This window comes from Sapajus apella, unplaced genomic scaffold (genome assembly GCF_009761245.1).
Source record: "Sapajus apella isolate SASKATOON/1434 unplaced genomic scaffold, GSC_monkey_1.0 scaffold6, whole genome shotgun sequence".
Classification (NCBI taxonomy): Eukaryota; Metazoa; Chordata; class Mammalia; order Primates; family Cebidae; genus Sapajus; species Sapajus apella.
The window spans coordinates 23447808-23519896 of NW_022436946.1; the positions used below are offsets into that span (position 1 = coordinate 23447808).

General features: G+C 35.4%; 1 long non-coding RNA gene across 1 annotated transcript; it reads right to left on the reverse strand.

The window, feature by feature from the left end:
• Positions 1-34549: 34549 nt before the first annotated feature.
• Positions 34550-37155, reverse strand: LOC116549334. Its single transcript, XR_004267812.1, has 2 exons — positions 36854-37155; positions 34550-34626 (listed from the first exon to the last, which is right to left on the reverse strand). It is a non-coding gene; the product is annotated as an uncharacterized LOC116549334 (long non-coding RNA).
• Between the last annotated feature and the right edge of the window lie 34934 nt (positions 37156-72089).

A 72089-nucleotide genomic window follows, 5' to 3' on the forward strand; every position in this document is an offset into this window, starting at 1 on the left:
AAATTAATCTATATTCATACATACTACACATATAAAAATCTTATATTTAAGGACCATCAAAATCTAAATGTGAAATGTAAAACAAGACTTTCATAGGAAAATATAGAACATTATTGTCATGATGGGCACCTATTTCTTAAAATAAATAGCACTTCTCATAAAAAGTTTGGGATATTAAACTTTTATTATATCTATCTGACAAAATAATAATATTAATATATGTAATGCCTATAAACCAGGAATTATATTTGCTGGAAGGCAAGTTGTCCTTGCTGGAAAGCACTCATCTGGCTTTAGAAGATATTTTATTGAGCAGATCGTATTTGCTCTTAGAAATTTTGCACTGAGAAAATCCAACTTGATCAAACAGCCCAAGAAAATGACGATATCCAGTAAAATTAAGAAACCCAACCCAAGAAATGGCTATACTCAGAAATATAACTTTTCTACTATAAAAGAAGTTATTCCTGGCCAGGCGAGGTTGCTCACACCTGTAATCCCAGCACTTTGGGAGGCCGAGGCGGACAGATCACAGATCAGGAGATCGGGAACATCCTGGCCTACATTGTGAAACCCCATCTCTACTAAAATACAAAAATTAGATGGGTGTGGTGGCACATGCCTGTAGTCCCAGCTACTCTGGAGGCTGAGGCAGGGGAATCACTTGAACCCAGGAGGTGAAGGTTACAGTGAGCCGAGATTGCACTACTGCACTCCAGCCTGGAAACAGAGCGAGACTCTGCCTCAAAAAACAAACAAAAAAAACAGAAGTTATTCCTAAATTCTAGAGCATTTCCTCCAGCATTTGGGGATAACTATGGAAAGCTTTTGATAACTATGGAAAATAAATACAATACAATAGAAAAAATGAGCAGACTTCAAAAGGAACTTCGCAAATATATCCAAGTGATCAAGAATATGGAAATAAGTTCAATATCATTTGTCATCTAAGTTGTAGTCATTAATGTAAATAAATACCAAGTTTAATATCACTACATATTTATTATAGTGCTAAAATTATTGACTAGAACAAATGTAGTAAGGATTTTGAACAATTAGAACTCTCAAATGATTCTGGTGGGTATTTAAAATGGGTACATGTGCTAGAAAAACTGGCATTTTTATAGCAAATATATACACTATGATTTGAATATCCACTCCAAAACTCATATTGAAATTTAATTGCTATTGTGACAGCATTAAGAGTGGGACCTTCCAGAGGTGATTGGGTCATAAGGGCTCTGCCCACATGAATACATGAAGGCCATTATTGTGGGATTGGGTTAATTATTGCTGGACTGGGTTGCTGATAAAAAGATGGAGTTTAGCTCTCATTCTCTCTGCCACAAGCATGCTTCCTTGCCATGTGATGCTTTCTATCATATATGACACAGCAAGAGGGGTTTTGCCAGATGCAGCCACTTGATCTTGGACTTATTCTCAGAACTCTGAGGCAAATAAATCTCCTATCATTTTATATTACCCACTCTACAGTATTGTTATAGCAGCAGAAAACAAACTAAAACAATATGCCTATCAACAGATTCAGAAATTACATTCTAAATATGCAGCCAATAAAAAAAAAACAATTGCTTAGTTATATCCACTACACAATCAAAAGTACTCAATATCCAAAACTCTATGTTTGAACTCAGATAATCTGAAACTAGATATTCAATAAAATATATTCTACCAAATACGAAGAAAAGACAAGAGAAGTAGCAAGCAAGAAAGAAATATAGCAGTGAACTGATGAAATAAATTAGTTACAATTTACTAGGACTAAAGTTCATTAGACATATGCTTGATAAATATACATGGGATTAGTGCAAACTGAACCTGATTCCATTTGCCCATCGATCTTATTACAAAGCTATGTTTGGTAGTTGAGATTTTTAGCATTTTCTTTTTCACTGGGGTAAAAACTTTAGAATATAAATGTTTAACCTCTGGTAAAATATACTGAATGCTAATATACTTGCTGGAAGGCATTTATCTAACTTTGGAAGATATTTTATTGAGCAGATCATATTTGCTTTAAGAAATGTTGCACTGAGAAAATTAAACTTGTTCAAAAAGCCCAAGAAAATTATGATATCCAGTAAAATTAAGAAACCCAGCACAAGCAGTGTCTATACTCTGAAATAAAAATTTTCTACCACAAAAGAAGTTATTCCTTCATTCCATGGCATTTCCTCCAGCATCTGGGGATGTTTTTAATGAGTAGCTGCATAGTGTTCATCTTCCCATTCATTTTGTGGTATTTGAGGTGACCTATCAATAACAATTTAAATATATTGTGATTCTAAAAAGTTCAGCATTTCTTAGATTTCCAACTAAACCTTGTTGTATTATTTATTTAGCTAAACTGTCACTCAAACTAATGATCTCCATGTAGACTAGAAGTCATAAAGTAAGTAAAATGAAGATATCAGGTTATTTGTCCATGGCCACCCACAGAGTTCATTTTCAAAGCCAGCATTAGTTAAGAAACTTTCCTGATTCTCTGTCCTATGTTCACAGACCGCAACACCATGCTTCATAACTCAAAATGATGAAATTAAGTATTGCAAAGTAAAATAATATTTTTTATTTCCTCTAACCCTTTCTTTGACCCTCTGGAATTCCTTATATTAACATTATTCCTATGTTTTTTCTCTGCATGTGTGTGTAGACAAAAGACTTTAAAAAACAAAGTTAAAAAATAAACTATGTCTTTTGCCCCATTTTTGCACTATAAATATGGCGAGGGGAAGCAGGAAGATGGGAAGAGGACTATAACATGCACTAAACCTTATTCACTTGGGTTGGGCCTCTGGTTCACACCCACATATGTCCTCCATGCATGGTGGGAGGTCAGTTTGGTCAGAAAAGTACTTATTTTTAAGACATGGAAGAGCATATATTAAGTGGCTGTGTAAGCAGTTAGGAAAAGCATTGGAAAAGTTTTCCCAGAATGTTAAGAAAAAGAAGAGTAAAAGAAAAATAAAATGATAGAATCTGCAAGATACCTCTTAATAGTGCTCTCAAATAACAAGTGGAAGGTTATATATTACAGCAAAAACTGAGATAAAGATCCAAATGTAAACACTTGCTTGTTAAAAAGAAAATTAATCTAAAAAATGGGATTTGAAAATACATGTAAAAGACATTTGTGATCCCTTACCTCCCACACCACCTGCCTTTCTTAATATGCTGAAGAATATTCAGGAAAAAGATGCATTAGACAATAAATCTGAAGGGAGAAAGAAAATCTGGGATGTGTCCCTCAAGTTTTGTTTTGTTTTAAATGAATTGTATGATATACTAGTGGGAGGGGGAACTTGAGGGAAAGAAGGTGAAGATGATATCACTTTTAATAAGGGTAGAATCAAGGTACTCAGAATACTCAGGAGGTGATGTACAGCAAGTAGGTAAATTTGAGGGTCTGGAGCTCAGGACAGAGATCTGAGTTACAGATAAAAATGTATAAAGATACTTGTCTATAGGTAGTATCTAATAACAGCACAATGAGTTTGCCTGGCTAGGAGGCCAAGTGAAAATAAAAATGGATTAAAGACAGAGCCATGGGACAACAACCTTTAAAGGAAAGCAAAGAACAGACTATAGTTCTCTAGGAAGAAAAACCCAGAAAACAAAGAGATAAAACCAAGTAATGTAACACATAAACAGAAGGAGGATTGCTCAAAGGGGAAAAGAATAAACTGTGTGCAGCAGTGCCAGGACTCAAATGAATGCAGGACTGTCTGAGAAGTCTGGTAGGAAGGTATATGAGAAGGCTTATCCAAGGGCTTTTGGCTAAAGAAAAGAGGCCTTTCTTCACATTATGCACCCCATCAAGAGAGAGGCAGCTACAGAAGCCAAAGTTTTCTTCATTGGGAACTCTGAAACAGGAGAACCCAGCTGTTTCTTTTCATGTCTAGATAAGAAAGTGAGAAAGAGCCAAGAAGATTCTCCTACTCCTTCACACATCACAGCATAGCTGTGAGACATCACTTTTAGCAGTTCCAGTGTTCTGGGATATTTGGGACTATCACCTTCCCACAGATATGAAGGGTCTAAGAAGGACACCAGTAGCAATGAGTAGTGGGTAGATGAGTCAAATCTCTTCAAAATGCAAATAAAGAAACAACCGCAGCCACTTTAAGCAAATATGGGCTTTATCACTGACAAAACTGGGATGGACAGAAAAGGATTCAGGGCAAAATATTGTGTCCACAGCACATTTTTTATTCCCTCTACAATTCTAGTTTCAGCTTTCTCTATATGTTAGCTTCATTCTGTTTTTCTGAAAATGGCTTTCTTTATACACTATGAGAGAGAGAAAAAAACAGACTTCTATTTGGAGGGAGTGGTGACAGACGACTGCTGGCAGACCAAGACTTTTCTTCCAGCTTAGTGGCCTGGAGGAAAAATGAGGTGCTCCTCTTTCTGCTTAATTATTAAAAAATCTCAAAGAATACACCAATTCACTCAGATTGGCCACTTCTTAGTCCAAGCACTGTGATTATCTGACTGGGTAAACTCAACTCCCAAAGTCAATGAAGTCAGGAAGAAGCTATTCCACCAAAGAAATAGCTTTGCTGTAATCAGAATAAGCGAGAAGGAATCCTGTATAAAATGTATAAAAATGAAATACAGATTATTCTTATGAATTTGGTCAATTGGCATCCACAGTCTGGTGAAGCCAGAGGAAGTTGGATCTCAAGAGTTAAGTACTACCTGGGTCAAGTTAGGAAAGCCAGAGGAAGTTGGAGCTCAACAGTTAAGTACTACCTGGGTCAAGTTAGGAAAGTCAGAGGAAGTTGGAGCTCAACAGTTAAGTACTACCTGGGTCAGGTTAGACAAGAATAAGAATTGAAAAGAGCTGGTAGAATTCAGCAATTAATGATCATTGTTGATCTGCAGACGAGGCAGTTGCAAGCCATGGCAGAAGCAAAACGTGGAGGGCCAATAAGAAGAGGAGTAAACTGGTGGTGAGGAAGTGAAAACAACACTACACAGGACATGTTCTAGAATCTAGAAACTTAGCTATGAGAGAAAAGAAAGCACAAAGAATGTGCAAGATCAAATGACAATTTGCTGGAATTAATTTGGGGAAATTTTAAAAAGTAATCACTTAAAAGTTAAACTACTTGCCATCTTACTATCATGCAGTTATTTTCTTCACATAATTAAAACTTTTACTCTTTGGACTACAGAGTGCATTAGACTTTGCTCAAATCCTACATGCACGAATTTGAGTAAATCATTTAAGCTCTTTGAGTCTCTTCCTTTATTTGTAAAGTAGCATAGTGCTTATCACAGAGTGTATGAGAATTAAATGAGATTAATACATTATTTGCCGGCAGAGATCTCTTAAAAATGGTTGGTTCAATAATCTACTATAAATTTTCTCAGGTGAATGTAATTGTTATCAGCTCAGAGGCTAAAATTAGAGCATTAAGAAAAAAACTGTTAGAATTTCATTTGTTCAATCAAGCTGTTTTCATATTTGTTCTCATGCCAACCTCTTTTGGTTGTAATGATTTACAGTTCTGTCATATTATTAATGTTAATAGTTACCATCAAGTTTTCAACTGTATCAGTGATGCTATTAGGAAGTATGCAAACTATATATTGACATTGTACTGCTTTAATGGGCAACTGGTGTTTCTTCAATAATATGTTGGAGACAGAGGATGTTAGCAAAGTTAAGGTTAATGTGGAAAATATGATCGAAAGAATTAATGGTAGACTTGAATTTTCCCTGAATCCCAATATGGTGTTATTCTCATGTTTTGAATGTGGTATATAAATTTCTTTAGCTTTTACATCTCTAACAAATTTAGATTTGTTTGTTTTTAATATAATATATTTACTTATTTACTATATATGGAGAATTAAGTTAGAACAGTCACCCATTTAAATTGGCAAGGCTCAGTTTACGTTCTTTAACCCATCTGGCTTTAGACACTTCCGAAATTCTTCTCTTTATGACAGATAGAACTGTAAGGACAGCTACAATCAATCTCTCAGAGCATCTGTCTTTATAAATGAGAAACAATTATCTAATTTATGATATGTCTCCTTTGGAAGAGGTTCATATGCCCTGATAATCTCTCATACTGAGATACTGTGTTAACAATGAGTTAGGAAACAAATGGGAAGCCTTACAATCCCAAATCAGAATTATATGGTCTTTGGGAATAGAAATAGTGTTCTAATGAAATCAATTTTGTAATACTCGACACATAATGTGATTCCTCTAGTAATAGGACATTCAAACTGTATTTTCATCATGGGTTTAACTTTATGAGCCACACTAAAGATCTTGAATAAAAGCACTGATCTTCTCATGATTTTCAGTCAAAATGAAATTGTAAAAAATAGATCACTAACGCTTAAATTTTTTTTCAATAGAAAGCTAGAGGACACACTGATCTTCGCCATGTTTAAATTCTTCCAAATTAATATTTTAAGAAAAAGTAAAACTAGGAAAATCATCACAAAATGTAATATTTGAGCTTCAACTGACCACAACACACAAAACAATGTAACAAACACAAAACTATCTTCTAGCTAATAGCCAACTGTCCCTGTTGGGTGACCTGAACATAATTCTACTAGGTAGGAAGAGTGGAGGCTATTAGAGGAAAAACTTAATTAACTGATTTTTTTTTTCTATAGGAAAACTAGAAAAACGTGCTGGCAGTCAGGTAGAAAGAGTACAGGAATTAGAGCAAGGGATTTGTGCTCTTCTACTACTAACTGTGCTATCCATTCACTGTAAGTGGCCTTTAATAGCTCTAACGGGACAGAGACAATTTCCCCAACTGAAAAGTTAGGGAGTTAGTGGGAACTCATAATTTCTAAGGTCTTTTTAGCTCTGGCATTCCATGTATAAACGTGCCGAACCTATCAAGAGTGGTGTAAACTGAAAAATGCATAAGCAACGTCAGGTAATATAAACACAAATATAATAACAGTATTTTTCATTGTTTTCCAAGACCCTATGTCAAATGTTTACATATATTATTATAAATTTTTAACCTATTTGCAGAGTAGTTTTCATCATCCACATTTACAAATGAGGAAACATAAGCATAAGAAAGGTTACGTGGTTTACCAGAGACGACTGGTAAGTAGCAAAACCAGGCTTTAAACTTGAGACTCCTAGATGCAAAGCCATTGTTATTTTCAACAAACCAAATATTTTACCCAGGTTATGGATTGTTGATGAAGCCTAACTAAAAATGACTATTCTTGCCTTCATGTTTTGAGAAAATGAAAGTGGACTACAATTCATAAATTCAAAAAACTTTCATTTTTACAATTTTTTATGATTTAAAAAGAAGTGTGGGTACTTAGTAGGTGTATTTATTTATGGGGCACATGAGATAAAGGCCTGCAGTGTGAACTCATAGAGAATGGGGTTTTCAGCCCCTCAAGCACTTATTGTACGAGTTACAAATAATCCAGTATCCACACTGTTTATAGTAGCTATGATTGGAAGCAACCTTTCATTTCTTGATATAAAATCCCCTGGTAATAATTACAACTAATGTAAAAGTGGGTGTCTACATAATTGATATTATTGGGGTGCCATTCAAGTTTTGACTGTTAAAAATAAATATCAAAATTAATTTGTTAGAAATAAAAAGATATTTTAAAGATCTTTAATTTCAGAACATTTAAAGGTTTTTTTTCTTTCAGAAACAGAACTTTAAAAGAGCTAACTAGTGACTGCTGCAAAATATTTACCTTCCACATGCCACACGTAATGTGATTATGAGCCTTGTGAGATGTACACGCTGGTATAGTACAACCTTTCTCTTCCTAGCAGGCACCTAAAATTTGCCTTCATATGTAGCAAAATAAAATTTATGGAACTGGATGATACAGTGGCTTTATTTCAAACTACTTTATTTTATTTACAAAAACTAATAAAATCTTCACTGGATTCCACATTTACTTTTAGTAATCTTGGTGTGCCACCCTAGGACAGAGATCACAGGTGAATTGAGAGTAAAACCAATGACTCAGAGGAAATAGATGTGGTGTGCTCAAGGGTAAAGATATTGTTTGCATGTGATTTACATTATAAAGTATTTGCTTTCAAAGGGTGATAAAATATTCTGGCCAATTTAAGAATGATGGTGGTTTACAGCAGAAGTAGAATTTTGGAGAGATTATTGTCATAGGAGATAAAAGATGAAAACTTTCCACTGGCCCTAATAACTCTTTTGGGAACTGCCTGCTATTAAAATATTGTAAACCTCTTTGCTCTTGTTCAAATATAAGCAAATCTCCATGTCCTTGGGAATATGAAAGAACCTCAGGTCACAGTGTGGGAGCCCAGTAATTGGTTCAAGCCCTCTCTAAATTTCTGACCCTTTAAACCCACAAGGTTTACATTGGGAAAATTATATTATTCCAAATCCTTAGCAAGAAATGTAAAAAAAAATCCAAGAGCCTTATTGTTTGGGCTAGAACTTCCAATACTATGTTCAATAAAAGTGATGAGAATGGGCATCCTTGCCTTATTCCCCATCTTTAGAGGAAAAGCTGTCAGTTTTTCCCCACTAAGTATAATGTCATCTGTGGACTTTTCATATATGGTCTTTATAATGTTGAGGTAATTTGCTTCTATTCCTCATTTATTGAGAGATTTTCTTTCTTATCATGAGTGGGTACTGAATTTTTCCAAATGCTTTTTCTGCATATATTGAGCTAATGAGTGGTTCTGGGGTTCAGTTAATGTGGTATATCATATTAATTGATCTTCATATGTTGAAGAATCCTTACTGTTCATAGATAAATCTCCTTTTATTGTTATGCATAATCCTTTTAATGTGCAATTAGATTTAGTTTGCTAATATTTTGTTGAGTATTTTGCATCTAGGTTAGTCAGGAATATTGGCCTATAGTTTTCTTTTAGTATCTTTATCTGGTTTTGGTATCAGGGTAATGCTAGCCTCATAAAATAAGTTTGAAAGTATTCTCTCTTCTTCAATATTTTTAGAAGAATTTGAGAAGGATTGGCGTTTATTCTTCCTTAAATGTTTGGTAGATTTATCAGTATAACCACCTGGTTATGAATTGATAAAGAAAATGTGGTACATACATATGCTGGAATATTATTCAGCCTTAAAAGTGAAGAAAATCCCATAATATGCAAAAAGATTAATGAACCTAGAGGACATGATGCTAAGCTAGTCACAGAAGGACAATATTGTGTGATCCCACTTATATGAGAAATAAAATAGACTCATCAAGTCTATTGAGATTAGAATGAGGGGAGAGAGTAAAATTGTGGGTGGAGTTGCTTGGGACTGGAAAAGGAGCAAATGGCGAGATACTATTCAATGGGTATGAAGTTTCACTTAGGCAAGGTGAACAAATTTTGGAAATCGGTTGTGCAACATCATGCTTATAGTTAACAATACTGTATTGTATGCTTAAAAATGTGTTGAAAGGGTAGATCTCATGTAAAATGTTCTTACCACAATAAAAATAATCAATTAATTAATTTTTAAAGTTAAAAAATAGCCAAAGTAGCATAAAAATAAATGTCAAGAATAGTCTCCTACTTAAAAAAAAAACATACATTTTAAATATTATATTTAGCTTCAAGCCAAGAGCCAACATTATATATATCAATGATAATTCCAGAATCTAGAACAAGTCAAAGATATTCATGATCAACACAGTTATTTAACATTGCTTTAGAAATTTTAATTTAATTAGACAAGAAGAAGAAATAAACACTATAAAAAAAAGTCAACTGGTTTGGTAGCTAATGACCAAGTTCTCTTCGATCAAGAATGCCTACAATTGATTGAGAGGGACACAAATGCCACGTAATAAAGCATCTATTAATTGTTTCTATCTCTAGTAGCACATGGTGGCTTGCCCAAGAGGCAGTTCCTAATAAAACTAACTCTAACTAATGAAACACTACAGAATGCGTTGTTGCATACCAGTTTTGCTGAGAGCAAATGTTCTTCTGAATGATATCATTTCATTTGCTCAGAGCAAATGTTCTTCTGAATTATAACAAGTGTTCAAGGGAATTGGCAAGATCCCATACTCACCTTCTTAAGACATTCCCATTTCTTTTCTTTAAAAAAAAATCTGGGCAAATCATGTGTCATAACTAGTCCAAGAAAATTCTATGAACTGAGGCATGAGTTAGGGGTATTGAACAGTAACCACAAGGTAGTTACATTTACCACACAGCAAGTAGGATACTAAGCCTTGGACCAAGATACCCCTGGATAAGGCCAGAGTCTTCAATATGCACAGTAAATTTTCAATGATGTCCACTAAAAGGACTGAAATTCTAAACCAATAAGGAGGAAAAGGGGAATAGACATAATAAAAATGAAATGCAATTGATCTTAAAAAAAAGAAAATATAAACAACAATACTGCAGCAGAGAAAGAGAAACATAGAAATAAGAATCAAATAATAGATCCAACCACATATAACAGGCAAATACTAACAAAAAGAAAGCTAGACTGGCTATATTGCTAATCCAAGTAAATATTAAGAAAAAATATTAGAAAAATATAGGCTCATTATATAATGTCAAAAATTCAGCTCCTCAGAAAATCTAACAATTCCAAACTAGTGTGCACCAATAAAAATAGCTTGAAATAAATGAGTAATACTGAAATAGGAAAAGAAAAAAAACATTGCTTGACATTAAGGAGACATTGAAAAATATACCTTTATAGTATTAAGTTTCAAAACCCATCTCTTAATTATTGATAGATTACATAGGTTTTAGAAATGAGTAAGCATATAAAAAATGAAAACACATAAGTATCAATCTTGTTTCAACAACATATATATATTATATGGTGCATCAAACTTGATTCAACACCACATATATATTATATGGTATTTAGTATAAGTACCAAGCTTGATTCAACATCATATATTAAATGGTATTGAAATTCTACACCAAATGATTAGAATATATAAAATTCTATACCAAATAATTAGAATATACACACACATAACATTTATAAAAATTTACCACATACTATTGTAAAACATGTCCAAACAAATTTCAAAGAAGCATCAAGTTTTGTTGCCACAATCTAACTAGATAAAAAATTAACAAGAAAAAGAAAAAAATTAAGTTCATATAGTTAGTAAATTATAAAGATAGAGAGAAGAGAGAGAGAGAAAGAGAGCACATTTCACTCTGTCACTCAAACCAGAGTGCAGTGGCATGATGTGGGCTCACTGTAACCTCCACCTCCCAGGCTAAAGTGATTCTCCTGCCTCAGCCTTCTGAGCAGTTGGAATTAAAGGTGCGTGCTACTACTACCTGGCTAATTTTTGTATTTTTAGTGGAGACAGGGTTTCACCATGTTGGCCAGGCTGGTCTCCAACTCCTGACCTCAGATGATCCACCTGCTTCAGCCTCGCCAAATGCTGGGATTACAGGCATAAGTCACTGCACCCAGCCTATAAAGATATTTTTAAACAGCATGGGTTAAAGTGGGAAAAAAATTAAGATAAAAATACTTAGAATTCTATAATTTAAAAGGCCACATATTGAATTCACTATGGAAGAAAGTTTGCTAATTTTTTATAGAACTAAACATACTTTTGCTATGCAATCCAGTGATCTCACTCCTAGATATTTACTGAGGATACTCAAAAACTTCTATCCACCAACAAAAAAAAAACCTACATGTGAACATTTATAGATATTTTATTTGCAATTCCCAAAAGCTGGAAGCAACCAAAATGTCCTTCAGTAGGTGAATGAATATGCAAACTGTGGCATAACCATATAATGAAATACTATTTAACAATAAGAATAAATGAGCTATCAAGCTATGAAAAGTCACAGAGAAAAACATATAATGCTAAGTGAAAGAAGCCAAACTGAAAAATAGGCATACTATTTCAATTATATGTCTAATAATGTTAAGCATCTTTCTTGTGTTTGTTTTCCATTAGCATGTTCTATTAGGTAAAAATTCTACTCAAATCTCTAGTTGATTTTGTTAGTTAAGAATATATAAATTAAAATTATAAGAGATACCACTGTGCCCCTGAGAGAATGACTAAAATTATAAAAGACTGACCTAGCAAGTGTTGGCAAGGATGTGGGGAAACTGTGACTTTCATATGCTGAACAACTGTAAAGTGGTAAAATGTTTGGCAAATAGTCTGTCAGTTTCTTACAAATTAAAGCATATACTTGCCATATAGTTTACTCATTCTACTCCTATGTAATTATCCCAGAGAAAAGGAAATCTATGTCTATACAAATGCTCATAGCAGTTTCATTTCTAATAATCTCAAACTGGAAACAATCCAAATGTCCCTAAACATATTAATGGATTAGCAAATTTTGGTATTTCTATACAATGGAAAGCTATTTACCAATTAAAAGGAATGAATTATTGATACATGCACCAGCATGGGTAAGTCAAAAATTCATTATGCAGTGTAAAAGAAGCCAGACAAAGAAAGAATACATACTATATGATTCTATTCATATAAATCTTTGGAAAATGCAAGTTCATCTACAGTGACAGAAAGCAGATAAGTAGTAGTTGGTATTGTTGGGCAAGAGCAGAGAGAATTCCAAAAAGGCATAAGAAAATTTAGGGTGGTGAAAAATATTTATATTTCTTGATTATGGATTTTGGTTTCATTGATGTATACATGTGTCAAAACTTATCAAATTTTACACAACAATTATGTGCAATTTCATGTATGCCAATTGTTACATACTAAGGAGCTTTAAAAAATACCAGGAAAAACAGACATTTAAATAATATTTGCAAAGGTTATAATTATTGAAACTTTATGATAGGTTCACAGGTTTCATCATATTATTATCTCCCTATATGCACATTTGAAAAAATTTTGCTATTAATAGTTATTTTAAAATAAGCTTTTGTTGAAAATACAAAGAAATTGAAAACATAAACCTAGCAAAGAGATTTATAGCCCAATAACTGATATTAGATTCATGTACAAAATTTATTTATATTTGTTTACACTGATAAAAAAAAAATCTAAACTTGAACACGCTCATGTGGTGAGCACTCCAAGATCAAGCAAAAGAACATTACCAAGCCCTCATAAGTCCCTCATCTTGCTTCCTTCTAATCATTGTGCCCTTTCCCCATGCATTAGTTTTGCCTATTGTACAATATATAAATAAATCACATGGGATGTACATTTTTGTGTGTCTGGATTTTTTCTACCAACTTTATACTGCTGAGATTAATCATATTTTTGTGATTAGGCCTAGACTTTATTCTAATTAACATGAAGTTTTCAATGGTGAGAAAATATATTTATCAATTCCAGTGCTGAACATTTTGATTGTTTTCACTTTTTGGCCATTTAAAACAGTGAGGCTTTGTACATTTGAGTACATATATTTTGATAACTATATGTATTCAGGATACATAGTATATTAGCCTATTTTCACACTGGTATAAAGACACTACCTGAGACTGTATTTTATAAAGGAAAGAGGCTTAATTGACTCATAGTTCTGCATGGCTGGGGAAACCTCAAGAAACTTACAATCATGGCAGAAGACAAAGGGCACCACACCGATTCAAAGCTGGCACCTTCTTCGCATGGTTGCAGGAGAGAGAGAGAGCATGCACAGAGGAAACAGTCACTTTTAAGCTATCAAATCTCATGAGAACTCCCTCATTATCATAAGAATAGCATGGGGGAAATGGGCCCCATAATTTAATCACCTCCCACAACACATGGGATTATGATTTGAGATGATATTTGGTTGGAGACACAGAGCCAAACCATATCATTCAGCCCCTGGCCCCTTCCAAATCTCATGTCCTTTTCACATTTCAAAACCAATCATGCCTTCCCAACAGTTCCCCCAAAGTCTTAACTCATTCCAGCATTAACCCAAAAATCTAAGTACGAAGTTTCATCTGAGATAAGGCAAGACTCTTCCACCCATGAGCTTGTAAAATCAAAAGAAAGTTAGGACCTCCAAGATATAATGATGGTACACACATTGGGTAAATGTTCTCATTTCAAATATTAGAAATCAGCCAAAACAAAGGGGCCACAGGCCCTAAACAAGTCCAAAATTCAGTGGGGCAGTCATTAAATCTTAAAGCTCCAAAATAATCTCCTTTTACTCCACGTCTCACACCCAGGACATGGTAATGTAAGAGGTTGGCTCCCAAGGCCTTAGGCAGCTCCACCCCTATGGCTGTGTAGGGCACAGCCCCCACGGCTACTCTTATGGGCTAGCGTTGAGTGTCGACAGCTTTTCCACACAGTACAATCTGTCAGTGGATCTACCATTCTGGGGTCTGGAGGATGGTGGCTCTCTTCTCATAGCTCCACTAGGCAGTGCTCCAACAGCAACTCAGTGTGGGGACTCGAAAAACACACCTTCCCTCTGCATTGCCTTAATAGAGGTTTTCCATGAAGGCTTTGCCCCTGCAGCCGACTTCTGCCTGGACATCTAAGCATTTCCATCTATCCTGTGAAATCTAAGCAGAGGTTCCCAAACCTCAATTCTTTTCTTCTGCACACCCACAGGCCCAATACCACATGGAAGCTGCCAAGGTTTGGGGCTTGAAGCCTCTGAAGCAATGGCCTGAGATGTATGTGTGCCCTTTTTACCACAGCTGGAGCTGGAATGGCTGGGATGAAAGACACCAAGTTCCGAGGCTGCATAGAGGAGCAGGGACCTGGATCAGGTCCATGAAACTATTTTTCCCTCCTAGGCCTCCAGGCTTGTGGTGTGAGAGGCTGCCTTGAAGATCTCTTGAATGCCCTGGAGACATTTACTCTATTGTCTTGGCAATTAACATTTGGTTCCTGTTATATAAATTTTTGCTGCCAGCTTGAATTTCTCCCCAGAAAATGGGCTTTTCTTTTCTACCTCATGGTCAGGCTGCAAATTTTCTGAACTTTTATGGTCTGCTTCCTTTTTAAATATAATTTCCAATTTCAAATCATCTCTTTTTGAATGCATATGACTGAACACTTTCAGAATCAGCAAGGTCACCTCTGGAATGCTTTGCTAGTTAGACATTTTTTCCACCAGATACTCTAAATCATCTCTCTCAAGTTCAAAGTTTCACAGATCTCTAGAGGGAAGGGGCAAAATGCTGCCATTCTTTTTGGTAAAGCACAGCAAGAGTGACCTTTGCTCCATTTCCCAAGAAGTTCCTCTTCTCCATCCGAGACCACCTCAGCCTGAACTTCATAGTCCATATCACTATCAACATTTTGGTCAAAGCCATTCAACAAGTCTCCAGGAAGTTGCAAACTTCACACATCTTCCTGTCTTCTTCTGACCCCTCCTAACTGTTCCAACCTCTGCCCATTACCCAGTTCCAAAGTTATTTCCACATTTTCAGGTTACCTTTATAGGAGGTAACTACCTCCCCTCTGTTAGTAACAATACTTTGCATTAGTCTGTTTTCACACTGCTATAAGGATACTACTTGAGACTGGGTAATTTACAAAAAAAAAAAAGAGGTTTAACTGACTCACAGTTCTGCATGTCTGGGGAGGCCTCAGGAAACTTATAATCATGGCAGAAGATGAAGGGGAAGCAGGTACCTTCTTCATAAGGTGGCAGGAGACAGAACGTGCATGCAGTAGAAACTGGCGCTTTTAATCTTTCAGGTCTTGTGAGAACTCCCTCACTGTCACAGAGCAGCATGGGGGAAATAGTCCACATGAGCCAATCACCTCCCACCAGGTCCCTCTTTTGACTTGTGGGCATTACAATTCAAGATGAGATTTGAGAGGGGACCCAGAGCCAAACCATATCACATAGATACATACGTATAGAAATGCTTGGCCAAGCGCAGTGGCTCACACTGTAATCCAGCACTTTGGGGGGCCGAGGAGGGTGGATCACTTGAGGTCATGGGTTCAAGACAAGTCTGGTGAAACCTCATCTCTACTAAAAATACAAAAATTAGCCAGGCATGGTGGTGTGTGCCTGTGGTCCCAGCTACTCAGGAGGCTGAGGGAGGAGAATCACTTGAATCCAGGATGTGGATAGTGCAGTGAACCAAGATTCTACCACTGCACTGCAGCCTGGGTGACAGAGTGAGACTCCATCTCAAGAAAAAATATAAAATAAATGCTCCACATTTTTACCAACAATTTATACCATATTCCATCTTTACATTATAGTTATTCAAATGTAAGTTTTACAATATCTCATTGTATTTTAAAAACAAGCATTTTTAAAATAATTTTAAATTTACAGAAAAATTGCAGATAGTATAGAGTTCCCATATACCCTGCATCCAGTTTCCCCTATTATTAATACCTTTACATTAGTATGATACATTTATTATATTGTATAAACTAACTGACATATTATCACTAATTAAAACCCATAGTTTATTCAGATTTCTTTAGTTTTTCTCTAATGTTACTTTTCTGTTTCAGGATTCTATCTAAAATATTGCATATTTAGTTGTCACATCTCTTACTAGTTGCCATATTTTATTTAGTTGCCATATCTCTTTAGGCTCCACTTGGCTGTGACAGCTTCTTCTTTTTGAGTGTCCTTGTTTTTAATGACCCGAAGATTTTGACAATTTAGCACTGGTTGTGTATTTTGTACAATGCTTCATAATTGGAATTTGTCATGTGTTTTTTTCATAATTATATTGGGGTTATGAGTTTTGGGGAGGAAAATCACACAGGTAAAGGGCAATTTTCATTAAATCATATAAAGGTCTGTATTATTAACATACTTATTATTGATGTTCATTTTGATCAATAGCTGAGCCAATGTTTGTCAGATTTCTCTACTATAAAATTATATTTTTGCCCATTTTTATACTGCGCTCTTTGGAAGAAAGTCACAGCGTGCAACCCATCTTAAGTTATGCCCCTTGAAGGTAGGGTATCTGCATAAATTATTCACAATTTTTCTGCTGGGAAATTTCTCTCATCTCCCACATTTATTTATTTATTCAATCATTTATATCAGTATAGACTCATGAATTTACATTTACGTTAGAATCCAATGTAACTGTGTCTGGTTAATCAAATCGTTCCAGCTTTGGCCATTGGAAGCTTTTTTAGTAGGCTCGTTTCCATTTGACATACTCCCATCTTTGTCAGTGTTGTGGTATTTATTTCTTTGTTTTTTAGTTTGTTTAGCATTTCCTTACTTTCTAGTTTTTCCAGCACCATTATTGAGTAAGAAGTACTTTCCCTATTGCTAATTTTTGTCAGCTTTGTTGAAGATCAGATTGTTGGAGGTATGCATCCTTGTTTCTGGGCTCTCTATTCTGTTCCATTGGTCTATATATCTCTTATTATACCAGTACTATAATGTTTTGGTTACTCTACACCTGTAGTATAAAGTCAGGCACCTTCATGCCTTCAGCTTTGTTCTTTTTGCTTAGGACTGCCTTGGCTATTTGGGTGCATTACGGTTTCACACAAATTTTAAAATAATTTTTTCTAGTTCTGTGGAAAATGTCATTGGTACTTCAATAGGAACAGCACTAAATATGTAAATTGCTTTGGAAATTATGGCCATTTTAATGATATTAATTTTTTTAATTCCTGAGTATGAAATGTTTTTCAATTTGTGTCATCTCTGATTTCTTTGAGCAGTGTTTTGTAATTCTCATTGTAGAGAACTTTCACCTCTATGGTTAGCTGTATTCTAGATATTTTATTCCTTTTGTGGCAATTGTAAATGGGATTGATTTCCTAATTTGGCTCTTGGTTTGGCTCTTGTTGGTCTATAGAAATGCTAGTGATTTTGGTACATTGATTTTGTATCCTGAAACTTTATTGAATTTGTTTATCAGCTGAAGGAGATTTTGGGCCAAGACTATGGTGTTTAACTGGACCCCTTCCTTACATCACATACAAAAACCAACTCAATATGGATAAAAGACTTAAATGTAAAACTCAGAAGAATATATGGATGCACACAGACATGTATGCATGCACTTATGTGCACATATCTATAAATATTTCTATATGCAAGTGTCTATATCTATAGTAAATTAAACATGAGTTCATACCAATAGCTCCATCTTTACAACATTGCCTCCTGCCTTGCTTATCCATAAATCCTAACTCCAAAAATGAGAAACCTGGTCTCCACTATTCACCATAGATTTACTTAATTGTTCAATTCTGCATAAATTATTTACAATTTTTCTGTCTGGGAGATATATGTCTAGTACACATATAAAGCAGTATCAGAGTCATAACTCATAAATCTCTGAGAAACACTTCTATCAACTAAAGTTCAGTGCTTATATACAGTTTCCTTTGCCTGCAGTTTTATAGTGATTTATAGTCACTTAGCTTCACCTCTGTTAATGAGGTTGTTTTATACATTTGAATTGCAATCAGATTGTTCTGTCACATTACACATTCCATCCTGAAATTCCCTTGATCTCAAATTATTTTCTTATTTACATACCTTAGTGATTTTTATTCTTTGGGCTATATATTTCTAAAGGTTTTGACAAATGCATAGTGTCATGTATTCACCACTACTATATACAGAATACTATTGCCATCTTTTAAACATCCTCTGTTCTTCACTTATTCAAACCTTCCACCATACATCCTAAAACCCATAGCAACTAATGTTTTTACTGTCACTATAGTTTTGCATTTTATGTTTTACATTCAGGCATATGACTGATTTTCAGACAATTTCTATGTATGGTGTGAAATAAGAGACTCATATCCCCAAATGATCTAGATGATACTGTCTGTGAGTAAAAGTTTTACTTCTTTGTTTTCAATCTAGAATCATTTTCACCACTAACATTAACAATTTTTCCAGCACTATCTGTTGAAAAGCCTTCCGATTCTTCAATATATGTTTTCATACCTTTGTCAAAATCAATTCTCTATGTGTATGTGGGTTTAATTCTGGACTCCACAATTTTTTCATCAGTTGATTTCTCTATCTTTATGTCAAAACCATACTGTTTTGATTCCTGTAGTTTTATAATAATTATGGAAATCAGGTAGTATTTCAATTACAATTATCAGAGTCATTTTGGCTACTTTAGATTTTTTTAATGCCCATATGAGTTTTAGAGTCAGCTTGTCAACTTCTAAACATAAATAATACCAGTTTTGACTTTTATTGGGATTACACTGAATTTGTAAAACAACAGGCAGACTGGAATTTTCAAAAGTATTGAGTTTCCTAGCCCACATAAAATGTATTTCATCCATTTATTAAAATAACCTTTAATTTCTCTCAAAAATATTTTATAGTTTTAAAAGTACAGGTGATTCATATATTTTGTTAGGCTTATATTCAGATGCTTAATAATTGATGCTATTGTAAACTATATTTTTAATTTTAATCTTTAATTTAAACTGAAGTTCAGATAAATTTTTTAATAATTTTGATAGCTTGTAGGAATATCACTGATTTTTGTATATTGACTTTGTGTCTTATTACATTGCTAAAGTCATTATTTCTTACAGTTTATTTATAAATTCCATCAGATTTTCTACATAAATGATCATATAACTTGTGAATAAAATAGTTTTGCTTCTTTCTTTTCAGTCTGGATGCCTTTTCTTTTTCTTGCCTGATTGCACTCACTAGAACCCCCAGTACAATATTACCTAAAAGTGGTAATATTGGACATCCCTATCTTGTTCCTGATCTTAGAAGGAAATCATTCTGTTTTTCACTATTATAATATTACCTATAGGTTTTCCATAGGTGCCTGTGTTAGTCAGAGTTCTCTACAGGGACAGAACTAATAGGACATATGCATATATGAAAGGAAGTTTATTAAGGAAAATTGACTCACATGATCACAAGGTAAAGTTCCACAATAGGCCATCTGCAAGTTGAGGAGCGAGGAAGCCAATGATGGATAGTCAAAGTTCCAAAACTGCAAAATTAGGGAAGCAGACAGTGCAGCCATTAGTCCAAAGGCCCAAGAGACCCTGGAAAACCACTATTATAAGTCCAAGAGACAAAAGTTGAAGAACTTGGAGTCTGATGCTCGAGGGCAGGAAGCATCCAGCATTGGAGAAAGATGAAAGCTGGAAGACTCAGTAAATCTACTCTTCCATCTTCTCCTGCCTGCTTTATTCTAGCTGCGCTGGCAGCTGATTAGATGGTACCCACCCAGATTGAAAGTGAATCTACCTTTCCCAGTGCACGAACTCAAATGTTATCCTCTTTTAATCATAGACACACCCAGAAACAATAATTTGCATCCTTAAATTCAAAGAGATTAACACTCAGTATTAACCATCACAGTACCCTACATCAGACTGAGAAAATTCATTTCTATTCTTAATTTACTGAAAGTTTTCATCAGGCACAAATACGACATTTCACCTCACAACTGCTTTTTCAGCACCTATTGAGAGGTTCAGATGGTTTTCTTTTTATAATTTTTAGTATGGAGAGCTGTACTGATTGATTGTTTTTCAAATGTTAAACCAGTCCTGCATTTCTACGGTAAATCTGACTTGATCATAATGTATTATCCTTTTACCATATTATTGGATTTGATTTACTAAAATTTTGTTTACTATTTGATAACAATAACGTGTTCATAGAGTTATCAATATGTAGTTTCTTTTTCTTACAAGAAAGATATTACAATATCTCTGTGTGGTTTTGATATAATGGTAATTTTGGCCTCATAGAATAGGCCAAAATTTTGTTAAAAAGTATCTCTATTTAAAAGTTTTTGGAAGTGCTTACGAAAAATTGGCATTATTTCTTCTTTAAATGTTCTGTGACATTCACCAGCTAAGCCATCTGGACCTAAAGTTTTTGTTTTTTGATTTTGTTTTTTATTGTACTTTAGGTTCTGGGGTACATGTGCAAATCTGCACAGCAAAAGAAACAATCACTAGAATGAACCAGCAACCAAGAAAATGGGAAAAAATTTTTGCAATCTACCCATCTGACAAAGAGCTAATATCCAGAATCTACAAAGAACTAAAACAGATTTACAATTAAAAAAACAAACCCATCAAAAGTGGGCAAAGGATATGAACAGATACTTTTCAAAGGAAGACATATATGAGGCCAACAAACTTATGATCACAAGGTAAAGTTCCATGGTCATTAGAGAAATGCAAATCAAAACCTAAAGTTTTTTCAATGTAAAGTTTTTTAAGTACAATATCCATTTGTGTAATAGCTATAGAGCTATTCTTGTTTTCTATTTCTTCTTGTGTGATTTTTGGTATTTGTGTCTTTCACAGATATCCATCTTATTGAAGTTGTCTAATTTATTGGCATAAAATTGTGCAAGCATTTATCCTAATAAGATCTATAAATCACAGTGATATATTCTCTCTCTTTCCTAATATTAGTAACTTAGGTCTTCCCTATTTTCTGGTTAGTTTGACTTTATCAATTTTATTCACCTCCTCAAAGAATTAGCTTTTGGTTTTATAGATTTTCTCTATTGTCTGTATGCTTTTTATTTCATTGATTTGTACTTTGTTATTATTCTCCTTGTTTCGCTTAATTTAGGTTTAATTACCTTTTCATTTCCTTAAGATCAGAATGAACAATATACAGTCTTTTAAAAGAGATGGCATATCTAGTCCTTATTTCCTAAACTGTGATTCTAAAACTCAGATTTATTTTATCAATAGGAAGACACTTATATTTCTCATAATTTACAAATAGCCTCCCTGCCTCTAGGTATATCGTAAGCTCTCCAAACCGCTCTACAAACATTCAGGGCTTTGGTCTTCTTGTGGATGCACTCCCATGCACTCACAACATCAGTGAAGAAAAGAATTCAAAGATCATGTACTTTAACATAAGAGAGGAATGTGTCTGTATAATGTCACGCAGTAAATTAGGAACAGAGCCACAGTTAAAACTAGTGATTCCAGACTTTATACCTAATCTTCTTTCCACTATATTATACTATTTCCTAAACTCGTCCCATTAAGCTGTCGCAGTGCTAACTAAATGTAATATCCTCCTCCAAAATTATATATTTTAGATAAATCAATATCCTAATTTATAAAATACAAATTTAATATATCACATTTTAAAAATTGAAATTGATGTCTTCAATTTATATGCACTGTACTTAAATATACATCAGCCAGTTAATCCAGAAGTTGATTTTACAAGCACTTGTCCCTTCAAGTCTGCCACTTAGCTGAGCTCATTATGTCAGTTACAGGCAAAGATGTTAATGCCTGTATATATTACAATAGAAGGGTAGTTACTGTTTTGTTTTTTTTTTTTGAATAATAATTTTGAGTGTAGTAGAGTATTTTCTATATTGGTCGCCGTCTGGAACACAGTTTTATTTTATGTGTGGTAGTGCTCAAAGGAATTTACTATCTATGTAAGATAAAAAAAATTGAAAAAGTAAGAGAAGCAAAAGAACATGCGTGTGTGTGTGTGTGTGTGAGAGAGAGAAAGAGAGAGAGAGAAAGAGAGAGAGAGAGAAAAGAGGTGAAGGAAAAAAGGAGGAAACAAAAAATAAAAGTTTTCATTTCTCCTCAGCTTTCTAAATAAACTAAAAAATATGTAATAAACAATGTTCTTAAATTTTCTAAAGATAATCTAAACCAAATCACTAAATTGTATCTTAAGAAAGGCTAAAACTTCTTGGGTGGTATGTCCACCAGTTTAAACTTAGTTATAAGTTACATAAGTAAAGTTGCATGACATGGACACTAGAAAGCTATCCTTCCTCGTGAGATGATGGATATGTTAATTTGCTAGGCTATAACTATTTCACTGTATACAAATACATCAAAGCATCATGTTGCACACCTTAAACACATACAGTAAAACATAAAGATAAATTATAAAAGAAAAATGTCCTTCCTGCTCAAAATCATTTCCTCTACTGATAGCTCGGTATGTATGAACAATGCACTCTATAATCTTTTCAATATTCTAGCTCTCTTCTTTTAAATGAAAAATTCTCCTAGGAGAATGGCATACTAAGTTTCTAATATTTTAGTGAGAAGTAATTTACTGGTCAATTTACTACACTTACAATGTTGTTAGAAATGAACCTACTTCTAGACAATGATTCCTAAGGAATATAATTCAGGATCATTACCATTGGAAACCTTAGAGATCATCTAGTTGGGCCTTCTAATTTTAAAATTGAGAAAACATATATATTAAGAGACTCCTTTAATGTCCCATATTGAAAACTTTTTATTGCATTAGAATTCTCTATTATTACTTACAACATACATCAAAGCTGTATCATCATTCTCTGGGAAGAAGCCTGATATAATAGAAAATGTGCTAAAACAAATAATGTGGTAAAGTGACTAGAATGCAGTCACTAGAAGGTATTATATACATTTAATTATCACATCAAAATTTTTAGCTAAGAATTACTATTCTCATTTTAAAGATAAGAAAACTAATCCTCAGAAATTGTACATGGTTACAACTGGTGTTAGATTTAGGATTCAAACCCAATTCTGTCTGACTCCAAAGCCAGTGCTCTTTTTTTGAAAAAAACTTAGAATTTGGGACACACTTAGCATTCGGTAAGAATCCAAGGCTAGCAGTTTTTCTTTGACATATCTTAGTATTTGGGGCATGTATTAGCCCATTTTCATGCTTCTGATAAAGACATATCTGAGGCTGGGCAATTTACAAAAGAAAGAGGTTTATTGGACTTACAGTTTCACATGGCTAGGGAGGACTCACAATCATGGCAGAAGAGGAAAGGCGCATCTCACATGATGGCAGACAAGAGAAGAGAGGTTGTGCGGGGAAACTCCCCATTTTTAAAACCATCAAATCTTGTAAGATTTATTCACTATCATGAGAACAGCACAGGAAAGACCCACCCCCTGATTCAATCATTTCCCACTGGGTCCCTCCCACAACATGTGGGAATTATGGGTCCTACAAAATGAGATTTTGGTGAGAACACAGAGCCAAACCATATCAGGTCATATCTGCAATTTAGTAAATCCTGACACCCTCCCCCAAATGTATAACTTCAAAAACATTTAGTGAACATCTTCTATCTGCCAGCTGCTGTGTTAAGAACTGGGAATACAGAAAATAGATATACTCTGTGACTTTAAGTAAACTTCTGTCTAGTGACAGACTTTCTCCTTGACTAAACGTTAGTCAGGCTCCTCTAAGACCTCTGGTCTTCAATTTTTATGTCTGCCTTGTTGGGCCTGCATGGCCCAGTTGTAGTAAGAATTTTGCTAACATCATTTACAGACCATTTCCCATCCTTGATACCGTCTTGTCACTCTCAATATGTGATCAGATTTCTTATACCCACCCTTGGTATCTAATCACCCTGACCTGCTTTCAGTAAGAATTTTGTCAAGTTGGTTTAACTAGAATCCTCCCTTACCTCTGATGTTTATTCTGAGTAATTTTCTATCTACTGGTCACCCACCCTGATCCTTGGCTATAAATCCCTACTTGCCCATGCTGCATTAGAACTTCAGCCAAGTTCTACACTGAGGTCTCTTTTCCCCCATTGCAATAGCTTTGAATAAAATTTATATTTACTGCTTTAACTACTGTCCAGCTCTGGTTTTCGTTAACACTAGTAAGGAGAAAAACATGGAAACAAGCCATTACACTATAATAACTTAAGTGATGAGGGAGAATCATAGCACTTTTAAGGGCACTGAAATCAGGAGGGGGTAAGATGTTAGGGCACAGCACTGACACTTGAGGCTAAAAGTATAGAATGCTCTCTTTCTTTAGAGTGCTTGCATTACACACGAAAGCAATTGTGCCAACATGAATAATAAAGTCAAAAATCCCATGATTTTCAGGCTAAGTTCTCTGAACCATCAATTTGAGTATCAAATTGAGAGCAATTTAATTTGAATATTAGTGAACAATATTGGTTACATTAGTACTCAACAGGAAATACTTACAAACCTTAAATTGAAGGCTCCAAATATAATTCAGGATTCTCTCTTCTTCAAGTAAATTTAAAACAAATCCTCACCTCCTGATCCAAATTGTTTCCACATTAACACATGTGGTTGCAGGCTTAGAGACTTTCAAGATAAATAATGAACTAGTTTACCGAAAATTTGGTGTAAGCTTTAAACTGAGAATTGTCATCACTTGAGTATAGTTTTCCTCCAATTTGAATGTGAACAGCAAGTCTGCATCTTTGCTTATTAAAAACACAAATATTACCCACAAGAATATAATTTGTTCAAAAACAAATAATTAAAATGTAACCACCAAAGAAAAAAGCTTTCCTTTAAAAAAATAAATGGAAGAAAAAACATTGACAGGACATTATTTTGAGACATCTAACAGTTTTTCATGCTACAAATAGTGTTTCATTCTAAGAGATAACCATCCTAAAGTCCCTGAATTACAAGGCAATTAGTGAGGAGTACAAAGTTAGGGAGAAAAAGAAGGTGTTTAATGGTCTGTTGAGTGATCTCTTCTAATACTGATTTTTAAATTAATTTTCTTTCCAATGCAGCTAATTCACTGACTTGCTCTTGAAATAACTAACATACATTTGACTCCTCTGACATGGAATGTTCCAAGCTAATATTTAAGGTAAACAATTGCCATTCTGCCTTAAATACATTAACTCTAATAGATACTTTCGAATATTATTTTCTAAATCATCTTTTAAGGTAAATCGTATTTGCATTTACAAATTATTATCAAACCTTTCAATCCTTACTTCTCACCATTCTGGAATTTATTAATTCTTTATCTTTTCTTTTTCATTGTTACTAACTATCTAAAATATAGACTCTCTAGCAAATTTTCTTCATGTAATGATCAAAAATCTGAATGGAGAATAGCAGGTCACAGAGAAGCTAAAAAATCCCCTAATATTAGATCAGTGAAAATGAGAACAGAAACAGGCATTTGGAGGTGAGATATAAAATAATTAAATAATAAAGAGTATTTATGAGTAAGTAAAAAAAATTTATGATACAGATAGTAAACCTTAAAATTTAGACAAAATAGAGATGACTGCATACTAGATAAATCAGAGAAAACTCCCTAGAGAAGTTAGTTTCACTGGCCCATGAAGAAATTGTTAAGTAGGTTTTCACACAGATCATTTATTACCTCCTACACAGACCAAAAGGGATCTGTAAAGGTAAAATTAAGTAAGACATATAATGTATATTTTATTATTCTAATTCCCCAAGTCATAAACATCTGTTACTTAAAATCTTCAAAAACTACATTACTACATGTATTTGTCTTTAATTATTGTTCCAAACTGATGATGACTCCTTTCTCTAGGCAGACCTCTTTTCTATCATGATATAGGCAATAACATTAATAACTATTCGTTATAAATATATTTATTACTTAATTACGTTGATTCTACTGGGATTCTCATTGTCTTCATGAAAATGTATATTTTCTTCCTCAGTACACAAATATAGAAATTATTCTTAAATAGGGGCATAGAAAGCTCACCAATGGTAACAGGCTGGTAGAAAAAGTATAGATGCTGATAAATGGCAAATGTAGTCATAGAATCCTGGAAAAATTCTCATTTGATTGCTTCAATAGTCCTAGTAAATTAGGAAGCTGAATAAAAACAGTAAGAAGAGATGTTGTGATTTGAGGAGAGAGGGGAATATATGAAATATTTTGAGGCAAGAGTGAGAGAGCAATTTGACTGGGGATATATAGTATGATTACCTGACAGCAGTAAGTTCTCCTTTGAGGATCACAGCCATGAATTATCCTGAGAAAATTTTATATTTTTATCCAGCCACATTCAGCTGTATAAGTACCATTGGGAAATGGATGGAGAATTAGATTAAAACAGGATTTCAGTTTTGCCAGAAGAGGAAAGTAAAAGAAGTGAAAGAAACCAAAACTATATCCAAGAAAATTATTATCATTGACCAGAAAGTGTAAGCTCAACAGAAAAAATGAAGACAATGAGATGATAATATAGACTGGCATTCTCAATGAAGTCAAAAGTAAGTTGAGATAAAGACCATAGAAGGTGAGAGCTAGAAAGATGATGGTGATAAACATACAGTCCCATGCATAAAGTTTAGATTATTGGATGATATTTCTTTTTGTGGCTGTTGTAAATGAGGTTGCATTCTTGATTGGCTCTCAGAATGTTCATTGTTGTGTATAGAAATGCTACTAATTTTTGTATATTAATTTTCAAGCCAAAAACTTTGCTGAAGTTTTTTTTTTCTTAATCAGACCTAGATCTAGGAGATTTTGGGCAGAAACTATGGGGTTTTCTAGGTATCGATTCATGTCATCTGCAAAAAGAAATAGTTACTGTTCTGCAACAGCCACAGGTGATCCCCAGGCAAACAGAGTCTAGAGTGGACCTCCAGCAGTCCTACAGTGGAGGGGTCTGACTGTTAGAAGGAAAACTAAAAAACAAAAAAGAAATAACTTTATCATCAACAAAAAGGAAATCCACTCAGAGACCCCATCCAAAAATTACCAACTACAAAGACCACAGGTAGATAAATCCACAAAGATAAGAAAAAAACAGGGCAAAAGGATGAAAACACCCAAAACCAGAATGCCACATCTCCTCCAAGGAATCACAACTCCTCACCAGCAAGGAAACAAGGTTGGATAGAGAATGCGTCTGATAAATTGACAGAAACAGGCATCAGAAAGTAGGTAATAACAAGCCTCTATGACCTAGAAGAACATGTTATAAATTAATGCAAAGAAACTAAAAACCTCGAAAAAAGGTTTGACGAAATGCTAACAAGAATAAAGATCTTAGAGAAGAATATAAATGAATGGATGGAGCTGAAAAACACAACACAAGAACTTTGCAAAGCATACACAAGTTTCAATAGCTGAATCAACCAAGCAGAAGAAAGGATATAAGAGATTGAAGATAAATTCAATGAAATAAAATGAGAAGGCAAGATTAGAGAAAAAACAGTAAAAAGAAATGAACAAAGCTCTAAGAAATACAAGATTATGTGAAAAGACCTAATCTACGTTTGATAAGTGTACCTGAATGTGATGGAAAGAAACACTCTTCAGGAGACTATTCAGAAGAACGTCCCCAACTAGCAGGGCAGACCAACATTCAAGTCCAGGAAATACAGAGAACACCACAAAGATATTCCTCAAGAAGAGCAACGCCAAGGCACATAATTGTCACAATCACCAGGGTTGAAATGAAGGCAAAAAATGCTAAGGGCAGCCAGAGAGGAAGGTCGGGTTACCCACACAGGGAAGCCCATTAGACTTACAGTGGATCTCTTGGCAGAAACCCTACAAGCCAGAAGAGAGTGGGGGTCAATATTCAACATCCTTAAAGGAAAAAAACTTTCAACCTAGAATTTCATATCCAGCCAAACTAAGCTTCCTAAGTGAAGGAGAAATAAAATCCTTTATGACAAGCAATTACTCAGATTTCATCACCACCAGGCCTGCCTAACAAGAGCTCCTGAAAGAAGCAGTAAACATAGAAAGGAACAACCAGTACAAGACACTCCAAAATGTAACAAAAAGTAAAGAGCATCAACACAATGAAGAAACTGTGTCAACTAATGGGCAAAACAACCAGCTAGATCAAAATGGCAGGATCAAATTCACACATAACAATATTAGCCTTAAATGTAAATGGACTAAATGCCCCAATCAAAAGACACACACTAGCAAATTGGATAAAAATTCAAAACTCATCAGTGTGCTGTATCCAGGAAACCCATCTCATGTGCAAGGACACACATAAGCTGAAAATAAAGGGATGGAGGAAGATTTACCAAGCAAATGAGAGCAAAAAAAAAGCAGGAGTTGCAATCCTAGTCTCTGAAAAAATAGACTTTAAACCAACAAAGATCAAAAGAGACAAAGAAAGGCATTACATAATGGTAAAAGGATCAATGCAACAAGAAGAGCTAATGATCCTAAATATATACACACCCAATACAGGAGGACCCAGATACATAGAGCACGTTCTTAGTGACCTACAAAGGTACTTAGACTCCCACACAATAATAGTGGGAGAATTTAACACCCCACTGTCAATATTAGACAGATCAATGAGACAGAAAATTAACAAGAACATCCAGGACTTGAACTCAGATCTGGACCAAACAAACCTAATGAAATTTACAGAACACTCCACCCCAAATCCACAGAATATACATTATTCTCAGGACCACATCCCACCTACACTAAAACTGACCACATAATTAGAAGTAGATCACGCCTTAGCAAATGCAAAAGAATGGAAATTATAACCAACAATCTCTCAGACCACAGTGCAATCAAATTAGAACTCAGGATTAAGAAATTAACTCAGAACTGCACAATTTCATGGAAACTGAACAACTGGCTCTTGAATGTCGACTGGATAAACAATGAAATGAAGACAGAAATAAAAATGTTCTTTGACATCAATGAGAATGAAGACACAACATACCAGAATCTCTGGAACACATTTAAAGCAGTGTCTAGAGGAAAATTTATAGCAATAAATGCCCACATGAGAAGCAAGGAAAGATCTAAAATTGACACACTATCATCAAAATTGAAAGAGTTAAAGAAGCAAGATCAAAAAAAACTCAAAAGCTAGCAGAAGACAAGAAATAACAAAGATCAGAACAGAACTGAAGGAGACAGAAACACAAAAAGCCCTTCAAAAAAGCAATAAACCCAGGAGCTGGTTTTTTGAAAAGATTAACAAAATAGACCACAGGCCAGATAAATAAAAAAAAAAGAAAAGAGAGAAGAATCAAATAGATGCAATAAAAATGAGAAAGTAGATATCACACAGATTCCACAGAAATACAAACTACCATCAGAGATTATTACAAACAACTCTATGCACATAAACCAGTAAACATGGAAGAAATGGATAAATTCCTGGACACTTGCACCCTTCCAAGCCTAAACCAGGAAGAAATCGAAATCCTGAATAGGGCAATAACAAGGGCTGAAGTTGAGGCAGCAATTCGTAGCCTACCAACCAAAAAAAAATCCCAGGTCCAGAGGGGTTCACAGCTGAATTCTACCAGACATACAAAGAGGAGCAGGTAGCACTCCTTCTGAAACTATTCCAAACGATACAAAAAGAGGGAAATCCTCCCAAATCATTTTATGAGACCAACATCATCCTGATACCAAAACCCGGCAGAGACTCAACAAAAAAAGAAAACGTAAGGCCAATATCCATGATGAACATTGATGCAAAAGTCATCAATAAGTACTGGCAAACCAATTGCAACAGCACATCAAAAAGCATTTCCATCACTATCAGGTAGGCTTCATCCTGGGGATGCAAGGTTGGTTCAACATATGCAAGTCTATCTATAAACATAATCCGCCACATAAACAGAACCAAAGATAAAAACCACATAATCATCTCAATAGATGCAGAGAAGGCTTTCAACAAAATTCAACAGCTCTTTATGCTAAAAACTCTCAATACACTAGGAACTGACGAAACAAATCTAAAAATAATAAAAGCTATTTACAACAAACCCACAGCTAAAATCACACTGAATGGGCAAAAACTGGAAGCATTTCCTTTGAAATCTGGCACTAGCCCTTTCTCACCACTCCTATTCAATATAGTATTGGAAGTTGTAGCCAGATCAATCAGGCAAGAAAAAGAAATAAAGTGTATTCAGTTAGGAAAGGAGGAAGTCAAATTGTCTCTATTTGCAGATGACATGATCGTATATTTAGAAGACCCCATCATCTCAGCCCAAAATCTCCTCAAACTGATAAGCAACTTCAGCAAAATCTCAGGATACAAAATCAATGCGCAGAAATCGCAAGCATTCCTATACACCAAAAACAGACTTAAAGAGAGCCAAATCAAGAGCGAACTGCCATTCACAATTGCTACAAAGAGAATAAAATACCTAGGAATATAACTAACAAAGGATGTAAAAAACCTCTTCAAGGAAAACTACAAACCACTGCTCAAGGAAATATGAGAGGACCCAAACAAATGGAAAAACATTTCATGCTCATAGTTAGGAAGAATCAATATTGTGAAAATGGCCATACTGCCCAAAGTAATTTATAGATTCAACACTATCCCCATCAAGCTACTTATGACCCTCTTCACAGAACAGGAAAAAAAATCACCTTAAACTTCATATGGAACCAAAGGAGAGTCTGCATAGCCAAGACAATCCTAAGCAAAACGAAATAAAGCTGGAGGCTTCACACTACCTAACTTCAAACTATATTACAGTAAGGCTAGTAATCAAAACATAATGGTACTGGTCCCAAAACAGAGATATAGACCAATGGAACCGAACAGAGGCCTCGGAGGCAACATCACACATCTACAACCACCTGGTCTTTGACAAACCTGACAAAAACAAGCAATGGGGAAAGGATTCCCTGTTTAATAAACGGTGTTGAGAAAACCACTAGCCATGTGCAGAAAACAGAAACTGGACCCCTTTCTGACACCTTACACTAAAATTAACTCCAGATGGATTAAAGACTTAAACATAAGACCTAACATCATAAAAACCCTAGAAGAAAACCTAGGCAAAACCATTTAGGACATAGGCATAGGTAAGGACTTCATGACTAAAACACCAAAAGCATTGGCAACAAAAGCCAAAATAGACAAATGGGATCTAATTAAACTCCAGAGCTTCTGTACAGCAAGAGAAACAATAATTAGCATGAACCAGCAACCAACAGAATGGGAAAAATTTTTTGCAACCTACCCATCTGACAAAGGGCTAATATCCAGAATCTACAAAGAACTAAAGCAGATTTACAAAAAAAAAAAATCCATTCAAAAATGGGCAAAGGATATTAACAGACACTTTTCAAAAGAAGACATATATGAGGCCAACAAACATATGAAAAAATGTGTATCATCACTGGTCATTAGAGAAATTCAAATCAAAGCCACATTGAGATACCATCTTACGCCAGTTAGAATGGCGATCATTAAAACATCTGGAGACAACAGATGCTGGAGAGGATGTGGAGAAATAGGAACACTTTTACACTGTTAGTGGGAAGGTAAATTAGTTTAACCATTGTGGAAGACAGTGTGGCGATTCCTCAAGGACTAGAAATAGAAATTCCATTTGACCCAGCAATCCCATTACTGGGTATATATCCAAAGGATTATAAATCATTCTATTATAAAGACACATGCACACATATGTTCACCGTGGCACTGTTTACAATAGCAAAGACCTGGATTCAACCCAAATGCCCATCAATGATCAACTGGACAAGGAAAATGTGGCACATATACAGCATGGAATACTACGCAGCCTTAAAAAACAATGAGTTCATGTCCTTTGTGGGGACATGGATGAATCTGGAAACCTTCATTCTCAGTAAACTGACACAAGAACAGAAAATCAAATACCACATGTTCTCACTCACAGGTGGGTGTTGAACAATGAGAACACATGGACACAGGGAGCGGAGCATCACACACCGGGGTCTGTTGGGAGGTACAAGGGATGGAACAGTGGGAGGTTAGGAGTTGGGGAGGGATAACATGGGGAGAATTGCCAGATATAGGTGACAGGGAAGGAGGCAGCAAACCACTTTGCCATATAGGTACCTATGCAACAATCCTGCATGTTCTGCACATGTACCCCAGAACCTAAAGTGCAATAAATTTAAAAAAAACAACAAGAGAGAGAGAGTGTGTCACAGTACTCCTTAGGAAAACTAAGGAAGACTAAGGACACTATGCCATTGAAAACCATCATGATAAATGTTTAAGGGGATAATACATTAAGGAATTTCCTCCCTCAAAAAAATAGTAGTTTTCTCTAATTCTGTGAAGAAAGTCAATGACAGCTTGATGGAGATAGCACTGAATCTATAAATTACTTTAGGCAGTATAGCCATTTTCACAATATTGATTCTTCCTATCCATGAGCATGGAATGTTTTTCCATTTGTTTGGGTCCTCTCATATTTCCTTGAGCAGTGGTTTGTAGTTCTTCTTGAAGAGGTCCTTCACATCCCTTGTAAGTTGTATTCCCAGGTATTTTATTCTCTTTGTAGCAATTGTGAATGGGAGTTCACTAATGATTTGGCTCTCTTTTTGCCTATTATTGGTATATAGAAATGCTTGTGATTTTTGCACATTGATTTTGTATCCTGAGACTTTTCTGAAGTTTCTTATCAGCTTAAGAAGATTTTGGCCTGAGATGATAGGATTTTCTAAATATACAATCATGTCATCTGCAAACAGCAACAATTTTACTTCCTTTCTTCCTATTTGGATACTCTTTATAAATTCTTCTCTTGCCTGATTGCCCTGGACAGAACTTCCAACACTATGTTGAATAGGAGGGGTGAGAGAGGGCATCCTTATCTTGTGCTGTTTTTCAAAGGGAATGCTTTCAGTTTTTGCCCATTCAGTGTATTGGCTGTTGGTTTTTCATAAATAGCTCTCATTGTTTTTAGATACGTTCCATCAATACAAAGTTGATTGTGAGTTTTTAGCATGAAGGGCTGTTGAATTTTATTGAAGGCCTTTTCTGCATCTATTAAGTTAATCATGTGGATTTTGTCTTTGGTTCTGTTTACGTGATGAATTACATTTATTGAGTTGTGTATGTTGAGCCAGCCTTGCATCCCAGGGATAAAGCTGACTTGATCATGTGGATAACCTTTTTAATGTGCTGCTGGATTTGGTTTGCCAGCATTTGGGGATTTTTGAATCAATGTTCATCAAGGATACTGGCCTAAAATTTCCTTTTTTAGTCTTGTCTCTGCCAGGTTTTTGAATCAGGATGATGCTGTCCTCATAAAATGAGTTAGGGAGGATTCCCTCTTTTTTTATTGTTTGGAATAGTTTCAGAAGGAACGCTAACTGCTCCTCTTTGTACCTCTGTAGAATTCGGCTGTGAATCCATCTGTTCCTGGACCTTTTTTTATTGGTATGCTGTTAATTACTACCTCAATTTCAGAAATTGTTATTGGTCTATTCAGGTATTCAACTTCTTCCTGGTTTAGAATTGGGAAGGAATATCTGTCCAGGAATGTATCCATTTCTTCTATATTTTTTAGTTTATTTGTGTAGAGGTGTTAATAGTATTCTCTGATGGTAGTTTGTATTTCTGTGGGATCAGTGGTGATATCCCCTTTATTATTTTTTATTGCATCCATTAATTCTTCTCTCTTTTCTTCTTTATTAATCAGACTAGCAGACAATCTATTTTGTTGATCTTTTCAAAGATCAACCAGCTCCTGGATTCACTGATTTTTTTGAAGGTTATTTTGTATCTCTATCTCCTTCAGTTCTGCTCTGATCCTAGTTATTTCTTGTCATCTGCCAGCTTTTGAATTTGTTTGCTCTTACTTCTCTAGTTCTTTTAATTGTGATGTTAGGGTGTCGGTTTTAGACCTTTCCTGCTTTCTCTTGTGGGAATTTAGTGATATAAATGTCCCTGTAAACACTGCTTTATCTGTGTCCCAGAGATTCTGGTACATTGTGTCTTCATTTCGTTATTTACCCAGCAGTCATTCAGGAGTAGATTGTTCAGTTTGCATGTAGTTGTGCGGTTTTGATTGAATTTCTTAATCCTGATTTTTAATTTGATCAGACTGTGGTCTGAGAGACTGTTTGTTATGATTTTCATTCTTTTGCATTTCCTGAGGAGTGTTTTACTTCCATTTTGTGGTTGATTTTAGAAGCAGTGCAATGTGGTGCTAGGAAGAATATATTTGTTGACTTGGGCTGGAAAGTTCCATAGATGTCTGTTAGGTCCACTTGGTCTAGACCTGAGTTCAAGTCCTGAATATCCTTGTTAATTTTCTGTCTCATTCATCTAATATTGACAGTGGGGTGTTATAATCTCCCACTATTATTGTGTGGGCATGTAAGTCTCTTGTTAGGTCTCTAGGAACTTGCTTTATGAATCTGGGTGCTCCTGTATTGATGCATATATATTTAGGATAGTTACATTTTCTTGTTGCATGGATCCTTTTACCATTATGTAATGCCCTTCTTTGTCTAATTTTATGTTTGTTGATTTACAGTCTGTTTTATCAGAGACTAGGATTGCATGAGATGTCTACTGGCCCCTGCTGGGAGATGTTTGCTAGTCAGGAGACACAGGGATCAGGAACCAATAGAATGTCAGAGTCAGTCTGACCCTTAGCAGAGCTCAAGTGCTGTGCTGGGAGACCTGCTGCACTGAGCCGGCAGGCAGGATGTTTAAGTCTGCCGAGGCTGAGTCCATAGTTGCCCCCTCCCCCCAGGTGCTCCGTTCCAGGTAGATGGGTGATTGATCTATAAGCTGACTGGTGCTATTTTTTTTTTCCAGAGATGCCCTGCCCAGAGAGGAGGAACCTAGAGAGGCAGTCTGGCTACAGTGGCTTTGCTGAGCTGCGGAGTGTTCCACCCAGTAGGAAATTCCCTGTGGCTTTGTTTATACCATGAGGGGAAAACCTCCTACTCAAGCCTCAGTAATGGTGGGTGCCCCTCCCCCAACCAAGCTTGAGCATCCCAGGTCAATTTCAGACTGCTGTGCTGGCAGCGATCATTTCAATCCAGTGGATCTTAGCTTGCTGGGCTCCATGGGGGTAGGACCCCATGAGCTAGACCACTCGGTTCCCTGGCTTCAGCCCCTTTTCTGAGAATGAACGGTTCTGTCTCACTGGCATTCCAGGTGCCACTGGGGTATGAGAAAAAAAACTCCTGCAGCTAGTTCCCTGTCTGCCCAAACAGCAGCCCAGTGTCGTGCTTGAAACCCAGGGCCATGGTGGTGTAGGCACTCTGGGGAATCTCCTAGTCTGTGGGTTGTGAAGACTGTGAGAAAAGCGTAGTATCTGAGCCAGGGTGCACTATTCTTCACAGCACAGTCCCTGGTGGCTTCCGTTGACTGGGGGAGAAAGGTCCCCAACCCCTTGCACTTTCCTGGTGAGGCGATGCCCCACCCTGCTTCAGCTCACCCTCCCTGGGCTACACCCACCGTCTAACCAGTCCCAATGAGATAAACCAGGTTCATCAGTTGGAAATGCAGAAATTACCTATCTTCTGCATTGATCTGACTGGGAGCTGCAGGCTAGAGCTGTTCCTAAGCAGCCATCTTGCCAGGTCTCCCTGTAAGTAGCCAGTCAGGAGACTTTTTAACTGCTGATTTAATTTTTGAACTCATTATTGGTCTGTTCAGGGATTCAATTTCTTCCTGGTTTAATCTTGGGAGGTTGTATGTTTCCAGAAATTTATCATTTCTTCTAGGTTTTTCAAATGTGTATCCCTAGGTGCCTAGAGGTGTTCATAGTACTTTTTGAGGGTGTTTTTCTTCTTGTGGGGTCAGTACTAATGGCCTCTTTGTCATTTCCAAGTGTGTTTATTTGGATCTTCTTTCTTCTTTTATTTGTCTAGCTAGTGGTCTATTAATCTTATTTATTCTATCAAAAGCCAACTCGTGCATTCATTGAACTTCTGTATGTTTTTTTATGTCTCAATTTCCTTCAGTTTAGCTCTGATTCTGGTTCTTTCTTTTCTTCTGCTGGGTTTGGGATTAGTTTACTCTTGTTTCTCTCATTCCTCTAGGTGTGATGATAGGTTATTAATTAGAGATCTTTCTAATTTTTTTGATGTAGGCATATAGTGCTATAATGTTCCGTATTAACATTGCTTTAGCCATGTCCCACAGATTTTGGTACATTGTATTTTTTTTCTCATTAATATCAAAGAATTTCTTGATTTCTCTCTTAATTTCATTGTTTACTTAAAAGTCATTCAGAAGTAGATTATTCAATTTACATGTAATTCTAAGGTTTGGAGTAGTTTTCTTAGTATAAATTTCTATTTTTATTGACCTGTGGTCTGAGAATGTGTTTGGCATGATTTTAGTAATTTTGAATTTGCTGAGGATTGTTTTATGGCTGATCATGTGTCAATTTTAGAGTTATGTTCCATGTGCACATGAGAATAATCTATATTCTGCTGGTTTTCATTAAAGAGTTCTATAGATGTCTATTAGGCTCACCTGGTTGGGTTTCAAGTTCTGGTCCCAAATATCTACGTTAGTTTTCTACTTTGATAATCTACTTAATACTGTCAGTCAGGTGTTGAAGTCTCCCACTATCATTGTGTGGTTATCTAAATTTATTTGTCAGGATCTAAGAGCTTGCTTTATGAATTTAGGTGCTCCTGTGTTCATGAATATAAATTTTGGATAGTAAGGTCTTCTTGTTGAATCAAACTCTTTACCATTATGTAATACCCTTCTTTGTTTGTGTGTTTGTGGGTTTTTTTTTTATTTGTTTTTTTTTTTAATCTTTGTTGGTTTAAAGTCTGTTTTGTCTGAAGTTAGAATAGCAACACTTGCATTTCTCTGTTTTCTGTTTGCCTGGTAGATTTTTCTCCATCCTTTTACTCTGAGCCTATGGGTGTCATTGCATGTGAGATGGATTGCTTGAAGACAGGATACCATCAGGTCTTGCTTCTTTATTCAGCCTTCCACTATGTGCCTTTTAATTAAGGCATTTAGCCCATTTATATTCAAGCTTGATATTAATATGTCCAGATTTGATCCTGTCCTCATATTGGTACTTGGTTACTATGCTGACTTATTTGTGTGGTTACTTTATAGTGTCACTGGTCTATGCACTTAAGTGTGTTTTTGTAGTGACCAGTAAGAGTCTTTCTGTTCCATATTTAGCACTCCCTTAAGGACATATTGCAAGGCAGGTATAGTGGTAGAAAATTCCTTTGGCACTAGGTTGTCTAAAAAAGATCTTATTTCTTCTTCCCCTGTGAAGCTTAGTTTGGCTGGATACAAAATTCTTGAATGAAATTTCTTTTTTTGAGAATGCTGAACATAGGTTCTCAATCTCCTTTAACTTACAGGGTTTCTGCTGAAACGTCTATGGTTAACATGAAGGGAGTTCCCTCTGTAGGTTACCTGCCTCTTCTCTCTACCTGTCTTTAACATTTCTTCCTTCATTTTGGCCTTGGAGAATCTAATAACTATGTGTCTGGGGGATGTCAGGGGAAGGGGGTGTTTATCCCACCATCTTAGAGGTCACGCCTCCACTGATCAGAAGAAGTTTTCTCTCCCCCAAATTTAGTCTCCTGCAGGTTCCCACTGAAGCTTTTTTTCTCCATCCTACAAACTTGCTTGGGGATTAGTGTGCAGGAAAATAGAGAAATGATAACTCAAGAATTTTATATTCTCTTTCTGAGATGAAGAAGTTTAATTTCCTTTTTTCAAGCTGGAACTAGAGGACTTTTCCTAGACACCTCTCTGTCCACACATGTGCCCACATCAGGTTTCAGGATGTACGTTCAGGACAGAGAACACTAATGGAAGAAAAACAATAAACCTGTAGTCTATTTGTTGGTATATTGAATTCTAGTCTTCTACCCTACTCTGCTTGCTAATATTTCCTACTGAGTACTCAATCATTTTCCATGCATTCTGTCCAAGTTTTATAGTTGCAATCAGTGGGAGAGATAGGTGGGGTGTGCTTACTCTATTGTGCCCCAAAGCATCATCCATTAAATTTTAAAATAAAGAAGCATGTAGAAAAATTTCCAATATTTAACTTTGATTATACTCCTAATATTAATCCCATTCAAAGTTGATACATTATTCCCTTCAAGTTTGCTGAAACAGAATTACTAATATGTCAATTAGAAAGTTTGCATGTATACTTGTAAGTATAATTGGTTCCATGTTTTCCTTCCTTTTATTCTGGGTTACATAGAATACCAGCAGCTTTGTAAACTGTTTTTGATATATCTCCATTCATTTTTCTGAAGTTCAAATAACATGATAATATTCATTCACCATTCACCAAAAAATGGGAATTCACTATTAAAACTCTCTAGGTTAAATGTTGTAGTTTTAATTTTCTAAACTTACCTATAAGTTTTTCTCTTACCTATATGGAAAAAATAAATTTGACAATTGTTGGATGCAAACACTAAAACTACAAAATGGATTATGTAAATTAATTTTTAACATTCTGTAAATCTAACAGTAAACAACTTGAATAATACTGTGAAAAAATCATGCTTTTACAGGAAAAATAACTTCATTAGTCTGCCTTTCCATGAGTTGTTTCTCGTTTTCATTTAGAGTGTAACAAATTCAATAAAAGGAAAACAAAGCAAAGGGTATCTAAAAAATTAGTAAGTCTAAGAGCTTTTTCTGTTTAGTTCATGTGGTAGAAGAAAAAATGGAACTATTAATAAAAAGGCCTGAATGAGACAACCAATTCTAGTTTCTAAGTGATATATCAGAATGTATCACTTAATGTCTTCAGTTATCTCATCTACAGGAAGGTTGCTCCAAAATTCATTGTTTTTCACCAGATTTGGTAGGATAAAATTCATCTTTAATACTTAGTAAAAATTATGATTTCAAGAGCTTTACCCCAAGATTCTGATTAAGTCATCATGCAAATTTACATTTTAACAAATGCCAAAAGTGATTTAATACATATTGTTTAACAACTACAACTTAGAAGATATAGTAAAATATTCTAATTTCCCTTTGGTCTTATCTTGAGCCTTTTTATTAGAAAACAAATAAAAGCAGAATTCAATTTTTAAAAAAGAATCCACAGAGCTTTTAACTATCAGTGTCCTTAAAACCTTGTTTTACAAAACTCATGAATCTCCTGAACAGCTGGAGCTTACAGAAATTGAATCTTTTACTTGAAAGAACTCCTTTTACTTGAAAGACATTGCTGGGCACTATGGAAATTTTAAATACAATGTGCTTGGGAACTTCAAAAAGCTATTAGGTTGAACTGTAGGAAATTGTTAATATTCAATCATTTTTCACCTACAAAACTTCAATCTCCTATTATTTAACTAAGATTGTTTTCTTTTAGTTTACCCTTTCTCATAGATTAGTTGGAATAATTCTTTTCAGTATTTCTGTCTTATTCCCTATATTGTGAGCAAGGATATTTATAGAAGGCTTGATGGATAGGAAATTATGATGAGGTTTTTAGGTCATTACTTTTAAGAGTTGAGAAGGTTATGTTTGTACTGGTGGTAAGATCAACATTAGTTATTTTCTTTGTGAAGCTATTTACCAGTTTCACCTAATCCACAGTCTCTTCTGACAGAGCAGAGAAAATGGATAAATCTGCAAGGATTCATTGGTCCCTGTGATAGCAATCAAGTAGCTTCTTAAGGTTTGAGCTCTGAGTTATCTTACTGGTTAGACAGAAGTTTGGTTAGCAATACGCTATAGAGAACACAGAATGAACCAATTTCCAGTATTAGGAAGGAGTAAGGAGATCATTGATTTTTTTATTCTGTAAATATTTATCAAGGCTTTGCAAGGCGCCACTAGGCACTGTGGGGATTTCAAATATAAATAAGTCCCAGTCTTTGTTCTCTAGAGGCTAACAATTTAGTAGGAAAACAGATACATGCACAAATAATTACATTACAAGGTAGATTGTGTGATAGGGGTTATAACTTTAATATCATCTCTAATGAAATGAATATGTCTTCTCATCCAAACAGCACCCAGTGGAAATGGAGTATATTTGATCTCATTTCTTTTTAAGAAAATGTAATAAAAGGTTTAGATATCTTCAAAAGAGATCAAAGAAGGTTTGTTTTTTACATCCACTGAGTGGTAAATATTTGTATTAATATTTCTAAAGACAACATGGCATCAATTATTTAGAAATTATAGTTCATGCTTGGGAATTTATGGTAATAGCTGATAAGAAATGGCAAACAGCAGAGCTTCTTGGTTAGCAGCAAGATAGTTTGAATGAATATTCAGTCTGAATATTTAGTTTGAATGAATAATGGAAGAATATACATGAACACTTTGTTGGTTCTTAACCTACTTTAGGGGGAGACAGGAGGGCATTGGCTTAGTGTTGTTTCATTTCTGTTCTTTTGGTTTATTTTTTTTGTCTTAGAACCTGATTTGAGAGTGGATTTATCCTTTTCAGAGAGTTATATGAATGTCATGGTAAAAAACCTGTTACAGTACCGGTGACAGCAAAGCCTCAAATATATTGATGCTTCCTTGACCCTAGGATTTACCAGAAGATCTCAACAGGTTTTAAAGGTATTAAGTATTCAAGCCTCAGATCATCTCTGAAACATGGATATTACCCAGAATTGGTGCTATAAACCATGGGGCACTAGGATAAATATAATGTAAATAGAAAATGTTTCAAGAAACATCAATCTGAGACTGAACAGTACTGCCCCATATTTGATTGTAGAACATGTGTTAGTGCACATGTTCTCCAACTTTCTGATGCCTAAATACATGGAAGCAACTTATTAAAAACACGCTTATACAACCAGTACTTTTGAAAGCCCGCATATGTTCTTAAAATACAGGTTCTATTTCAGTAGGTCTGAGATCAGACTGCATATTAAGTACCAGAGGCCGGCACTGGTATCACTCAGAATCAGTAAGTTAGGCTGGGGGTTATCTTGATAAAACATAGATTGCCTGGCTTCACCCCCAGAGATCCTGATTCAGTAAGTCCTGGGTGAAATCCAAGAATTTATATTTCTACCAGGCTCCCAAGTGATGCTGTCTAAGGATGACACTTGGGTAACACTAATCTCTATGGCTCTCCATAACTGCTAGTCTGAACACTCTTATTTTTAACATATTCTGCAGATAATTATAGTGAACATAAAAATTTAAGGACCATAAATTTCAGTAGAGACTCGCCTGGCTATAGGAGGCTGACCCTGAAACAGGCACCAAATAATACATATTCATGAAGGCAAAGTTTTCCTTCAGTCAATACCAGGAGGAGCAATACAAGAAGTGAAACAGTGAATAAAGATAAGAGGTCGTTGTAAACACATAGGAACAGGACCAACTTGACTCCACTTCCAGAAGGCCTGGCTCTTCAACATATTACTTGGTTCAGGAGTGGTGGATAAAGGAAGCAGGATCTGACCAAGGCAATGTATGGCAATGTAGCCAGAGCAGTCAGTAGAGAAATGAGTCTTGGAGTGGCAAGCCAGGAAATCAGGAACATAAAGTATAAAGCAGTCAGAACAAGCTGCTCAGGACAAAGGCCCAATTTGGTATAGTAGTGACTGGTCTGACCTCATATCTGGAAGAAGCGAGTGAAGTGGACATGGACATTTAATACATTGTATCTATTTCAGTAGTAATATCTACAAATTCCTCTTTGTGTTTCATGTGAAATTAGTGTTAAGTTCCTTGTTGTTTACTATACATACTTCCATTCTCTATTTAATCAGTCTTCTTCAACCATCAAGCTACCTGTCATTTTCATAATTTTTGCATCTATTTATCCCAACTATTTATTTGCCACTGTTTAGAGAACTGATAATTTTCTTTTTCAAAAAACAATCCTCTCTTGACTACTAAAGCTCAAAATTGTGCTTAGATTTTTTTGCCTGGCATCTAAAATTCTAATAAAGTTATTTATCAAATTAAGGTCTAAAGACAACTTGCAGTATCACATGTGTAAAATGCAAATTCTTGGGCATTATTCTAAGCTTAATCTAAATCTAAATCTCTGGAGCTAAGTCCTTGCATTTATTTCTAGCCCCTGGAAATGTCTATGCACACAAAAAGTTGAGAATTACAGTACTTATTGTTCTTTCCACTCCACACTCACCCCTTCATAACAGCTGGTAGGCCTCAGCTGTTATAAATTTTCTAGTTTGGGTTACTCCTTCCAGGTGAATAATTCAAAATAGCTTCTTAGAGGCAAAAGATCTGTATCATACCTGGATATTCTGAAACTACCCCAAAATAGAGGGGAAAAAATCATTTAAACAAGGTTAAAGTGTTTATTTTTTATGTTAAAATATATAATATAAAGATTGTTTTGGACCAGATCCTGACAATATCAAACCAAACAGAATTATACTATTGAGTGCATAGAGAAAAAACTACCTACAATGTTAATTTCAAGTAACTTTATCTGTGTTGATATCTAATAACATGGAAATAAATAAAATCAGATATAAGCCTGAGTAACATTGTCCTCTACTTTATAACCCAGAACATCAAGTACCTTCATTTACTCATTTTATTTTTGGGTAGGTTGGAAGGATAAACCCATCACAGTAGCCTCTGGGCATATTTACAGCACTTTAGAAGAGACATTCTACAGTTTCTGTATAAATTCTGAGCAGCTTAAAGTGAACACTAGCTCTGTTATTTAAAAGGATTTCTGGTTTGTTTCAACTTGAAAGTGATTTAATAGGAGGCCCACAGAGAAAATCTGTCTCAGTAATCAAATTATAACAAGTAAGGATTAAAAGTATTAAGAAGTTTAAGCAAACTTTTCAGCTGCACTGTTTTTTTTCTTGGGGGGTGTGCAGGGAGGGGGTCATTTGAAGTTGGCTGTGGGAATAAATATAACAAAATTATAAGAAGGAAAAACACAAAAACTGCACGTATTTGGGGTTCGTTATATATCTCCAGCAACAGGATTTTTCAAACACTCTTTGGCCAAGTCCTAGCAGCCTTTTTCCCAAGGACATTTGTCTCAGTTTACTACCCCTTTTCTGAATTTATAAAACCAGCTACAAAAGACTTGTGATCATTTCAATTGACTTTTGGAATTTGTTTTTATCCTTTCTTAGAAACAGGAAGCCATTTTAGCTAAAAGAAAACATGGTTAAACTCCAAAGTGTTCAGTTTGGGCTTGAAGTTTAGAAACCACAGATCCAAATGGGTCTCGAGCTTGGCTAAACATTCCTTCCCTTTTTATTAGGTGAGAGGAAAACATTTAGGATAAAAGGAAAACAATTAAAATAGGAATACATTCCAATTTTAGTCTTTTATAAGCAAAACAAATTCACTTTTTTAATTTAAAGAAACTCTTTAATTTGTAAACTGAATCAATTTCCGTTATGTTTTTATTAATGTATATACTGTATAGACATGTATTATATATTGTAAATTTGTGTGCATACATATACATTTACAAAGAGCACACTTACTATTAGTTAAAAATTTATTTAGGTAACTCCCTTTCTAAAATGACTAAATTATATGGTAGGATATAACAATGGCAAGGACCTCAAAAAAGCATAAAGTTAAATTTATAAACTTCTAGCCCCAAATATACAAAATGATTGTTAATTAACTCTTCAAGGAAAAGAGTGCAAATCCTCTTACAGTTATAAAATAAGATTAAGAATAAGCTGATTACTGGTTTCTAGCAGGATAGTATAGGCTATACTGGCCTGATATTCTAATCTTTCCAAACCTTCAGTGAAAACAAAGAAGCTAGAATGACAATACAAAATTTCACTGTCAACATCTATAGCCGAATTCACAAAAAGAGTGTTCCTGCAATATCAAAACTTGACCTAATATCAGGTCCACATGGAATCAGCACCTGTACGGGAGAAAGAAGAGAGAAGAGAAAAGCACTTCTGGTGAGTTTGAGATCCAGAAGTCAAATTTCTAACAGATATTTACCCTCAACATAAGGTGTCCTAACTAGTGATGAAAGTTCACTGAATCAATTTGAAGACATTTGAAGGCTATGATTCATGAGTGAGTTCAAGGGAGCATAGAACAGAAAGATGATGCAGGGGAGTCTTGACCAACATAATTTGTTTTGAATGTCTCCTTTCAAAACAAATGCCCAACCAAAAAAGAAATGCCTTGGAAGAAAATCTAAGTAGAAGCAGAGTGGAGACATTAAAGGCAAAGAAAAGACAAGCTCCAGAATAGAAGTATGGAGGAGAAATCCAGAGCCACGAAGAGGGGAAGACTCATCTGACCCTCCTTTTCATTGAATACAAGAAAACCCTTCTCACTTAAAATCAGCAAGAGGGATGCATTGTGGACAGGTCACATATTACATTTTTATAAGGAAAAAGAATAATATTCATGTAGATAATAGAGGAACTCCAGGAAACATCCCACAAAACAGATAAAAATATTTCCTAATATTTCAAAATAAACAAAGATTTTTTAAAATAATAGAAACTACGAAAGAATATCAGAAAAATTAGAAACAGAAATGAGCTGAAGGGAAAAAAAGGAATATGTGTAAAGAAAGGGAACAAAACTCAAGAAAGACTTAGAAATTTAAAAAAAAAAAAACTCATCAGAAATGATGCCTAAACTAAAAGGAATACAAAAACAAATAAATGTATTTGAATAGTGAAAAAAAGCATTTGGATACATGGATAATGCCTTATAAAACAGAATATAAAAAAAGGGAAATTTAAGTAAAATATAAAAGTAAATATAGGAAAACAACTTAAAACAAAGTGATGAGAGATAGAAAAATGCAAGCAAAAATCAAACACATATGTAGTAGAAGTCTCCAAAGAAGACACCTAAAGCAATAGAATATAATCCAAACCAAAATGTAAATTCAGGAGAACTTTTCTGAAATAAATAAAAACGTTAAGCTACATGTATATGGAAAGAACAAACCATAACCTAGAAAAATTTAACCAGAAGAGACCACAGTGAGACATATTCTAGTATTACTGACTTTTAAGAAAATATTAAAAAGATCCTTTCAGTGACTAAACAAAAAGACCAAGTCACTTATAAAGGAGAAAAAAGACCTGACAGATGTCATACTTATTAACAGCAATGCTTTATGACAGAAGTCAATGAAATATCTTAATATATTTGAGAGTCTCAAGGAAAGAAAATGTGAGCCAATGACTTTATATGAAGTCTGAGTGACCTACAAATAAAAATGTTGAACTTTTTGTGAACACACAAGAACTCAAGAAGTATTGCCCTATGGAGCTCTCCCAGAATATTCTACTACAGAACAAACTTCAGACACCCAAATGACTGGAGAGGAGACAATAAGGATCACACATAAGGAGCAGCAGTAATAATTAAATACTTATTTAGCTATAGAATCAAGATTAAATAATAAATGTAAGAAAAGCATTATAATGTATAATGGCTACATGTCATAATAATGTTCATATAGCACAATTATAAAGAAGTGCAGGGAGAAAGAAAAGAGAATATAGAAAACAGAATAAACTTACTAGTTACCTTACAGAAGTTGTTAGATAATAAATGAAGGTACCATAGAGTTAGAATATCACCAGTCCTTAAAGAAATAAAGGATCTAAAAGAAACAACCAGGCATGTGCCTCCTGATAAAAATACACATTACCATCTATGAAGTATTTTTGTTATGCAAAAATAAATCAAACCTGAATTTGAAAAAGTTTCCAAATCCCGCTAGTTTACAGAAAACACAGAAAAAAGAATAACACATTGAATAACTCTACAGGAATGCAATGAGCAAAATCCAGACGGTGGGAATTCTTCTGGACAAATTACTCAGTTTCTTCTACAAATAAACTGCAAGGGGGAATTTGGGGTGAAGGAAGCTTACAGATCAACAGAGACTTCAGATACATGTCAAACAATTGCAATATATATACTTTGAACTCTGATTTGAAAAAACTAAGTCTTAAAAAAATTTATGAAGCAATTGAGAAAATTTTAACACTTTTTGGATATATAATGATATTAAGGAATTACTATTAAATATCAAATATTTTGTAGTTTCGTTTCTTAGAGAAAATAAACAGCTGGCTATAAAAATCTCACTATTCTGTTAACTAATCACATTGTCATAAACTTACAGTATCACTATGAAGACAATAACATCAGATCACAGTGATCAAATAGAAATTTAGGAATTCTATATAAAAAAATAAAGAACTGAAATGCTAAAAACTATGTCAAATGAGGTCTGGTCTAACAAATGATTCCCTGGCACCAACCCTGCCATTTTAAGGATGTTCAGTGATAAAACTTTGAGTTCACTAATTTATTCCATAGACACAATTACTATTCTATTAAGCTGCATTTTGTTTTTTGCCTAAAGTGACTTCTTTTTGACTTATATTTGAACCCATTTTCTTTATCCATCCTTCTTAGATATGGTCATGTCAAGAGAGGCCTAGATTTGACTATCTTTTTGTGAGTAAACATTGGATGTTTGGAGGAAACTTAGAGGCTCATGAAGTAGAGGTAAAGATTAAGTGAGATAGTATTTTAAATGGTGGCATGTAAAAAAATATTCACTAGTTATTATCACAAAGAAATTTGACTAATAGCTGTAGCAAGCAGAAAACTTACTCACATACAAACTAATCCATAGATTGTGAAGATCTTCTCCCATTCTGTTGGTTGTCTGTTTACTCTGCTGATTATTTCTTTTGCTGTGCAGAAGCTTTTTAGTGTAATTATGTCCCATTTATTTAAGGACTAACATCCAGAATCTTCAAGGAACTAAAACAAATCAGCAAGAATAAAATGAACAATCCCATCAAAAAAGGGCTATGATCATGAATAAACAATTCTCAAAAGAAGATATATGAATGGCCAACAAATGTGAAAAAATGCTCAACATCACTAATGATCAGGGAAATGCAAATCAAAACCACAATGCGATTCCACCTTACTCCTGCAAGAGTGGCCATAAACAAAAAATCAAAAAAATAATAGATGTTGGCATGGATATGGTAAAAAGTATACACTTTTACACTGTTGGTGTGAATGTAAACTACTACAACCACTATGAAAAAAAGTGTGGAGATTCCCTAAAGAATTCAAAGTAGAACTACTATTTAATCCAGCAGTCTCACTACAGTGTATCTACCCAGAGGAAAAGAAGTCATCATATGCAAAAGATACTTGCACACACATGTTTATAGCAGCACAATTTACAGCTGCCAAAATATGGAACCAGCCCAAATGCCCATCAGTCAATGAGTAGATAAAGAAAACATGGCATATATATGTCATGGAATACTACTGAGCCATAAAAGGAATGAAATAATTGCATTCACAGCAACCTGGATGGAATTGGAGACAATTATTCTAAATGAAATAACTCAGGAATGAAAAACCACACATTGTATATTCTCACTTATAAGTGGAAGCTAAACCATGAGGACACAAAGGCATGAGAATGATACAAAGGACTTTAGGTACCCGGAGGAAGGGGTGGATGAGGGGTGAGGGATAAAAGACTAAACTTTGGGCACAGTGTACACTGCTTGGGTGATGGATGTACCAAAATCTCAGAAATCACCACTAAACTTATTCATGTAACCCAACATCACCTGTTCCCCAAAAACCTATTGAAATTTTAAAACATTTTTTAAAAAAGGAAAAGTAATCTACTATCCTAGTTTTAGAAGAAAGGGGGTTATTTTGGCAGGGGATGGGGGGAAGTTAGGCAGTTTATGAAATCTCTGGGAGAAGAATAAATTCTGTTTGGTTACTACAGAGTCAAGAACAGAAGGAAAATGCCCAAATTTTATGGGTTAGTTTAGCATCCATGTGACAGCTAAACAGCTCTCATCTTGCTGCTTAACACCTGAAACACCAGGGACTGGCTACTAGAAAATTAGATCATTGCTAGCCATAAAATAACTAAATGCCTCCACTATCAGGATTGCCAGCTGACCAGATCTTCTTCACATAACCACTACTGCTCACTTCCACCTGCCAATCTTAATTGGGTATATCTGCTTGGAAGAATGTAGACCATGAACAGAATCTGCTGTACTGCAAAGGATTCTGAGATGTGTGACATTAGTCTTCTAGTTTCTATCGTACAAAAATTATGTTAGAAGGGAGTCAAATTCCTATTAGGTAAATAAATATCTTCCATTGTGTTCTAAAGTACTTAAAAGTACTTAAAAGCAACCTATGTTTTCCCTCTCTAACACAAACACAGCTAACACTTCCAGCCCTCCTCAAATGGACTGAATACCATTCCTTCTGAATACCTTTAATCATCTTTACTAGGCTTCTCTAGTCTTTCCAAATCCTCTATTAAAATGTTATTAAACTAGGCTCTATATTCTAATTTATCTATAATGCCAAATATAGCAGAAGGATGACTTTTTAGAAGGCATATATCTGCTAAAATACCTCACTCTAATCTGACCTTTATGAAAATAAGTTGATTTTGCAGACACATGTTCCATTTGTTTGATATGATCCTTTATTCTTCCGTAGCCATCTATAACATGTTCTTTATACATTAGCATATATTTCTTTAATTAGGTCTATAGTTTAATTCTAGATTACCTTTAAATTTATTAAAATTAAAAAAATTATCTTTTGATGAATATTTAGAATGTGTTAGATGCTACTTTAAAAAAGGGTAAAAACAACATAAATGTCACTAAATTATTTTTTACAAAATAATAACCCCCAGTGGCACTTGCAATACAATAGAGTCAGATTCTGACATTCCTATTTTTTAAGATGGAAACTATACTGTCTTTTCTCTTTTTAGTTCAGTGTTCATTGCTTATGAGTAGTTCTAGAGTTTAAGGAATTATACAAACTATATATTGCTGTGGCTACTTTTAGAGCTTAAGAAATTATACAAACTGTATTTATTCATGCTCTCACCTATGAATGAATTCCCTTCTTTAAAAGTCTTCTTCCTTATTTCTAAGCAGCCATACATATAATATACAATCATTTAAATATAAATAGACTCAATGAAGACTGAGAGACTTTTGATTACTAGAGGTAGATCTGTTGATAAATGCATCAGCTCATTAAAGGTGGACTATCAAAAATGATCTGACTTAGACATTTCATAATTCTGTTTGCAATCAAAATGGCAAAGAAATCAAACGGACAAATAAAATTTGTGAAAACTATGAATTGAAGAATATGGAAGTGTGGAAAGAGATGAAGGTAGAGGTTAGGAACTTGAAGGTATGGGTGAATGATTTGAATATGATATGGAAAGTATGAAGAACATATAGTTTAATGATGCCCGGGGACACCATGATCTTGGTGACAGAATTCTGAAATGGCCTGAAGTATAAGAAGGCCAAAAGTGAGTGGTTAGAAATCCTTGGCTCCATTGGCCTAAAGCAGGTATATTTCAAAATTTCTTAGTGTTGGTAAACTACAGTTGTCTTCAAGTGGCCAAATAATCAATTTGGTACAAATATTAGTGGTCAGTTGTTTAGAACAGTAGCAATTGATTGATAGACTGAAAACTTTCAATACAATAAAGAAATAGTAGCTAAAATCAAGGAAGAGGGAAAAAAAAAAAAAACCCCTCTTATCCTGAGAACTCCCAGAGCCACCCTCATACATGCATAACCAAGTCTGATAGATCAGAGTTTTCAGGCTTCCTTCTTGCTCTAGGGTTATTGGGCCAATGTCAGAGACAATGACCAACCTCTTTCAAGTGGGCCCAGAGGGTTCTGACAAGCAAAGTTCAAATCTCTGGAGAATATTTTCATCCCTACAATGAACTATGGGCCCTGCTTGTGTTTACCATATGGGCTTATTCTCCAGCCAAGTAAAAGATAAGCAGCATCAGAAAACATGTGGTACATATGATACAATACTTCAGAGAAACTATAGCATGTATCTTCCATAGAATCTGCAATTTAACAGAAAATACAAATCTGCATTACAGTCTAGGAAAACTGCCAGTATCAGATTGTTCTTAGGCATAGGTAAATATTTATTTTGCCCTTCTTAATAGGAGAAAAAAATGCAGATCATCTAGGGTGGTTGATAGTCTGTAATTTTTCTCCTTGTAAGCATAACAAAAATATATACATTTGCTAGCCAAAAATTACCAATGTATATTTGTACCTATCTAGGCTACTTTCTTCAAAGTATGTAATACAGTTTAAACAGTTCTTGTGTATTATGTCTTAAGGAAACAATTATTCTATCAATTGATATTGCTCTATTCTATTTAATTAAAAGTGCATCAGTGTGCAAATGCTTTGAAATATTTTTAATGATTCTTTAAGCCCTAACTCATTTAGTCATGATATAAAATTATAATATTTTCTCCTAAATATATAACAAAATGTCAGTTTATAGGGCTTCTGTGGGTAGTATCTGGGGTATATCTATTGCAAAAAGTATGTTTTTACTCCCAAAGAGGATGACAAATCCCTTTAATTTATAATGTAGAGTAACTGTGCTATTTTACAGCAAGCAATTTTTTTATTTTCTCCTTGTCTTTATTTTTAGTTCTTATGATGTTTTGTTCCCAGATGTAGGAATGTAGCTGAACAGGCACTGCTGCTAATTGTTAAGCAAACACTGTATCCACATGAAGTCCAGATGTTAATATGTGATCCTTTTTTTCAATCAGCAAATAGATTTCTTTCTGTGTCATGTGAGATCAGATAAGATCCTTTCTATACTTTACCTTAGTCATTTGGAGCCCTTTATTTAGTTTTCAATCTGTCACATATCATTCAGCTACATTCTTATTTAAGGTTTATATCCAAATGAAATATTTCATATATGTTTCTTAATTTATTTAGCCCAATTTAGGTTTATATAATAAGAAAAGCCCTTAAGAAAGGTATTTAACTTGCAATGTATAAAATAAAATGTGAAAAGTAAATACAAAGAGATTATCTGAAGAGGGAAGAGAGAGAGAGAGTGAGAGAGAGACTACATTTTACTGAGCATTAACATCACATTTTCTTCCAGAGTGATTACTAATAATGAGAGAATAACATAAAATCATGGAAATTTTAAAAGTCTCTCTGTTAGAAGAAAAAAAAGGTCAATCTCCCATGGTTTTCCAATTAATTAATAAATATCCATTATATGAAAGTGTTTTTAAATTTGAATTCTATTTTCTAAGTCTACACTCCAGTGCTATATAGCTGCTTAAATAGAGACAATTAGCACAATGTTTTCTAAAGCTAACCTTCTACTATAAACTTATTTCACTTTGTTTTGGGTCCTGCAGAAATATTAGCATTATAAACTGAACACTCAACACTAGAAAATGTGCATTTCAGGCTCCAGCTCCCCTATGGGAATAAAATGAAAGCAGAACAAAACCAAAATTGATAATTTGAAAAAAATAAAAGGTCAGTGAGCTTAAAATTGTTATGGTAACTTCCACACAATTATTAATTTTTTTATTCTTAGAAATATTAAAAATACTTTATTAAATTATGTCTCCATTACACAGTAAGTATATAAATTTATTTCCATTTGTAGACAAAACTGGGTGAAGAAATCCAGGAGACACCATAATTTCAAGCTGTATTTTTGCTCAAACTGAGGTTATAACATTACAAAGTCTTTCCACCAACCAAGGAGCCAAAGAGGCTGCTTGTTGTCTGATTTGGCTTAAGTTATAAGGGCCATGGCCTTGGCCTTCAGCAGAGTTGGTGGAAAACCAATTTCAACTGGGCAAGAGTCAAAAATTGACCATGATACAGATATATCTGATTGTTTTATGTAAGAACATATGGTATGGAAAGATTAATTTTGAGAAATATCTAAGTGTAAACTGGCTTTACTTTATCTTTTAATTTTCTGACAAATTTAGCTTCCTTTTTCTTCATGCCAGGCAATTTTAAACATATTTGTTTATGAAATTTTGCCTAAAAGAAATGAGCCATTTAGTTTGGCATTAAAATAAAAATCACTGTCTACAGCCTTCCTTCTGTTGTGCCTAATCAAAGAAAACTTTTAAATGACTCATATACAGGTTGACTAAATATAGTTTACCAATTAGCAATTCACATCCTATGGATTAAAAAAAAAGTTTCAATGCTCATTACAGACCTTTGTATCATGTGGCATTAGAATACTAAATCTTCAATGTAAACTACCAATTCATACATCTTAATAAATAACAGCCTTGTGAATTAATGTATTAATCTGGGGCAGAAAGAAAGTAGGCCATATGCCTAAAAGAAATCAGATGGCATATCTATAAGTTCTATTTTTCTTTTATTTCTATTAGTAAACAAAATTCAGCTGATTTATTATATTTTTATTTATTTAGACTAATGGCACATGGTGAAAAGGAAAGTTATTAGATATTATTAAAAATAAATGTTTTAAACATTCCAAAAGAAAGTGAAAATTTTTGTGACATCATTGATCTAAAATATTTTTCAAAGTTTCATCCTTGGTATTGTGCTTCATATTTCAGAAGCACAAACCCCACAGTGCATCTCAACACCACGGAAGTATTTAAAATAGATTTCCCTGCAATGCCAATTAATGTCTTATATTTAGAAGGAAATATCATATCTGGGTGATATTAATAAGTAGAGTTGTATCTGTGGTCCTCACTAAAGCTGGGACTTCAAAAGACACTATAATATAGATTTCATAGAAGTGATGTCTCAACTAACAGATTTGTGATCTTTTCTTTTATCATCATGTAGCATAACACTAACATTCTGGAAACAAATAACTTTGGTGGATTGAAAAGCATTTTGTTAGAATTACCATTTCCTTGATTACTCAGCTTTACAAAACCATAGACTAAAAAGTCTTTCAAAGGTGATTAGCACACTGCCTGATTCTAGGTAGGATTACACCTAGATTATCTAGTAAATGTAATTGCTGGGAGAAAAATATAGAAAACACATCAAGTTGATAATCATAAGCTCTAGTCCCAGAGATTTCATTGTCAGGAAATCTTTTTTGTATCATTATAAACCTTCATACCCACACTGATCCCAGAACACTAACCTCTGGATAATAAGGTTGGTCCCAAAAGGAATCATCTCAATTGATTGTACGCAATCATTCACAGGCCAAGCTTCTAATGATAGCATAATAGCATTGAGATATTATTTTTACTTCATTAAAAATGTAGTATAGTATTTTTCTCTCCAAAATTTGCACTGCATTTGATAGAGTACTTTTTAAAAAACAAACAGTGAAGCATTAAGATTCCAAGGCTTTATCTACACAAAGTGAAATATTAGCAATGTGGTCTTGTGGGAAGGGCAGTGGTGCAAAGGTTTTCAGATGTCTCTATCTAATAAGACAAGTGGGCAAGTGATTCAGCCTCTCATTTAATATTTTTAAGTAATAAAATTGGAATAAAAATGGTTATCTGAGAAAATTAATTACATAAATAACATGGATTGCAGGATTTACAAAGACGCTAAATTCATCCTTTTACTTAACAGCAGGATATGGGCCTTAAATTACCTAAATTTTACAACAGACATAGGATACTGATAAGTCACATAGTTTTACTAACGCGTCCAGAATTTCTCCTTCTATATAAACAGATATAAGATGGATGAAGTCTAGTAGAGCACCAGAAAGGCAGAAAAAACAAAAGATATATCAATCACAATGGCTGAGAGGCTAAATAGCCTATTAATAGAAAAAGTAAGCATAATATAACCATAAACGTACAGGCTTATGTATATAAGAGAACAGAAAATAATGTACCTGCCTTTTTTCACGTTTTAGTTCAACAGTATTATAAAATTTTGTTTTCCCACTTTTGAAAGAGTTATTAAAATGAAATTTCCAGAGGCCAAGAAAGAACCACTAAATAAAGTAAAAACAATTATTACAGCATACCATTAAAGAAGCTGGATGTTTGAAGACAAAGATGTGGATGTTTTACCTACGCTCTTAAGAGTGGAAGGCTATTACAAGGAGAATGTTAACCAATTGTTCTACATCATGACAAAATGAAAGATTTTAAAAACATTAGAAGGAATAGTTTCAAACCTTAGCAGGAGAAGCCATTGAGTTATTGTATAATTTTTCATTATGTGGTTAGACATTGAAACAGACAAGGAAGAAAGGGCATATAATCTGGATCTTTAGAAACAGGAATAGAATAGACAGCAATTCATGTTGAATGACTTGGTTCTACCTTTACTAAATAAACCCTGGTCACTTGATCATTAATCTTTGATATCTCCTCCAGAACTTATATTTTATAGCGTATTCTCAGGAACAGAAACAGGCTGGTCAACTGTGAGTTATAATTTCTTATTTTATTATGTGTATTGTAATTTTAACACACCATTTTTTTGCCAAGTTAATAGCAATGTTTTACTAGAAGATGTGAAGGTCTATATTCAATGAGTTTAATGCCAATCTGTTCACATAAACTGGGGCAATTTTGAAACAGAGTAGCTATAAGACGAATTTGTAACTTGTTTTTCATATACACAATGAATACTAGTGTGTTATCATTTCTAAAGGTAAGCATAATTGTACATGTCTAGCCAGCTATAATTAAATCTGAAAAGCTAAAACATTGTAGACAGTATTCACAAGAAGAAATGCAATAGAGTACATTTTTATTCTTAAACGTTATATGTACTATGATATGCCACAAAGAGACATTTTACTTTTAAAAGATTATTGGTTATATTCAAAATGACCTTTAGACCATTAGGTAGAATTTGTTTCCTTAGAGGACTGAAAGTGATATGGCCTTCATCATTTAACTGCCAATCTCTCGGTTCCCACATATTCCAAAACTAGGACTTGGCCTGCTGAGTTTGGCAAGCCTCATGTTGGTATCAAGCAAACTGCCATCCAAAAAAGTGTTGGATAGCACTACCATAACTCTGAATTGTACTGAAATCCAAATGTGAATTTCCTGGAACACATATGGGAACATGTAGTCAACAGATTTCTGAAATTGCATACCAGCACTTTGCTTTGCTCCTACAAGTGCTTGCCTATCTTGGAAGAAAATCTATTAAAATGTTTTCCAATGGATTCAGAGAGAAAATAACTGCAACTAAAACGGCCGCTTCACTAGTCAGCTTCAAAATTATATACTGTTTCATATAAAACAGAATAAATAAAACATATTTATTATGTATATATAAAGGTATACCTCCAAAACGGCAAAGGATTAGAATGATAAATTAATCATCATCATGCTCTATGCAAATTTTATTTAAATTCATCCATTCCCCTCCCTCACAATAATAAAGACAAGGTTGAAACTTAAGACTAAAACTTACCACTAATATTTTATGCTTTTTCACAAGAAAGGGGTTTGGCTAAAAGCTACTTTACATTTTCTTAAACTATCTGACTAAAACATTGGTTTACATATATTTAAATTTCTTTCAACTTGCTCAGTTTCCTACTCACCTTCTACCTCATATTTCTAAAAGAATCCTTGTGTTTCCTGCCTGAACATATTCTCCACTCTTCAGTTTTCAGATACCTGAAAAGCAACGACAAAGTTGAGAAAAAAACTCCACTGCTTTTTGACATACTGTACCAATAGTCTGATAAAATCAAGTTAACTTGAGAAAACAGCTTAGTTTGTCATATAAGAAGCTAATGCTTATTCTCTTCTTCTTACATAGTCACTGGGTTTCCAATGCATACAGAGTATTTTCCAGTCTGGATTTATCTATTTATCTATAAAACTACAGAAGGAAAGGAAAAAAATTGACCTCAATTGAAGTCCAATTTTTTTTACTGCCAAATAATTTTTTTTCATATTTTTATAGATTTCGAGGATACAAATTTTAACTCCTAAAAGAGAATTCCAAAAAGCTCTCTTCTTCCCCAAGCATTTCTTTTTCATCCTCTATGAAAGATCCAGCAGTGAGAAGAATCCTACATACTATTGACTAGCAGAACTACACGATATCTATAAGCCATAAAACTGCTTGCCCAAGATGTACATGAAATTGAATGAGCAGTAGTTCAAAATAAAGCTGTTAGATATGTATTGTCTTTTACTTCTACAAACCTTTTTGGGATCTCTGATATTACTAAGCAGATTCAGGAAAAAAACAAATAAAATATGAAATTAGATAATTTGCCCATACCCTTATATCAGGTGCTAGAGGTACTAGAGGTACTTAGAGAATGGGAATGGGATCTGGCTTTGAGGGGTAATTAGGGTTCTTGAATCCTGGCTTAGATGAGGGCTGCAAACTCTGAAAATGATTCTTCTCTTAGTCTTTGTTTTTGATGCAGAGCTCAAATGCATAACTTTCAGAGTCTTAAATGCTGTTACACAGCCACCATCCAGTCAAATGATCCAACCCATGACTATCCAACAAAAGAACAGAAAAATGACTGCCTCCAAAAATGCAATACATGAGCACAGCACCCCAGTGGTACGGATCTGGATTGGTCTTTTCCCTGGATGACAATGGTCTATCCTCCAGCTCAAGCTGAAGAATTGCCACAAAGTGGGGAACTAAGTATTGAGGCTAACTGTGAGGTCTTAATTCCCTTTTCCACAAATTATTTCATGTTCACATATGTGCATATACTATAGGTCCTAGTCCATTCTTCAAATATTTCCAAATTATGAGAACATACTCAATTACTTTCACTATGAACTCTAAATCCCCACATTACAGTGGGAAAAAAGCAGTAATCTAGTATACTATACTAGCTGAATAAGCGGTCTTAGTGGTCTAAAACCATATATTCAAATATGTCGTGATTGCCTCTCTAAAATTATAAAATAAATGGAATTCGGCTTTCCTGTGTGTGGTCTTGAGGATAAGAATATAACAAAATGAAGTGCTACTTGTTCTTAAATGATATCAAAGTTTGAAGAATATCTTATTTGGTCAGTGTTTTTCAGACAACAGATGTCAGTAGATTAAGAAAGAATCTAAGTCCTATTCACCACACTGTAAAAAGTAAAAAGATCCAAAAGAACTTTTAATACAAAATTTCTTCAAAAGTTAAAAAATATCTTAATGTCCTTTATAAAATCTAAATGTGACGATCCATCCAAGATGGCCATTTAGAAACAGCTCAGGATTGCAGCTCCCAGTGAAAGTGCAGAGAGGGAGGGGACGCTGCATTTTTATTGCCCACCGACTAGGAAATTCCCAGGCAGAGGAGCCCCACAGGTCGCCAGCGCGGCTGTTTTGGCCAGCGTGGCTGTGTCTGCCGGCATGGCTGCTTTGCCCCGTGAGGCAGCTTTGTCAGCACCCTGGCGCAGCGGTTCTCCATACAAAATACACTGGTCCAGGTGCCCTTTTGGTTGGTGAATGGAGCCACGGGAAGTCACCCATTCATCTGTTTAAAAAGGGGACTGAAGGGAACCAGGACAGTAGATTCCAGGACAAAAAAAGCACCAGGAATTTCAGTGCCGCTGTTTAAGCCAACGCAGTGAGTCGCCGCACGGGAAAACACACAGATCCCGGCGCCTCTTCAACAGGCGACTGGAACACTAACTTAAAAAAAAAAAAAAAAAGGCTCTGAGGCAGAGAGCCAGGCGATCAGGCTCAGCTGGTCGCACCCCCACAAAAGAAGACCAATCAGAAACTCTCTGGATTGAGAGTTTCACAGAAAGCGCAGCTTAACCCGGGATGGTCCAGCTCTGTGCGGGAGGGGCGTCCGCCATTACCGAGGCACTCCAACACTACAGAGGTGGTCGGCCAATGCTGAGGCAGCCCACCATTGCCAAGGCAACCTGCCATTACAGAGAGAGTTCGCCAATACAGAGGTGGGCCACCATTGCTGAGGCAGTTCTAACTAAGCCCATATAAACGGGACTGCAGGGAAGTTCATTCAGCAGCTGGGCGGAGCCCACAGCAGCTCAGTAAAGCCTCTACAGGCAGATAGTGACTAGGCTGCCTCCTTGCTGGGCTGGGCAGGTCTGAATGAAAAAAAAAGAAGGCAGCAGCACAACAGAAACTCATAAACAAAGCCCTAAATCCCTGGGACAGAGCATCTGGAAACAAAAAGCTGTTTATGAGTTCTGCTGCAGCAGACCTAAACATACCTGCCCAGCAGCTCTGAATGAACAATGGAGCTCACAGCTCACCATTTGAGCTCCTATAAAGAACAGACTGTCTCCTCAAGCAGCTCCCTGACCCCTGTATATGCAAAGAGCCACCTGATAAAAGAGAGATCAGACTGACACTTGGGGGGTATCCTTCTGGAACAAAGATAGCAGAAGAAGAAAACTGGTAGCAACCCTTACTGTTCTGCAGCTGTTTCAGGTGATCCCCAGGCAAGCAGGGCCTGGAGTGGACCTCAGCAGACCTACAGCAGAGGGGCCAGACTGTTAGAAGAAAAACTAAGAAACAGAAATAACCTCATCATCAACAAACAGAACGTCCACTCAGAGACCCAATCTGAAAGCCAGCAACTACAAAGATGATAGGTGGATAAATCCATAAGTATGGGAAGAAACCAGTACAAAAAGGATGAAAACACCCAAAACAAGAACACCTCTCCTCCTACAAGGGATCACAACTCCTCACCAGCAAAGGAACAAGGTTGGATGGAGAACAAGTGTAATGAAATGACAGAATCAGACTTCAGAAGGTGGATAGTAAGAAACTTCTGTGAACTTAAAGAACATGTTCTAACCCAATGTAAAGAAACTAAGAACCTTGAAAAAAGATTTGACGAAATGCTAACGAGAATGGACAAAATAGAAAGGAATATAAGTGAATTGATGGAGCTGAAAAACACAACATGAGAACTTCGCAAAGCATGCTCAAGTATCAACAGCCGAATTGACCAAGCAGAAGAAAGGATATCAGAGGTCGAAGATCAACTCAATGAAATAAAATGGGAAGGCAAGAATAGAGAAAAAAGGGTAAAAAGGAATGAACAAAGTCTCCAAGAAATGTGGGACTATGTGAAAAGACCTAATCTACGTTTGATAGGTGTACCTGAATGCGACGAAGAGAATGAATCCAAGCTGGAAAATACTCTTCAGGATATTATCCAGGAAAACTTCCCCATCCTAGCAAGGCAGGCCAATATTCAGGTCCAGGAAATACAGAGAACACCAAAAAGATATTCATCAAGAAGAGCAACCCCAAGGCACATAATTGTCAGATTCACCAGGGTTGAAATGAAGGAGAAAATACTAAGGGCAGCCAGAGAGAAAGGTCGGGTTACCCACAAAAGGAAGTCCATCAGACTCACAGCAGAAACCCTACAAGCCAGAAGAGAGTGGGGGCCAATATTCAACATCCTTAAAGAAAAGAATTTTCAACCCAGAATCTCCTATCCAGCCAAACTAAGCTTCATAAGTGAAGGAAAAATAAAATCCTTTGTGAACATGCAAGTATTCAGTGATGTCGTCAACACTAGACCTGCTTTACAAGAACTCCTGAAAGAGGCTCTAAACATATAAAGTAACAACCAGTACCAGCCACTCCAAAAACATGCCAAATGGTAAAGAGAATCAACACAATGAAGAATCTGCATCAACTAATGGGAAAAACAGCCAGCTAGCACCAAAATGGCAGTATCAAATTCACACATAACAATATTAACCCTAAATGTAAATGGACTAAATGCCCCAATCAAAAGACACAGACTGGCAAATTGGATAAAAAGACAAAACCCATCGATGTGCTGTATCCAGGAAAACCATCTCATATGCAAGGATACACAAAGGCTCAAAATAAAGGGATGGAGGAAGGTTTAACAAGCAAATGGAGAGCAAAAAAAAGCAGGAGTTGCAATTCTCATCTCTGATAAATTAGACTTTAAACAACAAAGATCAAAAGAGACAAAGAAGGACATTACATAATGGTAAAAGGATCAATGCAACAAAAAGAGCTGACGATCGTAAATATATACGCACCCAATACAGGAGCACGCAAATACATAAGGCAAGTTCTTAATGACTTGCAAAGAGACTTAGACTCCCACACAATTATAGTGGGAGGCTTTAACACCCCATTGTCAATATTAGACAGACCAACCAGAAAATTAACAAGGATATCCAGGACTTGAACTCAGACCTGGACCAAGCAAACCTAATAGATATTTACAGAACTCTCCACCCCAAATCCACAGAATATACATTCTTCTCAGCACCACATCACACCTACTCTAAAATTCACCACATAATTGGGAGTAAATCACTCCTCAGCAAATGCAAAAGAATGGATATCATAACAAACAGTCTCTCAGACCACAGTGCAATCAAGTTAGAACTCAGAATTCAAAAACTAACCCAGAAACGGACAGCTTCATGGAAACTGAACAACTTGCTCTTGAATGTTGACTGGATAAACAATGAAATGAAGTCAGAAATAAAGATGTTCTTCAAAACCAACGAGAATGAAGACACAACACACCAGAATCTCTGGGACACATTTAAAGCAGTCTCTAGAGGAAAATATGTAGCAATAAGGGCCCACATGAGAAGCAAGGAGAGATCAAAAATTGACACCCTATCGTGAAAATTGAAAGAGCTAGAGGAGCAAGATCCAAAAAAAACTCAAAACCTAGCAGAAGACAAGAAATAGCTAAGATCAGAGCAGAAATGAAGGAGATAGAGACACAAAAAACCCTTCAAAAAATCAATAAATGCAGGAGCTGGTTTTTTGAAAAAAATCAACAAAATAGACCACTAGCCAGATTAATAAAAAAGAAAAGAGAGAATAACAAAATTGATGAAATAAAAAACAATAAAGGGGATATCACCACAGATTCCACAGAAATTCAAACCATAATCAGAGATTATTACAAACAACTCTATGCACATAAACCAGTAAACCTGGAAGAAATGGATAAATTCCTGGACACTTGTCTCCTCCCAAGCCTAAACCAGGAAGAAGCCGAAACCCTGAACAGACCCATAACAAGGTCTGAAGTGGAGGCAGCAATTAAGAGCTTACCACCCAAAAAAAGCCCAGGTCCAGACAGGTTCACAGCCGAATTCTACCAGACATACAAAGAGGAGCTGGTACCATTCCTTCTGAAACTACTCCAAACAATACAAAAAGAGGGAATCCTTCCCAAATCATTTTATGAGACCAACATCATCCTGATGCCAAAACCCGGCAGAGACTCAACAAGAAAAGAAAACTTCAGGCCAATAATCCATGATGAACATAGATGCAAAAATCCTCAATAAAATACTGGCAAGCCGATTGCAATAGCACATCAAAAATCTTATCCACCATGATCAAGTAGGCTTCATCCCGGGGATGCAAGTCTGGTTCAACATACAAAAGTCTATAAACGTAATTCACCACATAAACAGAACCAAAGACAAAAACCACATGATTATCTCAATTGATGCAGAGAAGGCCTTTGACAAAATTCAACAGCCCTTTATGCTAAAAACCCTCAATAAGCTAGGTATTGACGGAATGTATCTCAAAATAATAAAAGTTATTTACGACAAACCAACAGCCAATATCATAGCGATGGGCAAAAACAGGAAGCATTACCCTTGAAATCTGGCACTAGACAAGGATGCCCTCTCTCACCACTGCTATTCAATATAGTACTGGAAGTTCTAGCCAGAGCAATCAGGCAAGAAAAAGAAATAAAGGGTATTCAAATAGGAAAGGAGGAAGTCAAATTGTCTCTATTTGCAGATGACATAATTGTATATCTAGAAGACCCCAACATGCATCCCAAAATCTCCTGAAACTGATAAGCAACTTCAGCAAAGTCTCAGGATACAAAATCGATGTGCAAAAATCACATGCATTCCTATACACCAATAACAGACTTAAAGAGAGCCAAATCAAGAACAAACTGCCATTCACAGTTGCCACAAATAGAATAAAATACCTAGGAATACAACTAACAAGGAACGTAAAGGACCTCCTCAAGGAGAACTACAAGCCACTGCTCAACGAAATAACAGAGGACACAAACAGAAGGAGAAACATTCCATGTGCATGGTTAGGAAGAATCAATATCGTGAAAATGGCCATACTGCCCAAAGTAATTTACAGATTCAACGCTATCCCCATCAAGCTACCAATGACCTTCTTCACAGAACTGGAAAAATACAGCTTAAAGTTCATACGGAACCAAAAGAGAGCCCGCATAGCCAAGTCAATTCTAAGCAAAAAGAACAAAGTGGGAGGCATCACACTATCAGACTTCAAACTATACTACAATGCTACAGTAATCAAAACAGCATGGTACTGGCACCAAAACTGAGATATAGGCCAATGGAACAGAACAGAGGCCTTGGAGGCAACACAACATATCTACAACCATCTGATCTTTGACAAACCAGACAAAAACAAGCAATGGGGAAATGATTCCCTGTTTAATAAATGGTGTTGGGAAAACTGGCTAGCCATGTGCAGAAAGCAGAAACTGGACCCCTTCCTGACACCTTACACTAAAATTAACTCCAGATGGATTAAAGACGTAAACATAAGACCTAACACCATAAAAACCCTATAAGAAAATCTAGACAAAACCATTAAGGACACAGGCGTAGGCAAAGACTTCATGACCAAAACACCAAAAGCTCTGACAACAAAAGCCAAAATAGACAAATGGGACCTAATCAAACTCCACAGCTTCTGCACGGCAAAAGAAACAGTCATTAGAGTGAATCGGCAACCAACAGAATGGGAAAAAATTTTTGCAGTTTACCCATGTGACAAAGGACTTGATATCCAGAATTTACAAAGAACTAAAACAGATTTACATGAAAAAAACAAACAAGCCCATTCAAAAGTGGGCAAAGGATATGAACAGATACTTTACAAAAGAAGACATACATGAGGCCAACAAACATATGAAAAAGTGCTCATCATCACTGGTCATCAGAGAAACGGAAAACAAAACTACATTGAGATACCATCTCACACCAGTTAGAATGGCGATCATTAATCTAGAGACAACAGATGCTGGAGAAGATGTGGAGAAATAGGAACACTTTTACACTGTTGGTGGGAGTGTAAATTAGTCCAACCATTGTGGAAGACAGTGTGGCAATTTCTTAAGGACCTAGAAATAGAAATTCCATTTGACCCAGCAATCCCATTACTGGGTATATATCCAAAGGATTATAAATCATTCTACTATAAGGACACGTGCACATGAATGTTCACTGCAGCACTGTTCACAATAGCAAAGACCTGGATCCAACCCAAATGCCCATCGATGATAGATTGGACAGGGAAAATGTGGCACATATACACCATGGAATATTATGCAGCCATCAAAAACACTGAGTTTGTGTCCTTTGTAGGGATGTGGATGAACCTGGAAACCATCATTCTCAGCAAACTGACAGAAGAGCAGAAGATCAGGCACTGCATGTTCTCACTCATAGGCGGGTGTTGAACAATGAGAACACATGGACACAGGAAGGGGAGCACTACACACTGGGGCCTGTTGTGGGGAAATAGGGGAGGGACATTGGGGGGGTGGGGAGTTGGGGAGAGATAGCAAGGGGAGAGATGCCAGATGTAGGTGATGGGGAGGAAGGCAGCAAATCACACTGCCATGTGTGTACCTATGCAACAATCTTGCATGTTCTTCACATGTACCCCAAAACCTAAAATGCAATAAAATAAATAAATGGAAAATAAAATAAAATCTAAATGTATTATTTAATTTTAAGTTATCTAATTTTCTTCTATAAAATCTAAATGTATTAGATAGATATTTAAAGTTAAAATCTAAATGTATTTGTTATATACATAATAATTTATATTATATTAGAAATTATATGTACTTATATGTATTTGTATTTAAAATACATTTATATTTATTTATATTTAAAATACATTTATATTTATATATTAATTTATTAATATATATATTTGTTTATATATATTAATGTATTAGTTATATACATATACACACAGAGGTATATGTAAAATCTAAATGTATTTAGTTATGTATTATAAAATATTAAAATACCTATTTCTCCAGGGCGATTTTTAAAATACCCCAAATACATTTTGCCTTTTACCAATAGCAGTGTTCTGTGAATGCTTCCCATGTTTTCTTAATTGGAAAATGCTATATTCCCTGTCCCACCCCAAAAAACCTCATGCTACACCCCAAAAAACCTCATGCTACACACCACGGCCAGCATCCACCACAGATAACTTCTTTCACCATTGCCAGCATTTTCCTGTTGTTCATTGTCTATGTAAAACAAAGGCACAAAAGGTAACTTTGACGTGGTTTTCTTATTAAAATTGTCTAAATCATATGGATGTGGACCTTAGCTTCTTAACTACAAACTACTATTAAATATTTGGCAACAATTTTGTTTCAAACATCTCATTTCTGCAGACTCAAAAGAGTCCCTGAAGTGTCACACTGGACATCAGTATGTCAATTTCAATTAAGTGTCAATTTTTTCTGCATTTTTTTTTTGCTTCTGTTTAGAATAGAACAAATGTAGAAGAGAGAGGCAAAGAATCAGGTTCAAAAGCAACATAGATTTGAAAGAGAATAACGAACTTATAATGGTTCATTCTCCTTTCTTATTTCCAGCTTAGAAAGATCTTTCTATACTTGAAGATGTACTTCTCAGAGATTAAAAAAAAAATTTCTACAGCCACTAGATGTCATTGTGATGTCATTCAAGTACGGATGGGCAACCATACATCTAATACAATCCAAAAGAAAGATTTATGCAAGACGAAAACGTGATATGTTATCATTATCTTGAAAATGGTGACGAAACACTTTCCTTATCAGGGAAAAAAGCTAAAGTTCCTATTATCTGCTGAAAAGATTCTCCTAGAATCTTGGGAAAACAATGCATTATGGTTATTTGACCTTGTTCTAGCTTTATTACCTCAGAAGGCCCTGTTCATTCTACAGCCGTGTTTTAATTCTGAAATTATTCATCTCCTATTGTTAAGTACCTAACTTTAAAGGGGAGGAAACAATGGATGTGTGAAAGCAGTTAAAGGCAAGTTTTCAGGTAAAGAGGAAAAGGGATAAGGTTAAAGAAGTCTTATATAATAGTACCTACTTTCTCTGTGAGTTAGAGTGAAGGTAGATCAATTTTTTTTTGCATGAGGGATGAAGCAGTGTGTAGCTGAATGGTAAAGAGCGATGAAGGTTTCAAGTACCTTTTGCAGGTAATGAAAGACTGTGATAGACTGAATTATGTCCATAAAAAGTCCTCTGATCAAAACGGTGGGGTCCTAATTTAATACGTTTGGGTCCTTATAAGAAGAGGAAGAAACACCAGCGGTGCACACAGATAATGAAAAGGCCCTGTGTGGATGAAGAAAAAGTGGTCATGGGAAAGCCAAGGTGAAAGGCCGCAGGGGAAACCAAACCTTCCAGCACCTTTATCTTAGATTTCCAGTCTCCAGAACTATGAGAAAATTAATTTTGGTATGTTAAACTCCCCAATATATTGTACTATTTATGGCAACCCTAGCAGACTAACAAAAACAGGTATATAACTAGGTTAATATAGGATTACTTGTGGGGTTAACATAGAAAATTTGTAATGATGCTTTGGCAAATGCTGTTAGTGGCCACCTCAATGTTTATTTATTCTCATCTTTTTCCTTGTGAGCAAATATATATTTGCATACGCACGCACACACACACACACACAGTCCTTATAGTTAACACTGGTTCTCAGCAAAAGTCTACTGAGACACTTCTGAAGCAGATTTGCTTTCTAAATACAGGTACTGTCACTTTTCTTCTGGTTACTTACTTTATTTTTTCCTGGCTGCTCTTTGTATGTGAGGTTGGACATGGCAAATTGCTCATAGCCTTGAAAGTACTCACTAGCTAACCAGGATGATTAAAGCCAAATGAAAAGAATAGTGGAGCAGAAAGAAGCTGAAAACATTAATGATGTAGTGGAACTACTCTTATTAAACAATAAACATCTTATTTGGGTAAGCCATTGTATTTGAGTTATCTATTACATTCATTCAGCTACAATCTTTAGAGATGCCAACTTAATAGACAGATTTACCCAAGACTGAAGTTTTGCCAGGCAATTATAGCAGAAAGGCCAGGGAAAGAAATGGAAGTAATTTGACAAGAAACTAATGCAAATCCAATCTAGTTTACATGGTTTAAAAAAAAAATAGAAAAGAAAGTGTATAGAATAAGTTACATTTAATTGGGAAAATTAGCAGAAAAAAAGGACTTAATAAAGTTGGAGAATGGATGGGAGGGAATAAGTAAAGAAAACAATAGGAAAAAAAAAAGTGGTAATCAGAGTGACACATTAGAGTTTACATAATGAAACAGTTTCTTGTAGCAACACATTTCATAATATACCCAGATTTAATAGTGGCTCAGTTAGAAGAAAGATAAAGGTCTTTACGGTTTATATGAAGGATGTTGTCATCTACATAGACAGTAATGACAGGCAAAAAAATGGAATAATATGAGTTAAAAAGGAAGACTCCAAGCTATATACTAAAAGCTTTAATGAAATATGTAAATCATCAATATATGACAGTGTTGAAGAGTAGAGGACAGTGTAACTCTGACATGGATTGACAGTATGACATGGATTTTAAGAGGAAAAATTTTATACAATACAGGAACAACAGGGAGTTAAGACAATATACGTCTTCCCAATCCGTTGGTACTGGAAAGTAGCTTCCACTTATCTTTCTAATTATCTTTAAAGCAAATATTTATCAAATGTTTTTTAAACAAAGAATGATCACCTTCTCAATTCTTGCCCATATTTAATCCCCACACAGAAGCCTTCCAACTAACTGAAAGAATCTGATAAGTTCCTAAATTATTTTCCCATTTTCCTTAAAAAAAAAAAAAAAGAGCAAGCTGACATTTTAGAATGGCAGGAGACTTTAGAAATTAAACCTCGCCTTCAACCATAGTGATGTGCCCCTACTTTAATGCAATTTTCACTTAAGCATCTTTCCCTTTGTAGGACCCACTTGATGAGAAATTCTTTCCTTCAGTAGAAGTAACCATAGTCCCCATTTAGCCTCACAAAAGAACTTCTCTTCAAAGCTGCTCCCTTTTGAGGACATAGATTACCAGGTGTTTATTTCTAAAGTCAATTTCTGCCTCAACTGACCCACCAGTGAGTATTTGCAGAAAATTTGGTCTAGATTCTAAACTCCCCTACTAAATAAACTTGGGGAGACATACCATTTCTTTGCCAAGACAAATTAAGCTTACCTGTCTCAATCTGTACCAACACCAACTTCAATTTCCAGTTGCTATGCCGCATCAGGTTACCTAACATATCATTTTAACCCTAATTTTGTAAAGTTTCTTTTTCAATGACTACCATTTTTCTTTTGAAATATGATTAAAGAAGATACTTGATGCAAAGATACTTATCTGTTTTCTTACCATAGTTCAGTAAATCCTACATAATCTGGCTCCAATCTACCTCTCCCATTCCTACTTGTACCACTTAGCTCTTAGGCTATCTGATACCCAGCCACATTGGCCCTCTTTATTTTCCTGACAAAGCAAATTTGTTTCTCTTTCTTCTGCCTGCACTTCCTGATCTTCCCAGGTTTGGCTCCATTTTATCATGTGGATCTCACCTTAAATATTCCTGTTCAAGGAGACTCTTCATGACCACAATGGCAGTCAGCTGTTCTTTATGGCGTCATCAGTATTAGTTTTCTGCACTTCAATTATAACTACTTGTGCTAGGCAGAATCCTGGTCCTCCAAAGATGTTCACATCTTCATTCCCAGACCTGTGAATATGTTACCTTACATGTGAAAAGAGACTTTGTGTGTGACTGGGTTAAAGATCTGGAAATGGAGAAATAATCTTGGATTTTCCAGGTTGACTCAATATAATCATTAGAATTCTTGTAAGAGAAAAGCAGGAGAATCAGTGGCATGGAGAAAACATATGATAATGAGGGCAGAAATTGGAGTGTTACACTTTGAAGATAAACAAAGAGATCACAAGCCAAAGATGGGAGCAGAAGTTCAAGTGCTACACTTTGAAGATAAACAGAGACCACAAGCCAAAGAATACAGGAAGTGTCTAGAAGGCAGAGAAGGCAAGGAAATTGATTGTCTCCTAGATCCTCCAGAGGAATCACAGTCCATCTAACACGTTGATTTCAGCCCAGTGAAACCAATGTCGAACTTCTGGTCTCCAGAACTGTAAAGTAATAAATTTGTGTTGTTTTAAGTCATCGGTTTGTGCAAATTATAGCAGCAGTGGAATACTAATACTCTACCTGATAATTTTCTTGTTTCATTTATTTATTTATCATCTATCTCCCCTTACTAGAATGTAAACACCATAAAGACAAGAACCTTGTTTTTTATACTCACCACTTACATTCTTAGAGAAATATATAATAGGCACTGAATAAGTTGAATTGAGTGAATAATTGTTTATCATATGTAATTTTTGCATTTTCTCTGTCAAAGTTATTATTTCCCTAGACATCAAAACTTTATGCTTTCTGACTATGAAAAAAGAAATGTTTGGTAGAGATGAAAGTACATTGAACATTGTAATCTCAGTGTTGGAGGACAGTTATAACTTAGAATCTCCTGCACCAAAAATATGGTACTTCTCATCCTGAGTTAGCACCTCATAAGAAGGACATGACTACATTGATATTTGTAATTCTTTGCCAAGGCACATGCTGTTGGTTATTAATTGGATTATCTTGACCTCTGTGTAAACTATTAACCCCAGAGTTGATATAATTATTTTTAGAGCTATAAACAGCAAGAATGATGATGGAGCTGCCATAACTTTATCTGGAGTTTATTGTTCTTTTTAAAAGTTTACATTAGGATTCACTCTTAGAGTTGTACATCCGTGGGTTTTGACAAATGTACAACAACACGTATGCACCATAAGTATCATAAAGAATAATTTCACTTCCCTAAAAATTACCTATGTTACATTTACCCCTTCCTCTCCCAAAATCCTGATAACCACCAGTCTTATTATTGCCTTCATAGTTTTGCTTTTTGCAGCAAAATATAACAAATACTTTAGATATATCACATTATATTTATTCATTCATCAGCTGATTAATGGACTATTAAGTTTCCACTTTTTTATTATTATGGATATACCACATTTTATTAATTCATCAGCTGATTAATGGACTATTGTTTCCACTTTTTTATTATTATGAATAATGCTGCCATGAGAATTTATGTTAAAGTGTTTGTGTGAGCATATATTATCATGTTTCTTGGTTTTATCCTAAAAGTGAACTGCCTGGTCATACAATAACTCTATGTTTAACATTTTCAGAGAATGCCAGACTACTGCACAAAGTATATGCACCATTTTACACTCTCACTGGCAGTGTATAATAATTTTACTTTCTCCACATCCTTTACAACACTTGTTATTATCTGTCTTTTTGATTAAAGCTATCCTATTGGGTATAAAGTGGCATCTCAAAGTTTTATTTGTATTTTCCTGAGAGCTAAAAATATTGACCATTTTTCATGTGCTTCTGGCCATTTGTATATTTTCTTCGGAGAAGTGTCTGTTCAGATTCTTTGCCCATTTGAGTTACCTATATTATTGAATTTTAAAACTTATTTATATATTCTGGATACATGTCCTTAATAGACATATAGGATTTAAAAATATTTTAGGTATGGATAACGACGCTTAAGCAAAATGGATCTGACACCTTTCTATATTACCAAGTGTATTAGTCCGTTTTTATACCATTGATAGAGATACTTAAGACTGGACAATTTACAAAAGAAAGAGGTTTAATTTACTTATAGTTCCAAGTGGCTGGGGAGGCCTCATAATCATGGAGGAAGACAAGAAGGAATAAGTCACATCTTACATGGATGGCAGCAGGCAAAGAGAGAGCTTGTGCAGGTAACTCTGCCTTATAAAGCCAACAGATCTCATGAGACTTATTCACTGTCACAAGAATAGCACGGTTAAAAACCCACCCCCATTATTAGATTACCTCCCACTGGGTCCATTCCACAACACGAGGAAATTTAAGATGAAATTTGGATGGGGACACGGACAAACCATATCATTCTTCCCATGGCCCCTCCCAAATCTCATGTCCTCACATTTCAAAACCAATTACGCCTTCCCAACATTCCCCCAAGTCTTAACTTATTTCAGCATTAACTCAAAAGTCTGTGGTCCAAAGTGTCATCTGAGACAAAGCAAGTCCCTTCTGCCCATGAGCCTGTAAAATCAAAAGCAAGTTAGTTACTTCCTAGAGACAATGGGGGTACAGGCATGAAGTAAATACAGCCATTTCAAAGGTGAGAAATTGGCCAGAACAAAGGGGTTACAGGCCCCATGAAAGTCTGAAATCCAGAAGAGCACTCAAATCTTAAATCTCCAAGATGATCTCCTTTGACTCCATATCTCATATTCAGGTCACACTGATGCAAGAGGTAGGCTCCCATGATTTTAGGTAGCTCCACCCCTATGGCCTTGAAGAATATAGCCTCCCCCCCAGCTGCTTTCATGGATTGGCATTGAGTGTGTATGGCTTTTCTAGGTCCACAGTGCAAACTGTCATTCAATCTACCATTCTGGGTTCTGGAAGACGGTGGCCTTCTTCTCATAGTTCCAGTAGGCAGTGCCCCAGTAGGGACTCTGTGTGAGGGCTCCAACCCCACATTTTCCTTCTGCACTGCCCTGGCAGAGGTTCTCCATTAGAGCCCTGTTCTCCTGCCACAAAATTCTGCCTGGGCATTCAGGCATTTCCATACATCCTCTGAAATGTAGGCGAAGGTTCCCAAATTCCAATTCTTGACTTCTGTGCACTGGCAGGCTCAACACCATATGGAAACTGTGAAGGCTTGAGGCTTACACCCTCTGAAGCCATGGCAAAAGCTCTATGTTGGCCCCTTTCAGCCACGACTGGAGCATCTGGGACACAGGGTACCAAGTCCCTAGGCTGCTCACAGCACAGGGAACCTGGACCCCATCCACAAAACTTTTTCCTCCTAGGCCTCTGGGCCTGTGATGGGAGGGGCTGCTGTGAAGACCTCTGATATGCTCTGGAGATATTTTCCCCATTGTCTTGGGCATTAACATTTGGCTTCTCATTACTTATGCAAATTTGTGCAGCAAGCTTTAATTTCTCCGCATAAAATAGAATTTTCTATCACATTGTCAGGATGCAAAGTTTCCAAACTTCTGTGCTCTGCTTCCCTTATAAAACTGAAGGCCTTTAACAGCACCAAGTCACCTCTTGAATGCTTTGCTGCTTAGAAATTTCTTCTGCCAGATGCCCTAAATAATCTCTCTCAAGTTCAAAGTTCTGGAAATCTCTAGAGCATGGGCAAAATGCCTCCAGTCTCTTTGCTAAAACATAAGAAGAAACATCTTTGCTCCAGTTCTAAACAAGTTCCTTATTTCCATCTGAGACCACCTCAGCCTGGATTTCATTGTCCATATCATTTTCAGCATATTGGTTAAACCATTCAACAAGTTTCTAGGGAGTTCCAAACTTTCCCACAGTTTCCTGTCTTCTTCTGAGCCCTCCAAACTGTTCCAACCTCTGCCTGTTATCCAATTCCAAATTTGCTTCCACATTTTCAGGTGTCTTTTCAGCAACACCCCACTCTACTAGTATCAATTTACTGTAATAGTCTGTTTTCATGTTGTTGATAAAGACATAGCTGAGACTGGCCAATTTACAAAAGAATGAGGTTTGTTGGACTTACAGTTCCACATGGCTGGGGAGGCCTGACAATTGTGGTGGAAGGTGAAAGGCATGCCTCACATGATGGCAGA